This window comes from Arachis hypogaea, chromosome 16 (assembly GCF_003086295.3).
Source record: "Arachis hypogaea cultivar Tifrunner chromosome 16, arahy.Tifrunner.gnm2.J5K5, whole genome shotgun sequence".
Classification (NCBI taxonomy): domain Eukaryota; kingdom Viridiplantae; phylum Streptophyta; class Magnoliopsida; order Fabales; family Fabaceae; genus Arachis; species Arachis hypogaea.
In genome coordinates, this window is record NC_092051.1 from 45125802 (window position 1) to 45197890 (window position 72089).

The 72089-nt window shown below is 34.4% G+C and overlaps 2 protein-coding genes across 4 annotated transcripts; one reads left to right on the top strand and one right to left on the bottom strand.

The window, feature by feature from the left end:
- Nucleotides 1-26844: 26844 nt before the first annotated feature.
- On the bottom strand, nucleotides 26845-30912 carry LOC112757044 (short-chain dehydrogenase TIC 32, chloroplastic-like). The gene is made up of 7 exons (XM_025805642.1): nucleotides 30885-30912; nucleotides 30410-30641; nucleotides 30158-30237; nucleotides 29823-29973; nucleotides 29300-29381; nucleotides 27051-27135; nucleotides 26845-26960 (listed from the first exon to the last, which is right to left on the bottom strand). The coding sequence occupies exons 1-7, from the start codon at nucleotides 30910-30912 to the stop codon at nucleotides 26845-26847; spliced, it is 774 nt and encodes a 257-aa protein (XP_025661427.1).
- Nucleotides 30913-43364: 12452 nt separating this feature from the next.
- LOC112754109 (membrane magnesium transporter) lies at nucleotides 43365-47591 on the top strand. 3 transcript variants are annotated; one of them, XM_025801696.3, is made up of 6 exons: nucleotides 43371-43649; nucleotides 44870-45034; nucleotides 45699-45891; nucleotides 45978-46030; nucleotides 46112-46212; nucleotides 47282-47591. In XM_025801696.3, exons 3-6 carry the CDS (start codon nucleotides 45819-45821, stop codon nucleotides 47373-47375), a joined length of 321 nt encoding a protein of 106 aa, XP_025657481.1. In that variant the 5' UTR covers nucleotides 43371-43649; nucleotides 44870-45034; nucleotides 45699-45818; the 3' UTR covers nucleotides 47376-47591. The 3 variants fall into 3 exon arrangements, with proteins under 3 accessions (XP_025657480.1, XP_025657481.1, XP_072076400.1); XM_072220299.1 differs by having other exon boundaries at nucleotides 43395-43649; nucleotides 44870-44916; XM_025801695.3 differs by lacking the exon at nucleotides 44870-45034 and having other exon boundaries at nucleotides 43365-43649.
- The last annotated feature ends 24498 nt before the right edge of the window (nucleotides 47592-72089 follow it).

Consider the following 72089-nt stretch of genomic DNA (forward strand, 5'->3'; position numbering starts at 1 on the left):
GTTTGCAAAAAATAGAGTCCAATCAAATCCGAATTAGTGCGGTTTTAATCGATTTTCGGTTTGAATCGGATTGGATGAGCGGTTTAATTTGGATCGGTTTAGATTTAAACACCCCTAGTTAAGACCCCCTTGAAATTTAGGTCTATAAGAAATTATCCATCCTATCCATTACATCCTTCTCTTTGAGTCTCGTTGTCTGATGCGTGTGCATCATGTTGTGTTTGTCTATACTTTTTCATATAAAAAATAATTCATAATGCTTAATTATGGGAGTGTTTTGGTGATTAAATTGAATATTACTTTGATTGCTTGAGTTAATAAATTTTGTAGAAAATGATAGGAAAAGAAGCACTAAAAGCACTAATAGAGGAAGCACACTCCCAAGGTGGCAAAAGAGTTGGAAACAAACTCAAAGAGAAGCAAAGAGGATTTGCAACCCTGACCTCTTCACACTCCAACAAGAATACCTCGAGCTATAAAGTTCCAAATGAAGTGATCTCAGTGTCATTGAAATGTAGACTTCCAGAGCTTTCCAACCATATAAAATACTCTATAGTGGACACTGGATTTTGGGGTACAAATTTCTATTCATTTAGCTTCACAATTTCAGCGTAAAACAAATCCCTGCACTTTGCCAGACTGACCTCTTCACCTTTAAAAGATCATAACTTGAGCTACAGAGATCCAAATAACGCACTTCTAGTGGCGTTAGAAAGCTGAGATCCAGAGCTTTCCAATGATATATAATAGTTTATAGTGGACATTCATTTTGACGATGCAACAGATCAATCTTTTAACATGCAAGGCTTCCCAAGCCTTCAAAAGCCCAAAGTGCCACTCCAATGACACTCCAAATTGGGCCACTTCCAAATACCCCAATTCTTTCATTTATTCTTCAATGTTTCAAGCCTTCATGAAGAGAATTAAAATTTCACAAGCGTAAGTCAAGCCACAATTAACAATCAATCAAGGCCACAAGAATCATCTAGAAGTAGTTAGGAAATTTGCATTTGATTGTAATTTCATTTGAATTTGAAATTTAGGTAGCTTATAAATAAGACCTTAGATTCATCATTTGACACACACCATAGAGGAGTGCAGGTGACTCCACTCCGCTTTCACTCTCATTCTCTTCTCTTCTTCCATTTTCTTTCATACACTTTTGTAAATATTTTGCTATGAGTTTCTAATTTCCAACATTTGGGAAAGAGAGCTCTATTGCAATTTAATGGGTTGATTTATTTTCATTCTTCATCTTCAATTCTTCTTTCATTGCTTCTCTAGAGAAGGTCTTTGTGCTTCAAAGATCTAATTACCATCGAGAGAGAGATTAGATCTATTTGAATTCTATGATGAACTTGAGAAAGGAGTCATAGAATTCAGTTTGAGGCTCTTCTCTCATAACTCTCTTGATAGATAATTCTTAGCTTGATATGTGAGATGTAATCACTTTGAATTGAAATCTTGAGGGTTGTGTGGCTCTAAATTAGAGATCATTCTTCATCTTTTCTCATAAGTAATTAGATCAAGAGATTGGCAATTGATCAAGTTAAGAGAAATCAAATCACCAAGAGATTGGGGTTTGATTACGTATGATTTGCCAAGAGATCAATGATTGCATGATTGAAGTGGAGATGAGAATTATTGATCTTGAGAATGCAATATCTCTTGATCCCAATGTTAATTTCATTCTTAATTTTTGTTATTTACTTCTTGTCTTTAATTCTTGTCATTTAATTGTTCTCTTTAAATTCTTGTCATTTACTTATGCACATTTATGACTTTATTTACTTTTGCACATTTATGTCTTCCAAATGTTTGTAGAAATGCTTCACTTGGTTTTACTTTCTAGTCATTTACATTCTTGCACTTTAATTTTCAGCACTTTAATTTCTTGTCATTTACTTTTTTGCACTTTATTGCTTTCATTTAATTTCATGTTATTTATATTTCTTGCTTAATTATCACCCAATTGTTCTTATTTAACTAGAATAATCAATTGACTATTAATTGCTCAATCCTTCAATTCTCGTAAGATCTACCTCACTCTTGTGAGTTTTATTACTTGATACGACCCGATATATTTGCCGGTAGTTAATACGTGAAATTAAATTTTTTTTTTACATATCAAATTTTTGGTGCCGTTGTGGGGATTAATTGTGATTAACAAACTACCGGTGGTTGATTACCTAGATTAGACATTTTTTTCTTTTGTTTTTTGTCATTTAAGTTCTTTTAATTTTCTATCTTCTCTTGCTACTAAGGTGTTTGTGTTATTTCCTTACTAAGAACTCCTTATCTCTGACATAAGGAATTTCAATTTTTCTTGGTAATTGTGTTTTACAAAATTCAAATGGAGTTTACTTTATATTTTGATCAATCATACCATATGGGATATTGTCCATCACCACAAAATGATTCAAGTCATTATCTTAATGGTGGCTGAAAATATCACCAAGGAATGATAGATTATGAGCAATCAACCCAATTGGGATATGCTCCAGGGCCACAAAATGATCAAGATAATTTCATGGGATATTTCCCACCACCACAAAATGATTCATGTCATTATGCGAATGGTGGATGGAAATATCAACAAGGAATGATGGAGTGTGAACAATCAAGTGAAATAGAATACCTCCCAGAACCACAAAATAACTCATATTGTTGTGACACTTACACAAATTGTGGCTGGGGAGAAGATTTTGATGCTCTATATTCTAGTCATCAAGAGCCATCATCACTTGATTGTCCCTCATATACATTCATGCAAGATTGTCCAACCTCACCTCATGATTTTTCCCCTCAAAACAACTTCATCACAACACCCCCAAGTTCACAAATTCCTCCCCAACTTTTTTCTCTCTTGCTAGAAGTGGAACAATGCCTTCAAAGGCACAGAGAATTCTTGAAAAGACAAGAACAATCGTGGAAAGAATGAGAAATCCTCAGCAAGAAGACCGACGATTATTTAAAGCAAGCCACGAAACACTTAAGTGTGCTAAGCAAGAAGGATGAAGACCACATGGTGGGTGCAAAGGAGGAATTAGAAGAACAAGATGAAGAGGCCCCTGTATCAAGTGAAACTTCAATGAAGAAGGAGGTTGTGGAGGTATATGAGCCTAGGATTCCATATCCACAAAGGCTATTTGAGGTGACAAAGCAACATGCAAACTCATTCCCAAAGGAAGTAATGCAAGATACTGCAAAAGGAAGGGAGGGAGACAACCAAGGGAGTCTACATTCCCATGAAGCAGAGAGTTGCATGAAAGATGGTTTCATTGAACCATCAATTCAAGAAACTCTTGACAAAGAGGACACTCCAACCATCACACAACACCCAACTCTTGAGATAAAAAAAAAGTGAAGGTAACCAACAAAAGCACCAAAAAGAGAATTGTGACTAAGACACAATTGATCATATCCATGAAAAAGAGAAGGTTAAAGAACAATCCAACCCCTACCCCAACAAGCAAAGAAAATCAAGACAATAACAAAAGAAAGCTTGCTGGGAAGAGGCCAAAACAGGGGACATTAACTTTCTCTCCTTCCTCTTGAGGTCATTTCTTTTAACAAACTGGAAGAAGAGGAAGAAAGTCATGCACAACATGTCAAGCTAATGACATTAAAAGAGCTCTTCTTGAGAGGCAATCCAACGGTAGATAATATTTCCTTTCTTTGCTTAGTTTACTTTCAAATAATGTGGCATATGATTGTATTCTAAGTTTGGTGTTGCTTTGCAATAAATTAATTTTCAATCTTCATTGGGTACTTGCACCATTCTAAAATGAAAGTGTCACACTAAGTTTGGTGTTTCCACTTATTTATCATGCAAAGTATCATGCACACACCACTTATTAATGCAATCACATTGCATTTGTTTCTTTTCTTTGTACCTTGATTGTTATTTTTAATTTTGCTTGCTTAAATACATGCATTACTCACATCTCTTCTTGAAGACATTCATGGTTAATCATAAATTCCATCACTACTATTTTATTTGTTTCTTAAGGACAAGCAATCATTCTAAGTTTGGTATTGGAAAAGGAAGGAATAGGAGGAAATGACAACAATGAAGATGAACTACAAGGTGATTAAGTTCTTTTTTCTCTTATTTATTTCCTATACTTTCAATTGCATGATTGTCTTCCATTTTTTTCTTGTGTGTTCTTTTTTGGGAGAAGCATAGTTTGATTTTGAATTGTAACATGTTACTTTTACATCATAATTACCATCTTGAAATTTACGAGTCAAAGCAATTAAGCATCATGATCATACACAAACAAGGTACTTAAAGAAGAATCTAGCATGAGCATATAAGTATTGGAAGGCTAGCATGACTATTTTTTGCTCAATTGTATTGGAATTTGTTTAATTGAAGTTTTCATCTAGGACATTTTATGAAATTTTTAAAATTTTAAAAATCTTGAAGAAGCAAATCAATTAAGTCAAGTAAAGAAAAAGGGAAAAGGAGAAAGTTAAAGGCTCTGAGTACCAATGACAATTCATTTGTCAAGTACTTATGGTGTTTATGTATCAAGCAAAAAGCTTGAAAACAAAACACTCAGAGTCAAGGCTAGGCTCAAGTGCAAAGCACTCCCTCAAAGCTTAAGGCTCTAAGCACCAATGATTAGAAGGAAAGTAAAGAAAAGAAACAAATGAGCTTAAAGAGTCCTCTAATTAAATGCTTGTAGTGCTTATGTATCAAGTGGTAATACTTGAAAACAAAGAATTTAGAGTCGAAGCTTTTAACTAATGGTGCAAAGCACCCAAAAAGCTAAGCTAAGAAAAAGATGAAAAGCTTAATTCAAAGAAGGAATATAAAGAAAAGATTTCATAAAGTGAGCTAGATAGAAACATCAATCATTTAAATTTCTTTTGAGATTGTTGCATGCATAGTAAACTAGCCAACTATAAACATTTAATTGCTACTCTTCTCACCTTGGATTGTCAAATTGTATTGCATGATTCTTTATTTGCTTGAGGACAAGCAAAGTTTAAGTTTGGTGTTGTGATGCGTGTGCATCATGCTGTATTTTTCTATGCTTTTTCATATAAAAAAATCAATTCATAATGCTTAATTATGGAGTATTTTGGTGATTAAATTGAATATTGCTTTGGTTACTTGAATTAATAAATTTTGTAGAAAATGATAGAAAAAGAAGCAATAAAAGCACTAATAGAGGAAGCACACTCCCAAGGTGGCAAAAGAGTTGGAAACAAACTCAAAGAGAAGTAAAGAGGATTTGCAACCCTGACCTTTTCACACTCCAACAAAAATACCTCGAGCTACAAAGCTCCAAATGAGGTGATCTCAGTGTCATTGAAATGGAGACTTCCAGAGCTTTCCAACCATATATAATACTCTATAGTGGACATTGGATTTGAGGGTACAAATTTCTATTCGTTTAGCTTTACAATTTCAGCATAAAACAAATCCCTGCACTTCACCAGACTGACATCTTCACCTTTAAAAGATCATAACTTGAGTTAGAGAGGTCCAAATAACGCGATTCTAGTAGTGTTAGAAAGCTGAGATCCAGGGCTTTCCAATGATATATAATAATTTTGAGGACGCAACAGATCAATCTTTCAACCTACAAGGCTTCCCAAGCCTTCAAAAGCCCAAAGTGCCACTCCAATGACACTCCACATTGGGCCACTTCCAAATATCCCAATTCTTTCATTTATTCTTCAATGTTTCAAGCCTCCATGAAGAGAATTAAAATTTCACAAGCCAAAGTCAAGCCACAATTAACAATCAATTAAGGCCACAAGAATCATCTAGAAGTAGTTAGGAAATTTGCATTTGATTATTGTAATTTCATTTGAATTTGTAATTAAGGTAGCTTATAAATAGGACCTTAGATTCATCATTTGACACACACCATGGAGGAGTGGAGGTGACTCCACTCTCCTTTCACTCTCATTCTCTACTATTCTTCCATTTTCTTTCATACACACTTTTGTAAATATTTTGCTATGAGTTTTTAATTTCCAACATTTGGGAAAGAGAGCTCTATTGCAATTTATTGGGTTGATTTATTTTCATTCTTCATCTTCAATTCTTCTTTCATTGCTTCTCTAGAAAAGGTCTTTGTGCTTCAAAGATCTAATTACTATTGAGAAAGGGAATAGATCTATTTGAATTCTATGATGAACTTGAGAAAGGGGTCATAGAATTCAGTTTGAGGCTCTTCTCTCATAACTCTCTTGATTGATAATTCTTAGCTTGATATGTGAGATGTAATCACTTTGAATTAAAATCTTGAGGGTTGTGTGGCTCTAAATTAGAGACCATTCTTCACATCTTCTCATGAGTAATTAGATCAAGAGATTGGCAATTGATCAAGTTAAGAGAAATTAAATCACCAAGAGATTGGGGTTTGATTACGTATGATTTACCAAGAGATCAATGATTGCATGATTGAAGTGGAGATAAGAATTATTGATCTTGAGAATGCAATATCTCTTGATCCCAATGTTAATTTCATTCTTAATTTTTGTTATTTACTTTTTGTCTTTAATTCTTGTCATTTAATTGTTCTCTTTAAATTCTTGTCATTTCCTTATGCACATTTATGACTTTATTTACTTTTGCACATTTATGCCTTCCAGGTGTTTGTAGAAATGCTTTACTTGGTTTTACTTTCTAGTCATTTACATTCTTGCACTTTAATTTTTAGCACTTTAATTTCTTGTCATTTACTTTCTTTGTACTTTATTGCTTTCATTTAATTTCATGTTATTTACATTTCTTGCTTGATTATCACCCAATTATGCTTGTCTAACTAGAATAATCAATTGACTATTGATTGCTCAATCCTTTAATCCTCGTGGGATCGACTTCACTCTTGTGAGTTTTATTACTTGATACAACCCGGTATACTTGCTGGTAGTTATGCATAATTAATTTTTTTTCGTATCATTGTCCCCACCAAAATTGGAGCATGAGCTTTTGAATTTCATCAACCAACGTCTCTGATAGTGTAAAATAACTCAGAGTATAGATTGAAACTGCAGTTGCAACTGCCTTTATTAATACTTCTCAGTCACTTAAGGATAGCAAAGCTCTCTTCTAGTGCTGCAGTTTTGTGATATTTTATCCTTGATATATGAAAATGTAGCTATCTTTTGTAAGAACCGTGAGCTAATTATCCGTCTAATTAAATAATTTAATTGCCCAAACTAGGTTCCAAAAATTTTGACTTCATTAGGGATTCGAATATTCTCTGAATTTGTGAGCAAGGCAAGAATTGTTGAAGATTATGCCAAGAAGACGGCCTTGGTGAGATATGAGCAGGGCGGTACTAGTAGCAGAGGTCATGGGAAGTATGTTCCATCAAGAGGCCAGAACTCCAAGAAGGGTAGGCATGCCCCTCAGCAATCCCAAGTTCAAGGACATATCAGAGGCATTGACCATGACCAGTATCACCGGGCGAGAGGAGTAGGTAAGCAAGCGTGGGATCAACAAGAGGAGTTAAGGTACCTGAGATGTGGAAGATACCATCTGGAAAAGTCGTGCATGGCTGGGTTCAGTGGATGTTACCGCTGCGGATTGTCAGGGCATATCTCTAGACGATGTCCTTACAAAAAGGACCACGGTGTAGACCGGTCACAGTGACGGGATTAAGGATCTCCAACTTGAGGTAACGATAAAATTGATAACCTAGTTTTAATCACGTTGTGGGGGACTGTAACTTGACTCTTCTTATTAGCTTATAATGGAGACAAAGATTTGGAACTAGGAATATTAGATTAAATGTCATGTTTAGGACCAGAGTTTAGCTTAGTTTTATTTTATGGGATGTTGCCGTTAAGGCTGGCCAAACTTAGCGTCAGAAGAACTAATGGGAGAAGATAATTTGATGGGTGCAGCCAAGCGATTTGGGTTCTTAGTGACAACCAATTAGAGTGACTCAGCGGAATGGCGTTGTGAAGCTTCGATTTTGCAAATGGCATTTCCGATGACTGAGTCGACACACAAAGATGCCCATTGGTGCGAATGTCATATTATAAGGGGAAGATTCTTCAAAACTTAAAAGAAAGATTAACCACAGCGTTAGTGTTGGCACTACTTGAACCCCATGGACCATTAAATATCTATTGGTACGTTTCATAGGAAAATCTTGGAGTGCGTTTTGATGTAACGTCAGGACGTAGTGGTTTATGCATCATGACAGTTGAGGGCACACGAAGTAAATTCTCTTACGCACAATCTGGAGCCTGTTGCATTTGTGCTTGTATTGAAGATGTGGAGCAAGGAGGAACTACCTCCATGAAGATGGATGTAATTATTAAAGGACTACAATTTTGAGCTAAGCTATCACCCAGGAATTTATGCGCTTGAGTTTAGTTTTTACGTGTAGATTATAGGATGGTTAATATAACATTTGGTACATGGTGAATCATAGAGTGCAGAGGTAAATAGATAAAGAAAAAAATAAGTGAGAATAAATTTAGGCTTGAATTTTTGGTTGAGTTTAACATTTGATTTTAGTTATGGTAAGTAGAAATTCATTAATTGTTTAGTATGTCTAAGGGAGGTTGAATTGTATACATTGGTGAAATTGTAAATGACTTAGATAATTAGATGCAGAATAAATGGTGTGGTGGTATTATGGACCTTGGAATTTTGTTAAATGAGTAAAGAAAATGGAGAATAGAATATTTTAGGTGTTAAAATGATTGAGTGTGGTTGAGTGGGTGGTATTGAAACTATGATTAATATAAGAACTGTTGCTAGGCTTTAAAAGTGTTGAATGGTTGGGAATTGATGGATATTGTAATTGGAGCTGTAGGAAATTATTTAGGACTAGAATTAGGCATAGAGACCCTATAAGGCACTAAGTTATTAATTAGTCTTAGGATAAGCGTAAATGCTATTGAGGTCAAGTTGAGAAAGTTTAGAAGTAAGCCTAGGTTTTGTAATCCGATGAGAGATGTATGACTTAATTGGATATTTGGATTAGTTAGTTAATTAGTGGCTAAAAATCAGAATGGCACAATGGAAGCTTGTGGAATGCAATAGCACATGATAATTGTGAATAGAGGTCATAGGACGCTAACTAAACGTATCTTATGCTTAAATACTTGAAGAGTTAGTGGGTTAATGTAAGTAAAGGTTTCTAAGAACTAAGTTTGATTGCATTTGTAAGGTTAGAATGATTTAGGATAGGTTGTGGACATGAGAGTAGGTGGCTAATTTGGATTTGGATGGCACGTGAGTGCAATTGTCGAGTTTAAAAAGTAAGGATTACGATATTTGATTATGATGACTTTGGGTTTAGCTTGAAATAGGAACTGATTTATTTGAAAGATAGATTTGGAGAGCATTGAATTGAAATGCTAATGTTGTATTGAGGTTGATTGAAGGGAGCTAAGAGTGAGAAGGGCAGGTACGATATAGGCCTAAATTCAGTTAAAATATAGAATTGTAAATAAGAATAAAAGATGTAGATAGGAATTGAGCTGACATGAAGGAACGAAACGATGAATGGTAAGAGGTAGGTTTAAGTTGAGGGAACATTTAAGGATGATGATGGGTAAGCCAAATTTTAAGGACAAAATTTTTTATTTGGTAGGGAGAATGTAAGAACCGCGAACTAATTAACCGTCTAATTAAATAATTTAATTGCCCAAACTAGGTTTCGAAAATTTAGAATGAGAATTAAGGGATTTAAATATGATTTTTGGACTCAGTAGATTTTTCTGAGTCAGAAAATGTAACTTTCTACGAAAAATCGCGAAGAAACCGTGAACCGGCAGATTAACCGATTTAAATCTGTCCGGTACTATATGAGAATAAATAGAAAAAAACAGTAGAAAACATTAGGAAAGTATTTAAAGTCAAAAACCAGGCATTAATTTTAAAGGTTTGGTCCAAAGTTGGGCCAAACGGGCCAAAAATACTAATGGGTTGGACCGGGCCCAAGTTGGGCCCAAGCCCAACATATATATATATATATATATATATATATATATATATATATATATATATATATATATATATACTTAAATGAAGGCCATTTCAGCCACTTCACCCTTTATAAGTCACAACAGCAGCTGCATGATAGGTGAGAGAATAGAGCTAAAAGAGAGTGTTACTATTCATCCTCCACTTCCGGCGGCCATATCTCGAGTTACGGTGCTCCGATTTGCATGCCATCAGCAGCTACACAAAACTCTTGCCGAGCCCGTTACTTTCATCTAACTTTTGTAGGTAAGATTTCAAAGATTCCTTTCTGTTCAGCAGCCCTAAGAAATTCAAAAATGTGAGTTTTGGTTTCGAGTGAATTTTGGTGTTTTGATTGTTTAGGTGCTAACCATTAGTGAGGAATTGTTGGGTTCACCTCCAATTTCTGTGGATAAGGTAAGCTCACTCTTATCCCTTGTGAAATTAAATATTTATGAACCCTAGGTGTTGATCCATGGTAAATTATGTATGTCTAGCTTGGAATATTGATTGTTGATTCTTGTTGGAGTTTATTGGTGGCTTTTGGTGAATTGTTGATGGTTAAAAGCTTGTTGGGCACAACTTTTGGTGTATAGCACATATTGAGAATCGATCAATGTATGGTTTCGGTTTCTTCTATGTAATGTATAATATTTTTAGACACGTAGGCTAGTGACCCATAGGATAGGATTGGATTAATTTGGTTATTGAATTGTTGAATGATGATGTATAATGATTTGATGATTTTAGGTTGTTTTGATGAATTGTGATGTTGAGGTTGATAAAATGGTGTTGAAGATTGAGGTTGAGATTGATCACGATTGATTGTTGGTGATATAATGAAGATGAGTGATTGTGTTGGGTGAAAAATGTTTTAGTATGAAATAATTGATAAATTGAGGTTGTAGAGTGTATAATGTGAATGAAAATTTTATGAATGGTAAATTATGGTGTAAAAAGGCAAGTTATGTTGTACATTGGAGTTTGGTGGGGTTTTGGTTTGGTTTTGGTTGAAAATCGTGGTAAGTTGAGAATTTAGTGAACTTTTGCCAAAATGAATATTTGATGAACTTCAACGGATCATATCTTGAGCTATTATTTTTGAAATTTAATGCATTTTATATCAAATGAAAGATAATTTAACAAGCTTTAAAATGGTTTAAATTTTGTGGAAATCTGAATTTTGTAGAAAAAGTTATGATCGTTGAAAGTTTGGTGTTGAAATCTGAATTCTGTGAATGTTTCATACTTTGTAATTTCTGGTTTGTGTGTGCATGCACAGCCTTGTGCACACGCACATCCTGTGTGTTTTTGAAAGTGTGCAGACGCACAGCCTTGTGCGCACGCATACACAGGGGAAGGCTTGCTGATGAGAGCATTAGCATGCCCTGTGGGCACACACAACCAACGAAGTTTTTCAAGCTGTGTGCACGCACACTTTGGAAGGTGCACTATGTTGAGGGCGTTCACACGCCTTGTGCGGATGAACAGAGTTGAAATTTTTACTCTCTGTGCATATGCACACCTCTATGCGTACGCACACATCTTGAAAATCCTCCTGGGCGTGCTCACGCACACCCTTGTGCGTACGCACACTGCCCTGCTTTTCAATAAAAATCTTGTTTTTAACTATTTCACCTTCCCGACAAGCTTGTAAACTTCTGTGACACCTATCTAAGACTTTTTGGCTTGTTTTTGAACGTTAAAACATAGAGAAGGTCTTGGGTGAAATTATTTCGGTATTTTCGGTGAAAGTTAGAAAACGGGGGCTTAGGTTTCTGGTGTACTGAGGATAGGTTTTGTTGAATGAGAAGCCGATGTATGGTATTGGTGATTATTGATAGGGAATTGTGAAAGTGGTGAACTGATGAGTTCTAAATGAGTTGTGAAAGCGGTGAACTAATGAGTTCGGAGTGGAAATTATGAATTAGCAGTAGTTGAAATGAGTTTGAGACTCGGAATGGAATGATAGATCCATGATATATTAAAAAATGATTTCTGAAAACCGCTGAATCACTGTTTTATACTGAGATTATTGAGATGCTATGCGCCTAGCAGGGACGGTTTGGTTGGATCCCGCCTGTCAAGGTAGCGACGGCGGCGTAAGGGCGGTGGTTCGTCCCGCTTACGTTGAGATGTGAGGTCCGTGGCAATAGTATCCCGCTCGCATTCCTTCGGATCACTAGAGTGTGCAGGCACAAAATCCTGGACGGTGTTCCGTGCACCATATCTTGGGGGTTCCCATTATGATTCCGAAGGGCGACATCTCCATGGAGATGTATCAGGTTGACAGTTGAACCGACAATGTGATATCACAGCCTATAGGACAAGCATTCATCATGTGCATCTTTTATCTGCTTGCTTGCTTTGCCGACTTGACTTGTATGCCTAATTGGATAACATGCCTAATTGCCTATTTGAATTACTTGACATATATGTCTATACTTGTGTTTTACTTGCATTGTATTAACTGTGTATTCTACTGTGATTGAGGAGGTTCGGAAGGCGGTGGCGATGGGATCGCATGGAGGATAGGTTGGTGAAGGTTGTGGGACAGCGGAGAACTGTTAGATTAGAAAATCCACTAAGTTAGATTATCCCTTTATTATGTTATGGTTTTAAGTTATATTTTAATGTTTTAGTTATGCTTTAAGATGAATCTTGTGATGGATATGAAGTTCTAGGATTGCCTCTGGCATCCCAGAGTCTTATATCTTACATCACTAGGCACTGTTACCATACTGATAACCTCCGGTTCTCATACCATATTCTGTTGTTGTTTTTCAGATGCAGGTCGCAACCCACCTCGGTGAGTTGCTGGATGGTGACAGAGCGGAGGACCTTTATCATATTTTGGAGTCTTTTGATTTATTTTTATTAGTACTCTCACTTTTGTATTTTATTTTGCCTTAGAGGCTTACTTTATGAGAGATATTCTGTATAAGCTGTTTTATTTTCAAAACTCTGCATGTCAGTGGTTAACTAGTCAACTTAAACTCCGCGGGCTGTGGGTAGTATCTTATGATCATTATACTCTTATATTTTGTTATCTTGTACCTTTATCTTGTGTCTTAAGTTTGTGGCTTCGTGTGAACGTTTTGTAAACTTTTGTAACTCTCGATTTTTGAGCTTATTTCTTCATCGGGCTTCTAGAATTATTATTTCTTTTTATATATATTTATGTATAAGTTTTAGGATTGTCGTAACCTCTGATTAACCTTTGCTTTACAACTAGAGGTAAGGTTTAGAGTAATTAGGGTGTTATATCTTAGATCTTTGAATTACCGCTAGTAGCCTAAGATACTTGTTCTAGTTGCCAATGTGATGAACTTGTAAGATGTGAGATAGAGGATCACAAATGTTCATAGGAGTATTTCTACTGAAAAATACTGAGGATTTATCCAAATTCACTGCTTGACCACTAATATTTTCATAAACTTGTAGGATTTGAAGCAAATTTTGGCACCCTTCTTCTATAGTTTTGCTGAATAGAATTGAGTCATCTACGAAAAATAGATGGCTGACTTTAATATACCGTGGGTTGAGTCTCAAACCTGTAATCTCTAGTTTCTGTTCTCCTCTGTGGAGCAGATAGGACAATCCTTCTGCACGAAATAAAAATATATAGGGGAAAGAGGGTCGCCTTGACGCAACCCTCTACATGGCTTAAAGAAACTATAAGGCTGACCATCCATAGTAACAAGATATGAAACTGTTGTCACCAGTTCCTGAATCCATTCCATCCATCTCCTACAAAAATCCAACCTCCTCATAACCTCCCAAACGAAACTCCACTCCACCCTATCTTATGCCTTACTTATGTTTAGTTTCAGAGCGAATTCATAATCATCGTATCTCTTATTCATAAAAAGGTATATAAATTCATGAGCAATTAAAATATTATCACTAATCAAGTGTCCTTTAATAAAAGCACTCTGTGTGTGTCACTTATGACTCTATTCATCACAAATTGAAGCATGTGCCCTGTGCACCATAATCTTTTATAAGACTTTATAAAAAATACTACTCAAACTTATAGGTCGAATATGTTTCATAGATTTTGCATTCGAAATCTTTGGAATAAGGCAAATATGAGTATGATTAAATGAGTTCAGAATTTTACCTCCCAAGAAAAAACTTTTAGCCATCTAAAGAACATCTCCTTTAATCGTTTATCATAAAAATTGAAAGAATTTAGCAGTGAATCCATCTTCTCCCAGGCCGAAAAGGCATTGATAGAAAAAACAGTAGTTTTCACTTCTTTTTCTATGATTAGTCCAGTTAAAGCACGGTTGGTAGCAGCATTGAGTTTTGTTAGAATACCCTCAATTTTCGTTGCCGGATCTCTTGGGTTATTAGATGTAAAGAGCTCTTCAAAGTACCCTTGTGCAGTGGATGCAATGCCTTCAGCACTTGTGGCTACATTTCCTTCTACATCTTCTAACTCTTGCACCTTATTTCTTCTACTTCTAGTTTAAAATTTGGAGTAAAAAAATTTTGTATTGTGATTTCTCCATTTCAGCTACTGGACTCGAGATTTTTCCTTCCAATGTCTTTCTTCTAGTTAAAGTGCATCTTCTAATTCAGACTCCCATACCTAGGGGTGTGCATGGTTCAGTTTTTCCATAAACTAAACTGAAACTGCACTAAACCATTTTAAATGGTTTAGAAACTGAACCAAACTGCTTTGTCATATAAGAAACTGGTTTTAAACTAGTTTATAATACAGTGCACCAGTTTAAACCAGTTCATAAAAATAAAACTGGTTTTAATTAAAAAAACCAGTTTAAACTGGTTTATGCCTAAAACTAGTTTTCACACCCTCTCTCTCCCTCTCTTCCCTTCCTCTCTTTCTCTCTCTCTCTCTCTCTCTCTCTCCTTCCTCTCTCTCTCTCCCCTTTTCTCTCCCTTCCCCTCTCTCTCTCCCCTTTTCTCTCCCTTCCTCTCTTCTCTCTCCTACCCCCCTCTCTCTCCCTCCTCTTTCTCTCCCCTTCCCCTCTCTCTCTCCCCCTTCCTCTCTCTCTCTCTTCCCCCTTTCCCATTCTCTCTCCCTCTCTCTCTCTCTCTCTCTCTCCCCTTTTCTCTCCCTTCCCCTCTCTCTCTCCTACCCTCCTCTCTCTCTCTCTACCCCTTCTCTCTCTCTCTCTCTCTCTCTCTCTCTCTCTCTCTCCTACCCCCTCTTTCTCTCCCTCTCTCTCTCTCCCCTTTCCCACTCTCTCTCCCTTCTCCTCTCTCTCTCCCCTTCCTTTCTCTCTCTCTCTCTCCTCCTTCCTCTCTCTATCCCTCTCTCCCTCTCTCTCTCCCCCTTTCTCTCTCTCTCTCTTCCGCTTTCTCTCTCTCTTTCCCTTCTACTTTCTCTTTCCCCTCTCTCTCTCTCTACCCACTCTCTCTTTCCCACTCTCTCTCCCTTCTCCTCTCTCTCTCTCCCCCCTTCTTTTCTCTCTCTCTCTCCCCCTTCCTCTCTCTATCCCTCTCTCTCCCTCTCTCTCTCTCTCTCCCCCTTTCACTCTCTCTCTCTTCCGCTTTCTCTCTCCTCCCTTTCTCTTTCTCTCTCTCTTTCCCTTCTACTTTCTCTCTCCGCTCTCTCTCTAAATCAAAAGTTGAAAGAATCATAAAATATTCACATACTAATAAACTAAAGCATGGTCTTACTTTTTGTTCAATGACAACATTCAAAATATGATATAATATGATACTAACCTAAATGAAGTTAAAATAAACTAATTCAAATCTAACAGACTAACACAATATTGGCCCATTACAATATTCTAATCATCTTCAAGAGAAACAAGCGTGCCAACATTTGTTGAAGAATTTCTCCCTACATAAAAAAAATATCTCATTAATTATAGAAAACTAACAATTAGTAACAAACAAGCAATAAGAAAAAAAATATATATTACCTTGTTCAGCTTTTTCAATCTCTTCAAAATTTTCAATTAGTCCAAATGGGTCATCTATTACCCAATCTTGAGTGCATACAAGAGCTTCCACCATATATGGTGTCAAGGAGCTCCGATAAGGGTCAATAATCCTTCCTCCTGTACTAAACGCACTCTCAGAAGCAACTGTAGAAACCGGTATGGCTAAAACTTCTCGAGCCATACGTGCAAGAATAGGAAATCGAGTTGAATTTCCCTTCCACCAACCCAAAATATCCAACTCTGCCGACTTGTTTCTAGGCTCACAATCTTCTTTCAAATATCTGTCAAGTTCAGATTTAGCATCTGAATCACGTCCAGTTGACTGCAAATAAATATTCAGGATATCATCTTCATCCTCTTCATTGATCATTGCATCTTGATTGCTTTGAGATTCATCTTCTTTGCCTTGGTAGTGATTATAAAGGGAATTCAAGCAAGTAGACAATTTTGACTTGAGTTCTCCTCCCTTTTCAACACCAAATGACTCATCCAAAATCCAATTTACAAAATCCAACTTGTGACATGGATCAAGCACAATTGCAATCAACAACAACATGTTAATGACATTTGGAGTTCCCCAATACTTGTCATATTTCCTTTGCATCTTGGACGCCATTAACCTTATGCTCAAATCAGTATTTTCACAATGCAACTTGATTTTTCTTCCGATGCTAAAGACTTCTTTCATGTATTTATTACTAGTGACATACAGACTCCCAGAAATGCGCAATGTAGCATCATAGAATATTTTCAAGAATGGTAAAATTGACTCTGCATAAGTCCAATTATCATCTGTAGGGACACCATAAGATTTGCTCAGCTCATTAATATATTTATCATCTTGCAACTCAAGCAAATCAAACGCTGCTCGAAGCTTCAATGCTGCCTCCAACATTAAATATGTCGAATTCCACCGAGTTTCGACATCCAAAGAAACAAGCCCTTTATAATTAATGCTCTCCCGCTCAATGCACGCTTTGAAGCTTTCACATCTCATAGGAGATGATTTGACATATTTTACTGCATTGCGAATTCTTGTAATTGAATCATCAATCTCTTTCAAACCATCTTTCACTATCAAATTTAGGATATGAGCACAACAACGCATATGAAGATAGTCCCCCTTTAAAACAAGACTATTCCATGCATTTAATCTCTTTTTCAAGTATAAAATTGCACCATCATTAGAAGTTGCATTATCAACCGTTACAGTAAAAACTTGATGCAATTTCCAAGCATCCAAACAACCTTCAATAGCTCTACCAAGTACTTCTCCTGAATGACCCTCAACCCGGCAAAAATTCAATATCCTCTTTTGCAACTTCCAATCATTGTCAATAAAGTGTGCCGTTAGAGACATATAAGTCAAATTTTGACTCGATGTCGTCCAAGTGTCAGTTGTAAGGCACACTTTTTGACAATGATGAGAGAGATAACTTTGTAACTTTATTTTCTCTGTTTCATAAAAAGAAAGTATATCACGGGCCAATGTAGTACGCGAAGGGATTTTAAACTTAGGTTGCAAGCTATGCAATAGCCTTCGAAACACATTTCTTTCTACAAATCGGAAAGCTAGCTCTTCAGTCATAAACATCTCAGTGAGGATACTTCGAGATACTGCTTGGTCAAACTTTGTAACACTTGGTGAGGATATAGGACCACTTGTTCCCCCTTCTATCCTTTGTCTCTTGTTCTGTTCATTATTCGAGTCAAAACATCGCTTCCAATGTTGCCGCATAGCACTTGTTCCCCCCGCATATTTTATTTGACCGTTGCAGTTTTTACATCTCGCATATTTCTCTATCCCTTCGATTGGAATGAAATGTTCCCATATCTCTGATCGATTCTTACGCCCAGAAGATCCACTAGGTTGAGGAGGTAATGAGGGATGAGCAGGAAGAACAGCAGGATTTGAATGCTCCTCTCTCTCAGACATTTTTAATATGAGCAGCAAACCTAATTGTAAAATATAAAATATATACCAAATTAATTACCAATGTACAATATACATTAAAATATAATGATCAACCTGCATAAAATAAACCCTTAATCAAGAACTTGCCACGCAGTCTTCATTACTTGGTTCAGGGAAATGATGCTAAAATTACGAAAGCGATAGAGAAGTTGAAATAACCTAAGATACAAAATATAAAATTACATTTAGACAAGATTGACCAGAAAGAGTATCGTTGACTATCGAAGAGCCACAGAAATCAGGAAATTGGAATGTGAAAGTGAGTTTGTGAGATGAATGACCTCAGTAAGAGGAGTGAAGAATCTGATAGTGAAACGGGAGTCAGAGATCTTATTTAAGAAACAAGTCTCGGAGATGTTGAACTCAGCAGCCACAGCTTGCTTCCATTGGCGATCTCTTTCTTCATCTAACAAACAAACTGCAGCAGGGTTTCCCTTGAATGCTGACTCAGTGAACGCGTCCACCTCAGTAATTTGGAGAGTAATTTAGTGTCTTGAAAAAGTAACAAACAAGATAAAGTGAGCAGGAGCAGTACCAAAGCTGTTAGCATTAACTTGAGTTAGTTAGAATTAGTTTTACCAGCTGTGATTAGTGTATGTTTAAGATAATCTCAGTTGACATCTCTTATATATTCGACCAACTCAGTGTAATCAATATACAGTAAATTCAATCACAATTCATACTACCATTCTGTTTTCTTGTAACACAAGTCTGCTATATTTTTTCTTTCTGTTTTATTCTTCACTTCTTCAAGACTCATTGAGTTATATTCATGCTTCTAATAAACGGGAGATAAGTACAGAACACAAAATAATAATTTTATGATGCTATTAATCAAAGACTCAATATGTGATTCTTCATCATCAATTATTTGAAGACCCTTTTGTCAATTTCACGTAAATCAGTTAAAATATACTCTTAGATCGATTGCCAACATCATATTTCATAGGAGAGCAAGATTTTGTTGCCCCGTCGGAACCAAACAGCATCCAAAAATGACACATGTGACCAATGCAAACAACTAAACAACACTTTAAAAAGGAAAATAAATAAATAAAATGACACAAACTATGAAGTAATAAATACATCATTACATGCTAACACTAACAGGGTTACTTAGACCAAGTTTGGAACTTACTTTTTCTTCAGCAATGCTCTCTTTAGAAATATGAGAAACGCCTCCAAAAAATGAAAGCCGCAGGAACCAGTTTGCAAGTCAACAATGCAAGGGCATTCTAGAGCTCTCTGAGCTTTCACCTCATCTAGTCTACAACAACATCAACAATAAGCAAACGTAAGAGTACTGGAAAACAAACGGAAGAAACTACAGACCAGAATTATAAAACAAAGTTTATAAGATCTGACAGAAAGCTTTTCTACAAATTGCATACCAACACATTAATTGGGTATTAGTTAGAATTATTGTATCAATTCCTAAGGCTATCCTGTACAAAATTAATCACAGAACAAGAATTTTTGGTCTAAAACCGCCAGATTCACTCTTAATGGTTCAGAACTGTTGGCCTGATTAATTAAAAACAAGATTAAATTGTAGGTTCAAAGTGGTGTCCAGGTCTAAATACCAAATCCATAGGCTAGCTCATTTCAGGCAGCATTTAGAATGAACATAAAATTGCACCATATGAAAATAGAATGCCAAATGAAGGCAAAATCCAAGCTCTTATGCTGATCAAACAAAGAAATTAGATCAAAAACCTCATTCAAGCATTTTAACAAGCATGAGATATGCAAATTATGTGCAGAATATAGTTCAGTATTCATGGCAGTATTAACAGACACAGTAGGTACAGGTTATACACAGCAACATTCCCAGTTTCAGAAAAATCTAAACAATCAGCCATCATTAATCAGCATTCAATCCTCAAAACAAAAGTCATCTAGCCTATAACCACCTAGTTACTAAAGCAAAATCAAAAGGCAGAATTAAAAAGCAGTAGTAAAAACGAAACAGAAAGTAAAGGAAGCAGGGCAGGGACAGGGATGAAAGGGAAACCTGCGTTGTTGAAGAGAGGAGAAGACGAAAGGAAGTGAGGGCGACGTGGGGAGGGCCGCAACGGCACAGGGGTCTGTCACTACTGGGTGCTGCTCGCCGGAACGGAAGGAGATGCGGCTAGGGCTGGCTCGGTGACTGGGAAGAGAAGAAGAAGGAAATGTAGAACAGAGAGAAGAGGGAAAAAGAAAGAGAGAAATGGAGGAGCGAGCGACGGCGGTGTGGTTGTCGCCGGCGGCGCCGGGGTGGATGGTTGGTGGGGAAGGTGGGTTGGTTGCGGCGGCAGAAGGGGAGAGATGAGAGGATGTTGCAACGCGATGAGGGTTTTTGCGTTTTCAGTTTTCACATTTTCAATTTTTGAGTTTGGAAGATTGAATTGAAGTTAGTGATGTGAATAAACCAGTTTTTATTTGGTTTAAAACTAAACTGAACCATAAAAACTGGTTTTTAATAAACTGGTTTTTATAAAAAACTATGGTTTCAGTTCAGTTTTTTATTTAAAAAAACTAGTTTATTTAAAACAGTTTCAATTTAGTTTCAGTTCAGTTCAGTCAAACCAGTTTTTTTGCACACCCCTACCCATACCCTTGTAGCTACTCCATTTGCTTAGTTGCCACTAACTACCTCCCGTGTTATTCTTTCTCTAATTTCCTAAATTTTTTTTTTTTTTGCAAATAGAAGAAGAATTCGGTTGTCACTCCACTACCAGTGTCTAGTTGTCTTAAGCTTCCCAGCTAGTCTAAACATAGGTAAACCCCTAATGCCTAGCCCAAGTATGCTTAATTAATTCTACCACATCTTCATTCTCACACCATCTTTCTTGAAATTGGAATCTTCTCTTCATTTTCCTCACCTCCCTATCAGAATCAATAAGGAGTGGTTTGTGATCCGAACCCATTTCTTCCAGGTGCATAACATAGCCATTTGAAAATTCTGCCCTCCATTGCATTGACACTAGCACTCTATCCAACTGTTCTTTGATAAAATTGTCACCAAATTGTCTATTCGACCATGCGAATTTATCACATTCGTAACCTAAATCCATCGGTCCTCCTTTATTAATAAAGTCATTAAAACTTCTTATAAATGATGCTGATTTAAGTCTACCCCTTTCCTTCTCATGGTGAGCTTTAATAGCATTAAAGTCTCCCATAATCATAATTTGGTCTCCACCATTCTCAATCAGTTGTAGTAGCTAGCTTTGAGTATTATTCCTCCCTAATAGCTTTATTCGTGCGCAAATAGACCGCTAAAACCTTCCACCTTAGGTTACTTTGCTGAATCTCTAATTCAAAGTGAATCAGAAAATTCTCCTGGTTTAAAATCTGAATACCCACTCTCTCCTTCCATGCCAATGCTAAACCTCCAGATTGATCAATACGATCTACCGTGTAGACTAATTTAAATACTACTCTCCTTAGAACTCTGTCCACATTCAAGGTGCTGTTGTTACTTTTGCACAAGAACAACACCTCAGGAAAATGGGATTTATTAATCCCTTGAATGTTGTGAACTGTCAGGAATTTTTTCAAACTCTGATAGTTCCACGACAGCATCTTCATACCTCCTTGGGTGCCCAATCTTGGGTGACACCCTCCCCCATTGTATCTGTCTTACCGTCCTTCAAACGCTACTTTTTGGTTGTTGAATTTTCTTCCACCTTTGTAGTAATTCATTTAGCACTTGTCACAGGTTTGTAATTTTGCCCTCTCCTAGTTAATATTCACTTTCACCTTCCATTCCCACCACTGAAGATGGTCTAGCTTAAGTGTTAAGAGCACTTTTTAATACCCGGTATATATAATTGATGTCATTGTAGAATTAATAGTTTAAGTAAGTAAATTTCTCTGCTTCTCTTCCTATGGCATTGTCTTATTGCACCTTGCTTATTGGTGTTAATTTAAGTGTTCTTTATAAAATTTGAGAGCTTTGTTGGAATTCCATTGTTTAAAAATAAGTTTGAACTTTAGAATTAATTTTGCATCAGTAGTTTTTTAGACATAACCGATAAAAAATGGTGGAATGCATTGGGTTCTTGTGCAATTTGGAGATATTGATTCATTAACTATGTTTCTTTCAGTACTTCTTTATTTGAACCACTAAGCTTTGATGCAACTTCATCGAAACTATTTTTAATCTTTTATATGTAACTTTGAAATCATGCAGTCTTATAATGAGCTATCATGAAGGCAGGCATGCTCAGATATAACATAACTTTCAAATTATAACTAATGAGTACCCAAATTATTAAACACAATATTTCTATGCTAATACTTTGGACTAAAGATTTTACCATCCATAATGACTTGCAAATAATAAAGTTAGATTTTGAATTAAATTAGGTTTAATTACTCTGTTGGTCCCTATAGTTTCGCGAAATTTTCAATTAGGTCCCTATACTTTTTTTTTCCTTTTAATTGAGTCCTTGCACCAAATTTTTTTTAATTGGGTCCCTACACTTTTTTTTCCTTTTATTTAGGTCCCTATATTAATTTCTTTTTTTTAGTTGGGTCCCTATAAAATTAAGCCAATTACTACTAAGAATGACTTAATTGAAAAAAAAATTAGTGTAGGAACTCAATTAAAAAGAAAAAAGTATAGAGACCTAATTGAAAATTTCACGAAACTATAGGAACGAACGGAATAATTAAACCATTAAATTACTCCAAATATGTTTACATTTATTAACAAAGGAAGCCTACTACTACTACTATACTACAGTACAATTCATTTAGGAATGATATACACAAGCATTCTTTTTTCTTTTCTTTTCTTTTTTTTTCCTACAGAAATACATACTTAAATATAACACCATCTCAAATCCTATGAATAGGGAACTTGAGATTTTAGCTCCAAAACACAATTTCCATTGATTGCATCATGCATACTGAAACTGTTGGGTCTTATTTTATATTTTCTTCTCGAGACATCCATCACAGTGCTCAACTTATCGGCTCCAGCTTGCTAACTAATATAACTGAATTTGGTTGAATTAAATGTTAGCTTATTGCTCCAGTTTGGTCAACTAGTGTTCTAACTTGTTCTTCACACAAAGCCTTTGATATGTTCTCAAGCTCCAATATATTGAAAACCACAACTGTGCAAGTAAATGGGGAAAAATATTATCAAATATATTTAATGAAATGAAAGGTCCACCTTATGTTACTTCAGTAACTATTACTCCCTTCATTCCATAAATCAATGTTATATGGAGAAAGTAACAATTAACATAATTAAGGCACAAACAAGTATATCGCAATAGCAATGTATTGACTCTTCACAATAATAAAATTCAGGCACTAAAGCCTACAAAGTAGACCAAAATATACTAATCAGGAATAGCATTTTCCTCACAAAATGTCAATGCTGTCATGTCCATAGGAGTGACTTCTCTTGATACCAGCTCCCTGAAGGATAAAAGGCATAAATAAGATAAAACAGCATATTTTGATATCTTGAACTGTAATAAAAGAACTAATTGTTCTACAAATTACATAATACAGATTTATTCATCACAAAATTGTAATATCCTGGCAAGTGACAACTCAACGAAGGTGAAGAATGGGTTTATGCAAATTGCCAATAGCAAATGGGACAAAACGTATACAAATAGTTGTTTGGTGCAGTTAACCTTACCCAATTTGGTATGTAGTACATCTTTCTAATCCTGTTGCAGCTACCCATGCATCCTCACAGAAGAAATTCCGACCTCCAACAACAATGGCGGCCTGAAAGATCACATGGAAAGAAGCAGGCCTCGGCAAAACTGAGAAAAGTAGCAGAATACTAGATTTCGAAGGACAATAATGATTTGCTCTAGTACCTCAACACCAAGGCGGGAGGCTATTGCAACTTCTCTTGAGATTGACATAGCTACCTGGAAATTAGCTTAAAAAACAAATGGTATGAGTTTCATCATAAAGCACAGATAGTTACTATAAAAAAATCATAAGGGTGGAGATAGTGATCAGACCTCTACATCAAATAATAACTTAACATTCCATAATATGTTTTACTTTTGAGACACATCAAACTGGTGATTCCAACTTTTCAAATTGTAATGTCAGATGATGCTACAACTACAATGATATTATGGCATATAGCCATATATGTTCTGCTTCTATTTGATGTTGACTGTTATTCCTTAATGTTCTTATACCTCAATAACTCCTGATCAAACACATCACCTGCTTCTATTACATTTGAACAAACATACAATCGAGTAAAGTAACAGGAAAAAATATTTATCAACCGTAAAAACTCATTTAGCATCATAGATGGGATGCTGACCCATCATATTCTACTACTAACCCTAGTTCTTTAAAATTTATTTTCAAGTTTCATGTTTCTTTCGGCTTAGAATTTTGTGTTTCAAGATTTGGGAGAATTTTTAGGTGGAGGATGTTCCTTACTTTAAAGATTTTACCAGCTTATATAATTTCTCTACTTTACATAATCTGCCCAAGAGAAACCTTTCATTCTATTCAAAAAAATTATTTGAGATGGAACTTTCACTTTATTAGAGACACGAGAATTAGAGAATGTGCCTTTTTAATTCATTTGTCAATGTTCTTGTTCATTTTCCATTAAAAATAAGGATTTAGCTAAAGAGAACCCTACGAGCATTGGCTAAGAGAGTTAAAATAAAAACTTTTGACACTTCCAATGTATTACCAATTCAATCAATGCATTGGGAACTTAAAAAATTTGTGTGTTCTATTAAAAATATACTTAATTAGTACTCTTAGGTCACTTGTTAGCAAGACTTAAAAAAAAAACAAAATCTTTCCATTAGGAAACCTCTAATTGAAGGAATAGACATCTTCCTATTGTTGCAGAGAACCAAAAGGGAGACAATGAGGATTACATCAAATTTGAAACAAGAGTATACAAAGTAAATCCCAAGCAAAATGTATAAATATTCAAGGATTAGCGATGAACATGAAATATTAATATTTTTCTAAAAAATAAAACAATTAAGTTTTAGAAAAATATCAGAGAGAAAGATAAATTAGTTTAAGTACAGGGAAGAATGTGAAAAATAGATAGAAGCATATCAATCTCGACTTGGAACCACATAGAAACCCCGATACCTGAAATCGGAAAGTATACTGTAAAAAGTCAAGCATGTCAGCATTCCTGATAGAAGAAGTGAAGGCTTCCCTAGGCAACTCTGGCAAGCAAGAAAAATATCTTAAGGCCAACACTGCTGCTTGAACCTAGTAAAAAAATTTCTTTAGGTAATAAACAGACATGAATTCACAAATAATGGCGATTTAGAACAAAGAAAATCAACCACCTCAGGGAAAGAAACAATAGCATTTGTTGAAGATGCAGCATCTAAGGGAATGATGTTATAAGCTATCAAATCCTCTGTTAACGCAGAATCTGATTCCATGACCCGCTTGAGCTGCAACAGAAAGAAAGCAATTGAAGGAAAGCTCAAAATCTAGGAAATATTTCATTCTGATTGAAATAGACAGTTTTGGAGTGCATAAAATGCTTCCAAAAGTCAAACCAAGATAGTCTCTGTGTTAACTGCAATACCTTGGTAGCCAACTCCATGTTAAACCAATTACGCACATTTATTTATTTAGTTATATAAAATATTTCATGAAGAAATAAGTGAAATGTGATCATGAAGGATCAACTATCAACCTAAAAAGAAACAGTGAAAACTGAAACCAAGGCTAAACCTAAACCTTTCTGTTATTCTTCACTTTTAAAGTATTGGATGCATCTTACTTAAAGCAAAAACCCGTTTCCTCTTCACAGTCTTGCGCTCCAACCTGTATAAGAAAAAAAAGCAAAATTGAGGAAAACAGCTACAATCAATACAAAATAATTCAAGTGATAAAATTAAAGCCACGATAGATAGCAAAGATGTTTTTGAAGTTTCAGTGACCAAGTATTATGTAGTGCCTAATCAATCATTTTGGATAAACAATAAAATATTCGTATTATGTAGTGCCTAATCAATCATTTTGGATAAACAATAAAATATTCTTAGAGGGAAGAAATAGATGTACGAAATAGGAAAATTTTAGCATCTATTTGGTGTAAAGCTCATGATCTTTGCAGAGGATTTTCCCTTTCAAACATGTTGAGAGATTAGAAAGCTACGCGTTATAGATAAATCTTTTGCTTTGTTTTGATTTTCTATAGTGTATGCAGTGTACTAGCTGCCCCATGTGATTCGATCCGGATTACAAGGATACCAGATTCACAGTCAAAATACTATTCTTCATGAACAATAATTATGACATATACCTCTAAGTTACATTTATTGTGCTATTCCGGTAATAGAAGATCACATAAAATAAAATATAAAACATATTTTCACAAATTTAATAGTGGCCAAAGTTGGATACAGTTTCCTTAAACAACCTTTTGAAACCAAAGCAACCTGTGTCATATATGTTCAACTTTCTTCTCATGTGTAAGATTAGAGACATGAATGACTTCCAAATTCAATTTTGAGAGGACTTGCAGGACTGTATATATCTTCATTAGTTTATTTTGAACAGTCCTGCACATCCTAAACTTTTCTCATCGATTTGGACATGTTAGATTAAAAGATTAAAATTAAAATTTTGAAATGAAGGATGGACTGATGCAACAAGAAACATTACTTTGAAGCTGCATTTTTCTTCAACATCAGCAACAGTTTCTAAAAGCTAGCATTTTATGAAGCTGTATTATCATCAATGGCTAAATCAAACAACATTTGAATCTAATATTGCCAAAATGAGCACAGAATAACGGAAGTTTTCCAAACTGAGCACAGAATAAGGAAGTTTTCCAAAATGCCTATATTCCTGATTCCTGAGTTTCCTGTGATCATCCTTACTCAGGTTAGATATGGAACTATGCATAAATTATATATATTCATTTATTCAATGATATGGTACCATTGAACTGATCACTTAAAAATGCAATAATACCTTAACTGAATCTTGTACTGCCCTTGGATATGGGGTTAAATCATCCTTGGCAGCAATGAGGAGGCATGAAATTCTATAGCTAGTGAGTTCTCCTTGTCTTGCAACCTACTCAAGCATATCTCTGGATTTCTTCCATGAATGTTCATTTGAGCTGGAAATCATAAAGAAAAGAGCAAAACATATGAAGAATAAATAAAGATGATATCCTCTGCATAATGCTGCATAGTGATGTCATAGTTACCATTTACTACACTGGTATGGCAGAAGAGATTGGTGGTAATGGCTCCCGGATGAAGAAAATTTGCAGTAATGTTAGCTCCATCTTCCTGACAACGAAGAAACAAGGAATATTATAGATTATTGCAGACAGTTAACATGGCAAAAGAATAGCACAATTGGAGTCACATTACAGAGAAAGAAAGGTTCTAAAATGAGAAGTAAAGAAAAAAATGAGAAAGAAAGCAAATAAAATGATTACAAAAATAGGCTCTAGAAAAGATGTAAAGTTTGAGGCATTTTAATAAAAAAAATTGAGCATGATTTTTGATAAACCATTATTTTATGATTTATATTGTGTTTAATTGAGTGATTTTATCAAGTCTTTACCTACTTATTCATATAGATTACATGAATTTTATAATTCCTTCCTAGTATTGTTTATGGTTAAAAACTTGCTTCCTAGAAATCTTTAATTAGTACATTTTAACTCTCCTTTATCCCATTCGATGTCGTGATCCGTGTGCTAAGTGTTTCAGGCTTCATAGGGCAGGAATGGCTCGAAGAATGGAGAGGAAGCTTGCAAAATTGGAAGGAACACAAGAAACCAAGGAGATGACTAGCGAACACTGACGCGACCGCATGGCTCACGCGATCGCGCGAAATGAAGAAATCGCAGCGACGCGAATGTGTGCCTGACGCAAATGCGTGGATTGGAGTCTGCATGAATGACGCGAACGCATGGACGATGAGAACGCGTGACAAGAAAAATCGCTGAATGACGCGAACGCGTAGACGACGCGTACGCGTGACCTGCGCGATCTGCAAAAATAACAGAATACGCTGGGGGCAATTTCGGGCCGCGTTTTGACCTAGTTTTTGGCCCAGAAACACAGACTAAAGCTAGAGAACATGCAGAGACTCAATACACATCCACATACATTCAGATAGATTAATATTAGGATTATTTTTTTAGTTTTAGATCTGAATCTAGATTAGCTTTACATTGATAGTTTATGCTTTCGCTTTGGATTTTGGATGCTGAGGAGTCATTACCTCCGTGAAGACATCACTTTAGTTTGTTTCCATATTCCTTTACTCTTATTAGTTGCTCATTGACCCTATTCAAATAAGTATGTTGCATTTTGGATTTATTAATATATGGAGTTACTTTTACTTTTAATTAATTTCAATTCTCTATTTTATTTTATTTAATTTATTATATCTTCTTATATTCTTATGAGCATTAAATCCATGTCAATAGAGTAAATTTCCTACTTGACATGGGGGGTTGATTAAGAGGAGACACTTGAGTTGGAATGCTCAAATGCTTAGTTAAATGGACGTTGTTGGCTAATTCTGTACCTACTAATGCTAGTTGGCTAATTCTGTACCTACTAACACTAGACCTTCCCAAGGGAGATGACTAGGATTTGCGGGTAAGAGTTAGCTCAATCACTTGACTTTCCTTTATTTAGTAAGGGTTAACTAAGTGAAAACAACAACCTCTTTACACTACACTTGAGAAGATTCCAACAAGGATAGAACTTCCAATTAATCATTCCCCCCAGTCAAGGCCTTTTAATATTAATAATAATTCTTAGTTTTATTGCTTTAATTTACAATAATTTTAATTACTCATTATCCAACTCAAATCTTCTGGAAAATTTCTGATTAATAAATTAGCACTCTTTCCTGAAACTCGTTGGGAGACGACCTGGGACTCATACTCCCAGTATTTTTAATTCTAAAATTTGTGACAACCCTTTTTAAATTGAGAAGGCGGATTTTAGCTGGTTGAGAACTGTACTTGCAATGCATCTCGTTTATTAATTTCTTAACTGGTCAATTTCCGCCACCATCAATTTTCATTATATATATATGAAGCAAGTAAAGCAACTTTTTGTACATACAAAGAAGATAAATGAGTAACAATGAGTCATAGCCTCAGAGCTCGTGATAAAAATAATAAAGTTAATATATGACCCTTTTAAAAAATACTACAGTGAACAGACAAAATCAATGTAATAAGAAGTAAACTGAATGGAAACTGAACAGGCACTGATGAAAAGCTCAACCAATTCAACACTACTCAAAATATTTTGAGAGAAACTAGAGATAACCGTAGCCAGCTAAAGTGTTGCATTGTTCTTGTTCTTATTATTATTATTATTATTATTATTATTATTATTATTATTATTATGACTTTGTTAACTGTTTTTACCAAACAACATAAATTACATCACCGTATACAAGAAGCAGAAAAGTTTGCACCTTGAGACATCTTGCGAGTTCATTAGCATGTAACATGTTGGCTAGCTTTGATTGCCCATATGCATGCCAGCTGTTGTAACTATACACAAAAAGGCAGAAACAATTAAATAAACATAATTATCAAGTTGATCAAACTATAGGAATCATGTACTCATGTTTGATTCCACAAACATTTAAAGTGAGCTATCATCTTCACCATACACAAGGAAGCAAGCATATCACATGCATCAAAATTCTATCAGCAGGTCCTGTTTTCAGCACCATTGGAATGGAAAATGTATATGGTGGATACTTCAATGATGATGTCTTCATTGGAAACTATATTTTCTATCTTTATGCCACCAATATTTAGTATTATATAAATTTACTATTTCATAAAAAGGTATTATTGCTGAATTGCATACGGCAATGAGATTAAGTCTCCTGCATAATACTTCTCAATAAATTCCTCTTTCAGAAAACATAGAAAGAGACAGATAAAAAATGACTTGATATAATTTTAATTCAGGTTCTATATTATCTTGATTCGTCATTAATTTTGTCAAAACAAATTCTTTCAGAATATGAAAAACAGTGAGCCTCTGAGGAGTGATTAACAATTCTTCCTTCTTTCTTACTTTCACACGATGTCTTCTTCATAGTATCTAACAAAAGATTTGTCAATAGAAAGTGACCTGTGGAATAAAAAACAATGGATTAGTTTCATCTTACGAAAATATTAGCATGCCGAAAAATTTATATTTTTGGGGGAAGGTTGAAGTGATGTCACCAACTCACAGAGACATCAATTGAATTTCATTTAGAAGACTTCCTAGGGCTTTCAAACAAAAAACAGAGCAGTTCCAATTTTTCATATACCTAAGTGATTTGTGGCAAATTGCAGCTCAATGTTGTCCTTCGATAGCATGAAGGGGCATGCCATAATTTCTGCATTGTTTCTTAAAATCACAAGGAAAACAATCCAAAAGACATTACTACTGCATATTCTTGAATGATCAGGATTAAGAGAGACCAAATGGAGAACATACTAAATACTAAATACATTCGAAGAAGAGAGGAAGACTAACTACTAAATACATTCGAAGAAGAGAGGATGTCCTTTTTTCTTACATGAGGATGTTCAAAGGAAGACCAGAGGAATTAAACTCTGATGCAAATTTCTTGACAGACTCGAATGAACTGAGATCCAACTCCATGGCATCAACTTTAGCAAAGGGAATCTCTTTAAGAATTGATTCTTTTACATCTTTAGCAGCAGCCAAGTTTCCGATCCCCATAACTACGTGGACACCGCGCAGAGCAAGAACACGTGTAGTTTCAGCCCCAATTCCACTGGTTGCTCCTGTTATCATATAATAACAGTAGCGTGATCCAAGAATATTATACTTATCACATCAAATTTGTGAAATTCAAGTTAAAAGCTTGCAAATAAAACCTCAAGTCCATGCATGTCTGACACAATAATGGAGGTTATTAAAGTCGATTTAGGAATTTGCAAGCTAACTCGATAAAATGATAAAGTTAGATATAACAGCATAGGGAGAGGGTACCTGTGAGAGGCCAGAGGCATTGATGCCTTGGGTACCTGTGACGATGGTAGTAAGCCCGGTCATATTACACATGAAAGGAACAGGAGAATTCGTTAGAACTCACCAAATCATGAAGCAGCTTCTGATTGCGCGAAGGAAGCTGACGGCGAGCCTCGAAGCAAGAAGACGACGAGCCCCAGGACCCGCTGCTGGTGACGAAGAGCGCAACGGAGGCGCGCGACTGTGTGCAAGACAATGACGAGACAGAGAGCAACAACGACGACCAGTCTCGAAGACAAGAAAAGGGACGACGACCTTGATTACGAGACCGAAGACGAGAGAGAGCTTGAGTGCGACGCCATAGTGAGACATATGAGAGAGATCGAGCTTGAGAAGGGGAAGAACGATGAAAGAATAATTTTGATTTTTTTTCTCAGATATGTTTTTGTTTTGTTCTTTAAATTATTTGAAAATATAAAATTAGGATTAGTTAAATTCTGAAATTTGATTAATTTAAAAGGATATTTTTGTCTAATCGAATAGAGTAAGGATGTTTAAGATTTTTTATAAAATTAAATAAACAAATATTTTTTATTTTTATTTAATTTAAAGGGTATTTTAGTAAAAGTGATGATATAATATATATTTAAAAAAAATTAAATGCTGATGTAAAAAATAAATTTCATATGACTTATTATTATTGATCCATATTTTAAATGTATGGATACGTATAAATTTATCATCGTATCGAAGTAATCACCAATATTTATTGGTAACGTTTTAGCATTAATGTTTTGGTAATATATAATAGCCAAAAATTAAGATTGTGTTATGAAGCAGACTTGTGATGTCAAATAAAATAATATTGGAGCCTGGTGGAGCCTGCCCTAGAAATCGACGATTCCAATTGGAAGCTAATATCTAAGTGGTCCTTTACGTGTGTTGTAGTTGTAGTTCATGCTTTTATTTTCAAGTTGTTGAGACAAAGCTATATGTGCAAGCAAAGAGAGAACGAAATTGAAGTTCATGCTATTTGAACATTCAAAAATATATAGACACGTGACACATGTGAGTTTGTACAATAATAGACATAGACAATTCAAAAATGAAAAGAGAAATCAAATACCCAAAATTTAGTGTGTTATAAAATAAGATTGCAAGGTTGCATATGTAAACCAATTTAATTTGTCACCTACGTACTATAAGTAGTGTTATATACAGATTGTACGATGTTGTAAGGATTTGAAGCCGAGAATTGGTTACCAAGATGTCACTACTAAGCACATAGTTAGTGCATGTGAAAAGTATATAATGTTTTCAACGTTGATGGCAATTGAATGACAATATGTATCAGTGGCATTTTAAAAATGTTATTTATATGCCAAAATAAACCATTATATATTTTGGTATAAATATATATATAATTTAATTTATTTTTAATCTGTGTTCCTGAGTGATAAACCTGACTTATTGTATAGCTTATTCTGTTTAGAGTTGAGTATGGGATGGATACAGTATACATCGACTTTAAGAAGAATAGCCAGCAGCCATGGACATCTGTAAAGGCACTCCGATATTTAAGTTTTTTTTTTTCCAAAGATAATAGGTTATATTTCATTAATTATTAAAAAATGAAATACAAAGATGTCCAAAAGCAGGACAGCATAATAAAAGGTGGGGATTTCCCAAAAACACTACACTGAAGGTATTCATCCAACGGTGCGTGGTCGAAAAACGAAGAAAAATCTTAAAGAAGAAAGAATGATAAATCCAATTGAATGCAACTAAGAGCTTGCCTCATGGAGATGACGACCTAAACTGGGAGTTCTTTGGATTTCACGGAGCAACTTGACAGAGCTTGCTAGAATGGCAGACGGCATAGAAGTAGAACCTTCAAAAATCAACTGGTTGCGAGCTTTCCAGCAGTTCCAGCAAATGATGGCAAGCAATTGAGGATTACGGTCAGCATTCTTCAACGGGTTAAGTATCTCTGTTGATGCAGTCCACCATGTCCAAAAGTCGTTAGAACTCTGAGGGGGAAGACAGTCACCAAGATAACTCTGAGACCATACGTCTTTAATTCTAGAGCAATCGATCAAACAATGAGTGACTGTTTCCGTTGCTTTATGATAGCAGGGGCATATTGGTGATATAGATGGGATGCGGTGATGAATCTGAGCAAGCACCGAAAGTCGGCCATGGAGAGCTTTCCAGATAAATAGCTTAATTTTGTGAGGCAAATTCAACTTTCATAGATCAATCCACGGCTTTTTCTGCTGCATATAATTAGGGCAAAGCTCCAGAGGCGGATGGTAAAATAAATAGCCAATTCTGTAACCTGAAGCTGTATCATATTGCTTGGATTTGTTCAATTCCCATTGCAATTTGTCCCTACTCTGCTGAATTTTAACTGACAAAATCCTGTTTGCAACGTCATGGGGAAATAATTCTTGAATGAGATTCTGATTCCAATTCCTATCTTCAGTAATTAGATCTTTAACTCTTGGAACCAACTCAGAAATAGCCTGTCTATTTGGCATGTCAGAAATCATTAAAGGATACGGAGGAGGCAGCCAAGGATCCTCAAAGGTTCGGATATTCTCACCAGTACCCACAGCCCAATTAAGACCTTTTTCAACAATCTTTCGGCCTTCCAGTATGCTCCTCCATCCCCAAGAAGGTAAGACTCCAATTTCTGCCGTTATAGCATTACCATTGCTAAAGTATTTACCTCTTAGGATTTTTGATAATAAGGAAGTAGGCTGTGTTACAAGTCGCCAAAACTGTTTGCCTAAAAGCGCCAGATTTTGGATTCTGAGATCTTTAAATCCAAGGCCTCCTTCTTTTCGTAGGCGAGTCATAGTGTCCCAGCTAATCCAAGCCATCCGCCTTTCAGAACCTTTTTGTCCCCACCAGAATTGAGAAAGTAGAGAGTGAATTTCTGAAATTAAACCATCAGGCAACTTGAAGCAAGACAATGTATAAATAGGAATAGCTTCTCCCACTGCCTTAAGCAATACGTGTCTACCACCTGACGAAAGAAGATTGCGCTTCCACCCTTGGATTCTTTTCCGAACCTTTTCTTTAATCATACTAAAAGAAGTCTTTTTCGATTTAGAGACTGTAGAAGGCAAACCAAGGTATTTATCCTGAGCCCCAATATGATTAATATTCATAGAGTTAGCCAGTAGTGTACGAGTAGTGGAGGGAGTATTGTGGCTAAAGAATACAACAGATTTATTAAGATTTACCCTCTGGCCACTGATGCTTTCATAAGAATTCAATAAATGCAAGATATTTGAACATGCTTCAGGATTAGCCTTACAGAATAAGATGAAATCATCAGCAAATAGGAGGTGGTTGACCTTGGGACATCGCCTATGTATCTGAAGACCCTGAATTAGTCTATTTTGTTCTGCCTTGTGTAGCAAGAAGGAGAGACCTTCTGCACAGAAAAGAAAAAGATAGGGGGATAGAGGATCTCCTTGTCGAATACCTCTATTTGGTTTGAAGAAACCATAAGGTTGTCCTTCCACAATAACAGAATAAGAAACAGTTGTCACTAATTCTCGAATCCACATGATCCACCGGGAGTCAAAACCAAACTTCTCTAATATAAACCAAAGAAAGTGCCATTCCACCCTATCATATGCCTTACTCATATCTAATTTTAGCGCCATTTCATTTTCGAGACCCCTTTTTTTGTTCTTCAAGTAATGCATACACTCGTGAGCAATTAGGATATTATCAAAGATTAATCTGCCTTTAATAAAAGCACTCTGCGTAGGGCTAATTAGTCTATTCATCATACCCTGAAGCCTATGTACAAATACTTTGGAGATAATCTTGTAAAAGACTGAGGATAGGCTTATTGGTCTTACCTGAGTCATATCTTTAGCATCAGAAATCTTGGGAATAAGACAGATCTGAGTGTGGTTAAAACCTTTCAAGATTCTGCCCCCAGAAAAGAAGCTCTTAACTGCTCGAAACACATCACCACTAAGTATGTTCCAAAAGCTTTGAAAAAATTTTGCTGTCATACCATCATCTCCTGGAGCACTTTGAGGATGAATGCTAAATGTTGCGCATTTCACTTCCTCCATAGTCACTGGTCTTTGAAGCCTACGGTTCATGTGAGCTGTAACCTTAGGTTCAAAATCAGTAAACAGAGGTTCAGGGTTCTCATGACAAGTGGAGGAAAAGATATCCTTGAAATAAGATTCAGCCACAGAAGCAATACCAGCATTTGAAGTAGCCACTTCACCATCACTGCTAGTTAGTTGCCAAATTCTATTCCTTCGGGTTCGATTTCTAAATTTCTGATGGAAGAAAGCTATATTCTGATCACCAGATTTGAGCCATTTGACTCTAGACTTATCTTTCCAATGAGATTCCTCATTTTGCAATGTTTTTTCAAGTTTGTCCTCTATTTCTGAAATGATGTCGCCTCCATGAATTCCTGCTAAACGAAGTTCCTCTAATTATGACTGTAGTAAATCAATCTCCACCTTCGAATTAGATCTGTGTTCTTGCTGCCATCTGAAAATCTTATGCCGACAACGCTTTATTTTTGAGCTAGGATATACATGGCTGAACCATCAATCTGTTCATGCCAAACCTCTCTAACAATTTGCCTTATTTCATCATTGGAACACCATCTTTCTTGGAATTTGAATCGGCGTTTAGATATCTCAGTTCTCGGATTAGAGTCTAAGAGAAGAGAGGCGTGATCCGAGCCTGATTCTGACAGTCTAAGAATCGTTGCATTGGGATAGAGTTGCTGCCAATCAACTCCTACCAGGAATCGGTCCAGTCTTTCCTGTATCAATTCATCACCCCTCCGTCTATTTGACCAAGTGAATGGTCTTCCGACCATATTAATATCAATCATGGAATTATCATCAATAAAACTATTAAAGGTTTCAATAGAAGAAGGAGATTTAGCACCCCCACCTTCTTTCTCCAATTGATTAGAAATGGCATTAAAATCTCCCATTAACACAACCTTACCATCGAACTGTTGGGTGACTGAAGTTAATTCAGCAAATTGAGCCATTCTATGTTGATCATTTGAACTGAGATAAACACCTAGAACACCATAGGGATCATTAGAACCAGCTGTCAGAACTGATGCCGCAATGAAAAATCTACCATGCTGTAAAATCTGAACAGTGCAACCATCCCTCCATGCCATTGCCAAACCCCCTGATAATCCATCCGGATCCACAATAAACCATTCCTTGAAACCACAAGATCTTAGTTTTCCTTTAACTTGTCGAGATTGATTTTTTGTTTCACAGATAAAACCAATCTCGGGGGAGTAGGATTTGCATATCCCTTTAAGATTGTGGATTGTCAGGGGTCTCCCCAAACCCCGATAATTCTACGAGAGCAGTTTCATATTTCTTTGGGTGCCATTTGAAGGCTGATACCCTCCACCGTCATAGCAATTATATGAGGGTTCTGAATCTCTGATTTGTTGCTCATGGTGTAGAGAAAATCAGAATTGGTATTCAATGATTCCAAAGAGAAATAAGATATATGGAATGAGTGAATTAGAAAACGGAAATAAATTAAAAGAGTAATGAATTGGGAGAGAAAACGAAAATTAGGGAGCTAAGTGGAAAAGAAATTAAGAAAAGAAAGTAGAAGAAGATGGAAAAGAGTTTGACGAAGAAAAGGCAAAGAAAGGTGTAACCATGGAGGCGGCGCAGTGAAACCCTAGCAGAGCGTCGAGCGCTAGATGAGGAGTACGTACTCCCGCTATGCTAAGATACTCCGACATTTAAGTTAGTAACGATAAAAAATAGATATGATATTATTCAAAGTAAATAGTGTATCTTTTACGTATTTATGATGATTTTGTATTTATCGAGAATTACCTTTTCGGAGTAGTTGAGATATTTCCTAATATTTTGGTAACAACTCTCAATCTATTTATACTGTTACAGCATAAATTTTCTCTAACTAAAATAGGTCACGTTCTATTTATTTATTCAGATTTTAATTTATAGGTATAACTGTGTTAGGTTATAATTTTTTTGAGCCGAATTATAGATTTTATTGGCTGAGTTATAAAAAATGAATCAAAATTTGTTTAAGTAATAGGTGACTGTTATCGAGTAACACGGAATAAAATAGATTATAACGATTGAATTATTGATCTAACGACTTGATAATTTGATTTATTAAATTTCTAACATTCTTTTGACTTAATTTCGGAATTATAGAATTATAGTGATTATCTCAATCTTTATTTTATATTTCAATCATTTTGATAATTTTAAATGAATCGATATATATATATACAAAAATAGTATTGGTTGCAACCGGGAGTATTGTCATTTGGATTATCCAATTTACGCATGCACTGTACTTAAAGAGCATCACTTGAGAGAAAAAAAATAATTCAACTAAAAAAACAGAATTTTTTGGCTTTTTTTTTACATAAATTAAAAAAAATTAATTGCAACATATATATAAATTTAAAATAAAAAAAAACTAAAAAAAGCACTTTGTTTAAAATTAAATTCAAATATAAAAATATTAGAATCAAATCTAAAAAAAAAAAAAGTCTTAAATCTTAAATCTCAAATTCTAAAACCATAAATTGTAAAATATTAAACCCCTAAATTCTAAATTCTAAAATTCTAAATTTTAAATCCTAAAATTATAAACCATAAAATTTTAAAATCTTAAATTTTAAATTCTAAACCTTAAAATTTTAAATTATAAATTCTAATAAATTCTAAAATTATAAAATTCTAAATCCTAAATTAATCTCTTAATAAGAAATTGACATAATTATCAAAGTAGGAAGAAAATTAAAAAAACCTAACAAATTGAGAAAGTGAAGAGGAAGTTACAAAAGCGATAAAAAAATCTTTATTATTAAATTTAAATTAGATTTAACTGGATATAATTTTCTTAAAGTAGGAAAATGTGTGGTTAAAAAATTATTAAAATTAAATTATTATTAGATACAAAGGTCGAATAAAGGCTAATACATTAAAGGATAAATAATTTTTCTAAAAAAAATTGAAAAAAAAAAAGCCGTAACATACAACTGAACTTGAAATAGTTATTATGAGAAGTTGAATGATGTGAGTGATGTATAGATAGTCAAATAGGGATTTGGAATAACAAGATAAAGAATTTGGAATTAATGATTAGTTTATATTTAAGTAATTCTCTTAAGCTTTTCTAAAATTTAATTTTTAAAAATTAATGAAAAGAGACAAAATTAACTCACATTATTGACACTAGCTAGATAGTGTACTAATGAACGCTCATGCAAGTTTGTGTTATATCTTGATCTATAACTAGTGAGAAGTTTGCGATGATCTATAACACCACAAATCAGTCACCAAAAAAAAATAACACCACAAATCACATGTTCTTACTTTACCTACTATTTCTTTTATCCTTACATTTTACATGAATCAACCACCTCATAAATATATGGCAGCTACTTCTATGAAGATGCCAAAAATATTTTTTTATGATGATTCTTGTTTAAAAAGTGTAACTTATTTATTTTGCAACACTTTAAATAAAGGTAACACTTTTACTTCAAATAAAATCAAGTCCTACAATCTATCATCCAATGATCAAAATGATATATTTTCACATGATGACAATCATTAAATCTTCATTGGAGTAGCCACCTAAATATATTACATATTATGCCTTTGCACTATAATAAAAATATAAAGATGAACAAAATAATTAAATCTTATCTTTAAATATAAATATTATTGAATTTATTTATTTAACTACTTAATATATTAAAATTGGGGTTTTACCCAATTTATGAAAGTGAGGTGTCAATTTCTTATAAATCCATTTTTCTACTAAAATGAATGCATTATTTTCTCTTCTAAGTTTATTTTATAAAAATATTTTTATTATAATTATACTATAATTAGTATTTAAGTAATAATGCATAATTATACTAATTTAGAAAAATATCTTTATTATAGTTATATAAAATTAATATTTAATACATTATTAAACTACTTATCAATTATCAATCAAAAATAATAATAATAATAATAATAATAATAATAATAATAATAATAATAATAATAATAATAATAATAATAATAATAATAATAATAATAATAATATGATAATGGCACCGGTTATTAATAACCAATTTATATTTTTCTAAATAAATTTATTTTAAAAAAATATTTTTATTATAATTATATTACAATATTACAATTAATATTTAATGAATAATGCATAATTATACTAATTTAAGAAAATATCTTTATTATCTATCTATTCTATTTATTCTATTATATAACAATCGGATTTTTTACTCAATAATGGATCTGATGTGGCATGTTCTTGAGGTGTTTTCTTATTTATTTCATTTAATTCGTTAAAGCAAATCAATTATAATTAATTAATTATATCAATTAATTAATTTGATTAGACATTCAAATCTCACCATTTATTATAATTTATATGAATTGATTAATTATAATTAATTATATCAATTAATTAATTATTTAATTTGATTGGAATAAATATCAAATTATTTAATAAATAATAAATATGATAACGAAATATATGAATTAATTTACTTAGTTTATTTTTTTCAATACCATCTATTTATACAAGATCAAATATTTTTTACTCATTCGCTCTCTTTTCTCTCTCTCTCCCTCCCTCCCTCTCTTCCTCTCTTTCTCTCTCTCATGTTTAAGGTACAATTTTTATAATTTATTTAATTTTTGTTTTTTTATCTTTATTTATACATTTCATTTTTTTTATTTTTGTTTATTTTAATTGCTTATTATTAGGTGCATACTTTTTTTTCTTTTAACTTCTTATTAATAAAAAAATGTGTCATCTTTACGTTGTTTTTAAATAATCTTACTATAATTTTGTTTTGTAATATTCTATTTTGTCATGTGTACTTCAATATATATATATATATATATATATATATATATATTCTTTTTTTTATGATTCACAATTTGATTTATATGTTAATGCTTTTATTGATTCTCTTTTTTATTATTTTTGTGTGTGTCTCTTTGTTGCTCTTTATTTTATTTATATTTATTGATTTCTCTGTATTGATGCTTTTTTTATTTGAATTATCGTGACAATTTAAATTGTATGTTGTGATCCATGTGATATTCGTTAATTTGGTGTATCTTTTTAGATGGTTTATGTTATAATGTGTTTAAGGAGTTGATTTAAAATTATAATATGATATATAAATTTATAATATAATTTATAATATGCTAAATTTTGTTAAGGGTATTATTATTTTATTTAAAGATAATTTAATTTTTTGTAATATTTTTATAAAAGTTGATTAATAGGTTCTTCTTTAAAATATTTTTTTTTGAAAATTGTTTAATAAGATTATATTTTGATTTTTCTCTTTCATCTTTTGTATTAATTAATTATATTAATCTTCTATCGTAATACATTTTTTATCTATTCCACACATTATTTTTTCTATTTTCTTTTACTTTTTTTAATTGCTATTTTTACTTTATTTTTAATTATTTATTTTACTTTTACTTCTCATATATAGATTTATTATAATTCATCACATACTTTTATTTTGTTTAGTGTGTTTTTTTAGTCTGTGTTTAATATAATAATCTATAAATATCTATTTTATTATATAAAAATTAAATTTCTGCACTTAATGATAAAATTGTCGTGGCATGTTTCTGATGGTGTTTTTCGATTTATTTCTTTTAACTCATTAAATTCAATTTATTATAATTTCTATCAATCAATTAATTGTAATTCAAATTGAATGATTATTTTGTTACGAAATTATTATTTCCTAATCTATTCATTGGTAATACATATATTAATTATAATCGCAAATTTAAATTGAGTTATTTTACATTAAATGACTTATATAATGGCCATCTCATTTATTTTCATAAATGCTGAATTAAATAAGTCATTATTACTTTTGATTTAGAATTAATTGAGAATAAAACTAGAGATACTATTTTATTTGGCTTTAGGATTTAATGGGCGTCACACTCAAATATAAATAATGACTTTCGAATTTTGGTCTCCAACACATCAAAGCCACATCCGTAACTCTTTTTTCATAAAAGAAATTGCGATTCAACTTTATCAGAAATACAGAAGGTTTTCAAAGAACAGGAGAATGGTCTGAATTTGCATGAATTCTAAATATTCGAACTTACGATATTGTTTCACTTGATTGTCGTTACGAGAATGACTCTAATCTATATGTGTCTAAGGAATAGAATAGATTAAATATTATTTAAGTAATTTATTTCTAATATTGGTATTTGATTAAATTAGTTTTAGAGAAATTTAAATTGTTGACACAATTTATATATTACGACTATTCTTTTTGAATATATTATTTTTATATTTTTTAATATAATTTTTTTCTAATTTTTAAGTTTATTTTCTTTTTTGGATATATGTATCATCTTTTTTTTCTCATTTTATATTTTAGATTAGTAATGTAATTATTAAGAAAAATATATTTAAAAAAACAGAAATATTAAAACATCACTATTTAAAAAAAGAAAAGATACGTGAAAAAAAGAAAAACAAAAAATTAAAGCATCACTATTAGAAAAAACAATGGAGCCGAGATTGAGAAATATATATGAATATAAAAAATAAAAAATTATTGCACGATTGTTGAATAAAAAATAATCATATATATAAAACAAAATAATTATAATAAAAAAATAATTAATATATGTGATTTAAATATTTTTAATAACCGGTAACATGGAGTTTAATAAAATATAGTTTATATATTTTTTATTTATGTATATATATATAATTATTTATGTATATATTAAGAAAAACTTCCGTAATATATATATATATTTAACAAAATTAATATATACGTATACATAAATAAAAAAATTATTATAATTTTTAAAAATTATACATGAACTCTTTTTTTTTTCTTAAATAAATGTATTCTAATTATATTACAATTAGTTCATAAATAATGCATGATTATATTAATTTAAAAAAATATCTTCATTATAATTATATCAAATCAATATTTAATGCGTTATTAAACTACTTATCAATCATCGATATTTTTAATCATTTTAATTATATCAATCAGTATAGTTCTAATTCTCATTCAAGTGCAATAATTTTATTAGGAGATAATTAATGCACACATTAATAGTGACCCAATAAATTTGATAATAATAATAATAATAATAATAATAATAATAATAATAATAATAATAATAATAATAATAATAAAGGTCTACACGGTACATGCATTATATTTTAAAAAGGTAAAATATATTTAAAAAAAATTAGGGTATCAATAATCAATTGTGATTAATATCAATATCAATAATTAATTTTTATAATTATTTTTGTACTACTAAAAACTACATATAGTGTTTTTTATTGTAGAATAAAAAAGGTTGTGATTCATAACATTTTCGTAAATTTATCGTATAGATACAAAATTAATTAGATAACAAATTGAATTTTAATTAATATGTTTTATTTTCTGCTCATATTTTTTCATTAATTATTTTACTTTTTATATTTACAGTAAATATTGAATGTAAAAAAGAAAAAAATAATACTAAATGTTATCTATTTTATTTATTTAGAGTCATAATTAAATTTGATATAATTATAGCAAGTATCTAGAATTAATAATAACATAATACTATAATTTTAAGTTGTATAATATAATAAGAAAAATGTAGCAATTTATGTATGCTTCCTATATAGCAATAATATTATATATATTTATATATCTCCTCTTTTAGCTCTTTTCTAAAAATATTGGCATATAACTAATGTCGATAACATATATATTGAATAAGTATCTCTATTGAATTAATCATAAATTTTGTGTGTGTGTTACAATTATTTATCATCTAAAAATTCGTACTTCAGATACAGATCTAAGGGCTACTAACTACGATTCTATCAACAGTATTACTTATGGTAGATTATGTAATAAAAAAGTTTGAAAAATAAAGGAAAAAATTATAAGGTCATGGAAAGTCTCATCTAAATTCGACAAGAACAAGACGACTTACATAGAAATGATTCTCATAGATGATAAGGTAAGTTGATTATTTTCCATGATTCTTTCAAGTGATGCTAGGTCCATTTTATAAATATTTTTTGTTCATATTTTAAGTTTATTTGATAAGTAAATCCTTACACGAATCAAAGACAGTGTAATTTTATAAATTTATAAATACTAATAGCCTTTATATTTAATTTGTTTTATAGTGTGATAATAGCCAATATATTTATTGATGGATTTAACTATTATTATATTATTTATGATCACATTCAGTATATATATTTGATTTATTAAAAAAAATAAATTATTAAAATTAATTAATAACTATTTTAGAGTTAATCTAATTAACACTAGATTAAAAAAAAAAAATCAAACAATACATAATATATTATTTTTTTTATTAATCGAATTATTATAATTTAAATTTATTTAAAAAAAATAATTTAAAATTTTATCACGTGCAATTACAGTTGTTATTAACAAAAACCTAACCTGCCGAATGAATAAATCAGGGGCAAACCCTACCAGTATCCAGTTGGCCGGTTCTCTTAAAGTATTCACGCCTATGAATCAAATACCCACTGCTCCAAATCTCAAATCTTCTTCTACGGCAGCCACTTCATTCTCCACCATCCTTTGAGCTCGTCGCCGAACTGCTTTCCTCTGGTCTTGTGTCCGCCGCTTTTCTATCCACCAGCGCCACCGCGTGCAAAATCTGCTGCGGGCACCGCAACGAAAACCGCCTCCTTCAGAAACTTAGGTATGCGTTCTTGTTCTTCATCTTCTATTACTTATTCTTTCACTTTCTGGAATCTAAATGTGTCTCTTGTTTTATTTTATCCAAATACTAGTTATTTTTTTTCTCTTCCTCTGCAAATTGAATTTATTTATTTTAAACTACGGTATTTTGTATAGTGTTGAGTTCTTTTCTGGAATTTTAAAACTTTGGCAACAGAATTTCCCTAATGGAATGGACATTGATTTTGTGTTTCTTCCACTTTTCTCTGGCTTTTGATATATTGATTTCTGATTAATTGATTATTGAATATTGATGACTTGATCAGTTAAGTATATTGCTTAGTTCAATTTTAAAATTTCTTTGTTCGTCTATCTTTTTTATTAGATTAGTTCTGGTTATGCCTCTTTGTGAGATGAAAATACAGTGTGTGATTAAACTTTATTCAATGCAGTGGGAGTTTTTGTATAATTAACCCTTCTGCTTTATGAAAGCATGAAAATAAACATTCTGGAACCATATTTTGCTTATGATTTGCTTGTCAATTGAATTTAATTAAAGAAAAATGGAGCGATGAAGGCCTAAGTTTGCTTCACTAAACACAAGGTCGTAGTGTCTTGCATATGATTGTCTGGAGTTCTTGATTTATCTTTTGTTCATGTAAAGACTAAAGAGACTCCTTGCTATTGATGATTGCGTGTTAAACCATTACTAACCATATTCCTGTCTATGCTAATTTTGTTAAATACAGATCACACAGAATATTATTATTCATAATTGAAAAAGTTGAGAAGCAGATGAATTCACAATCTTTGGAATCACTTTGGAACCAGTTTGAATTACAAAATAATAACTTATAATCAAGTAACGTCGAGGAAGAAAATGAGTTTAACAAAATGAAAAAGGAAAAGAGAAAGGTTGAGATATATGATTACTAGATAAAGGTAGTCCAAAAATAAATTGTGATGACTAAAAGATAAATTTCATTATTTATATATGTATCATGTTGCTAAATGCTAAAAAGGGAATAGATAGTCATGATGGAGATATCTACTTGAGAGCATTAGATACTGAATAAAAGTCTAAGAAGCATGTTCCTTTCAAAAAGTCCCTTACCTTTTAACAGCGCAAAATCTAACAACAAAAGGAACTGTAGAAGCCAAATTTTAATGTTGTGAGTAGTACTCTGATTTTTCATTTGGTCATCTTGCAGTCTCTTGAATTTTTTCTCTCTCCCTTTCTAGGTTGCAGGTTCTTGAACATCCTCCAGGAGAATGGAGGGTTGTGTTGGGTAGTGAAGCGCCAAAATATCTCTCATTTTATAGTCAAATGCAATTCACTTACCACTACCTGTTTTTGCTTCAATGCATTAACTCTCAATTCTCAAAGGAGATGTAAAATGCTTTTAGGTAGAAATATTAAAGAAAAGTCTTTGTTCAAAGATAATTTGCAATGACTAACGGCACATACACACTTACTACTACTATAAATTCAAACCAACAAATGAATTAGAATAATTACAGGCACATGACCACATGGATTAGGCACATCATTGGCTAAAAGGTAGCATAAAAAGACGGCATGTAAATGGAGGGAAAATGATAGGGTGCGAATAATGTTTTGGTTAAAGGTTTTAATTCCCTAAATTGGGTTAGGGTGAAGTTTAAACGTACCTTATTCTACTTATTGCTAGCCCTATTTGAGGTTGTGTTTTTCATCGAAACTTAATAGATTTGTTTATGCCATATTCAGTTTTCTATGTTCTATTGTTCAATTCTTGTGCTAGATTCGATTGGGGTTTAGAACCAGTGGGCAATTACAACTTTTAACTTATTTTTAATTTTTCAACATTTTTTATTGTTTTTATAGCCTGGTGTAAATCCGGTTTTAATTTGACATGGCTTGATCAGGTCTATTGAATTAGAGTCTTGAAAATAAACCCGGTCAATATTTTGGTTCGGTCGTTTAGATCAAAGCAAACCCAGCTTCACTTTGGCGCATATAGGCCCTTGTTTTTACTTTTTATTCAACGCAAAGATGATGGTAACTTGGTTTGTGTGGTTGTGTGGGCAGCTTGGTTACACAGTAGGACAGCCACCGGGGTTGGGCATCTGGCGATTTAGACATACCTCTCACAGTCCAAAACCTCAGAATTCATCAAGTAGATCGATTTGCATTGTTGCCCTCCAAATCATGGCTTTAGGTTTTGCCATCGGAGTCTTTGGTGTTCTCATTCTTTTTCACGCCGCTTATTCAACCATCCAATGTATATATCCCTTCAAACACATCATTTCCTTTCTCTATTTTAACCTTCTTCAATGGAATCTAATTCTGGTTCTGATTTTGTTGTAGATAGGGGTTTGCTCAAGATCACCGAAGAAGAGTTTTCAGGGCCTCCCTTCAATGTAATAATTACTCTTTCATGTTTGAATCTTCTTGCAATGATGCATTTTTTATTATCCAATTTATGGTTTTTGGGATCGCAGGTGGTGACTGAGCTATCTCTGGGGCTAGTTCTTTGTATGTGGGCTGCGTTAACTGTGCCGGGGAAGTTTCTGTCCATACACCCAGATTCTGAGGAGAATAGGTAATTTAATTCATTCTTTTTAGTTTCATGTGAGTGCTAGATTCTAGTGAGTTTTAAGTAGTTTGTGCTTGATTTCATTTTGCTGTCATGATGATTTGCTAATTAATTATTATAAGATGGGCTGTTGAAGTGGTTCATATAGGTTTAATTTGTTTCCAACACAAAAGCTATGATATAATTAAAGTTCTGTCGGTTGCTGGCTATTTTCTGAGTTGAGGCTTTAGTTGGCAGAGAGCACCATGATAGTCAAGGAATGGAAATATAGAGAATAATATGGGGGATGTAAATAGAATAGGTCTAGTTGACGCCAGGGTTTAAAAGAGAGGTGAATATACCGGGGAAAATAAATCTGACTTTGGAGCAGCATTGCTGTGAGAATTTGGGTTGTTATAGTTGCAATTCAGCTAAGCTTGGTCTAACTTGATCAATTGATCTTATTCAGCTGCTTCATTTGTAGGTTATCTTTTTCTTCCACTGTACTTAATAGAGGGACAAAAGTATATTGTCATACATGAAATAATCATAGTAGGTTCTTTTGTTAAGGTGAATTGAGAAACATATAATTCCACCTTATGCATTTTCTGTGAGGAGTGAAATGCCAAACAGAAAGGGAAAAAAAATCAGATTCAACTTTTCCTGTTTTTTTACACAAATCAAATCCATAGTGTCCTACCATGCCGTGTGTAGCTGGTGGTCTAGAATGGAGGTTCTTGTTGTTTTATGTGTTCATTGCATTGCAATTTGCAAGGATCCATTAATTTGCAATGATCAGCAATGTGTTCATTCAGAATCTCTCAGTAGATGAAAGATGGTAGGCAGCTGGCTTTGATAAATATGCTCACTATCAACATTTCATCAAGAAGAGAAGAGACAAGGAAGATATCTCACTGTTTCTGCAAAGGAATTTTACATTTTCAAAAGTTTATTATTTCTTCCTTTGTTTATGTTGTGCTGCCCTCGTAGTTGAGGCACATGACTATAATATACAATTCTACATACTAGCTGCTGATCAATCTCACATGTTATGAATCATTTGAATCTCAATCAGAATTTGTCTCCTTTGGTGCAGGATTGTTTCTTTGCCTGCTAACCTTGACTTCATGATCTTCAACCACCGAGGCAAGGTCTTCCCCGTGGAAATGGATTTGAAGCTGAAACAATGATGACTTTAGGATATCCCTCTTTTGAGGATTAAAGATATTTTCCCTGGAACATGGATTTGAATTTGATAATATCATTGGTTTATCTATGTTTCTTTGCACCTTCTTTTTGTAGCTTATATATACTTCAGATTCCTGTACTGGCCGCGTAGCACTTACTGGTAATGTTGACATCATATTATCACTTAAATCATTATGAAGAAATAGCTTGCACTTTAACCTTCTTAGTTGTTGTGCACAAGTTTTCTAACCGGAGGAATATTTTTGAAAACGTAGCTCTTCAAGCACCATGTTATTCTTAGAATTTGGCACCATGTTATTTTGGTAGTTGGGAGAGTGGTTGACGTGGAAGCTAATGTTGATAAATGCCAAAATTTAGTGTCGTCTTTGCAAGTGGTTTCCGAAACACAAGACCTTACAGTTGCAATGACATGCTTGACATATATTTATTAACGAATAATAATTGCATAAGACATGTAAGATCAAGTCATAACTCATATACAGCAACATGCAATGGGCAAATTTCATAATGTGATTTAGTAGGTAACTTGTTGAAAGATCTTTATACCTACATTTAAAGCAACAATTTGATTTTTGAGATTGGTAGATGAATCAACTGGGAGCGGGAAACAGTTGGAATGTGGTGTAGTACGGCTCGGGTGGATCTTTTTATCAGAGATGTAATAAACATTAGGTCAAGTGGTCAGTGTGTTTCACATGGGGCCACTTATTATGTCTAACCGGGTCTCAACTTGTAAAACTGCTGTCCATAAATGCAAAAATCATAAATAAAATCTGGAAAAAAAAAAGTTAGATAGTGGACAACATTATGTTAAGTACCCAAATAATTCTTCTTAATTCTAACATATCATATATGTACTAATTTGTTCTAGCAATTTGCGATCCTTTTCCAATTTGGGATCAAATGTTCAATGTCACAAACTGTAATGTTTCTGCTTCAGCACAAAAGCACACATTATTAAACAAAGTCACAATTTGGTTTTAGAAAATTTTAAGAAATACCTCTCAGATAATAAACCACAGAGTATAATAAATTATATTCAAAAGCATGTGCTACATGCTGCAAAATTATTTGGGGAATTGAATGGGAAAATCGTGTTTGGGAGGGAGGCAAATGTGATAAGTAAAACAGAATAAGTTCCAAGAAACAACGACAGCAAAGTGTTCTTCCATAACATCTTCACTTGATCTTCATTCTTCAAGGCTGCGTTTGTTTTTAGAGACAGGACAGAACATGACACTGAAACGGAGACAATAGGACGGAGACACTAAAAATTATCTTTTGTGTATTGTGTTTGGATACGATGGATAAGACACTAATGTAATGTCTAATATTATGTTTGGATGCACATGGATAATACTAAAATATTATATGAAATGACTAAAATAGCCCTGTGATTCCAAATTTTCTACATCAATACAAATTAATTTAATAAAAAATGAGAGTACATAGGAGTACAGACGGAACTTGAAAAATAGTCAAATTTAAGGAGGCAAAAAATTTTAATCAAAAAATATATTAGTATTTATATTAAAATAAAATTTATAAATATAATTATTTTATTTTAAAATTTATTATTAATATGTAGGAATACATATGGTTAAGATTAACAAAAAAAATAAATTTGAGTTTGATTAATAAAAAAATTTGTTTAAGTTAATAAGCCAAATTAATTTTAAATAAAAAATTAATTTTAAAAAAATCCATTTTTACATGAAAAAACAATTAGTTTTTGCATATAAAAATCTATTTTTATTAAAAAAAAACTATTTTTTTTATCTAAAAACTGATTTTTCTTTATAAAAAATGGATTTTTCTTTAAATTATATAAAATCAATTACAATTTATAAATTATTTTTTAGCATTTTAAAAGATCAATTTTACTTTTGCTAATATTTATCTTTCAAAAATTTTAAGATTAATTATTTTTGTTATTATTTTTATTACAAATCAAATAATATAATATAAGGTTAAAATGGTATTGAAGTAAAACGATAAAAAGAAAAGAATTATCTACCCCCAATAAAAAATTCTACAGAAAGGAGAGAGTACCTGGAAAAGAAAGAGATAGAGGAAGAACAGAAAGAAAAAAAAGTATCTCTGAACAACGCAATATGAAAAATAAGAAGGGGTAATAGTGGAAAAAAAAGGAAAACAAAATTTATAAAATTGTCCGTGTCCACTCTTCCAAATCCCGTGTCCATCATTGTCCTTCGTGAAAGAGTGGACACAAAAGTATCAAAAACTGTCTCGGAGACAATATGTCCACTGTCCATGTCTCTGCTTCCAAACACTTTTTAAATAAGTGTTGTCCATGTCTCTGTGTCCTGCCCCCGAAAACAAACGCTACCCAAGTGTCTCATTGTTGTCCTTTTGGTGCTAAGAGTGAGAGACTCTTTCTATATCTGACAAGCAAAGGAGCTGACCATCTAGAAAGAGAAATAGATCTTTTCAATTTTTTTCCTTTCAATTTTTGTTGTAAAGTGTGATTTTTTACTATACACTCTTTAAGTGGTACTAAAAGAAAAATATATGAAAAAAGATATTAAACATATAAAATCACACTTGACAATATTAATTTAACAAAAAAAATTGAGAAGATCTATTCTCGAAATAAATGTTTATATTGTCTTTATATGAGTTTGGTTATTTATTTTGATACTAACATCTAAGGAAAATATATAGCATAAAATAAAAAACTTGGGATGGAAATTTTTTAGAAAAGTCATGAAGTTAATTAATTAATATTTAACATAAGTTAAATTGTGTGAATTATATTTTTTTAATTCCAAAATCACAAGTATATTTCTATTATAAATTTTTAGTTTATATAATGCAGATACTTTTGGCCTAAAATAACATTGACATTTTAGCATTTTAATATCCTGGTTAATTCATTTTCAGAAAATTCATAGAAGTCGCCTTCAATGAAAATTTAAATTTGAATGGAATAATGTTTCTGAATCAAAATCAACTTTTGAAACAAGTATGAAGCCCTTTGTGGCAATAAGATTTGCCAGTGAAACTCCAGCTCCTCATCACTTGTATGAAATTTTTGGATAGAGAATTAATTGACAATTTATCATCGCAAGTTTCATCACGATATTTTTACGAGAGGTTAGACCTTTTAATGAATTATTAGTTCCAGGATTGAATTAGATATTTTTTTATAAATAAATAAAATAAATATTTGGATTTGTGACACATCCAAGCCTTATTGCCATCTAAGTCCAACCAAGTAGGCCTAACACCAACAAAAACCATTCTCATTAAAAGAATATGTATATGCACCCGAAACCCTAAAAAACGTTACCTATCTTTTTGAGCTCTAATATGAAACACCATTCATATCTCCTACTCAAAACTGCAACAAAGAAATTTGAAATCTCTCTCAAAACCTCTAAAAAATATTTCAAATTCTCTGCAAAAACTACTGCGAAATTCAGTGGTACATTTGAGATCATCAATAAAAAACACAGAAAAATAGTAACAAAGATTCCTCAAGGTACTCACAAAAACTACTTGTTCATTATGTTCAGTTTTTCTTTCACATTCTCGCATTTCTACTAGTTTGGTTAGGGTTTAGTGGATCGAGGTTGTTCATTTAGTAGATTGAGTTTCTCTGATTCAATTTTTTCTTATTTTTCTTGTTTTGCTTGAATTTGTTGAACTTGTTCATGTGTGGTTGTTTAGTTAGTTTTTGTTAAAATCTGAACTAATTTCTATTCATTTGTGAATCAACTGAAGTTCACTTGTGGCTATTGTTAAGTATTGACCAAACTTTTTATTCCTCAAGAAATTTCGGTTCATTTCCTGTTTAATTTAAGTTCACTTGGCTTCGTTTCGCTTGAATTTGCTGAACTTGTTAATATGTGGTTGTTTAGTTAGTTTTTGTTCATTTCTGAACTAATTTTGGTTCATTTGTGAATAACCAAGATTCACTTGTGAGTGCTGTTAAGTGTAAGACCCCGTTAGCCTAAGCCTTACCTCTAGCCATAAAGCTAAGGATAACATAGTGCCACGATAGTTTTAAAGCTTATAATATAGTATATATTCAAGAATTTATATAACTAGAAGGCCGATGAAGGAGTAAAGCTCAAAGTCGCATAAAGCATAATTAGGAAAGGCGAAGCGTTCACACATGGTAACTAAATGCATAGGTACGAACAGAAGAAGACATAATACATATAAAACCCTATAGATAGCTCCAGGATACACAAGGTAATAAATAAATTAACAAGATATATATAGGTATGACATACAAAAAGAGGACTAGTCACAGCTTACGGAATTTAGGCCAGCTAGTCAAACTGAATACAACAGTGTTTTGAAGTTTTAAAACAACAGCAACCTATCTCTCAAAGTTTTTAAAAATAAAGCCTCTAAGGCAACAAGGTTATATAAATACAAAGGATGAGAGAGTGACTATATCAAAATAAAGCAGAATAAAACAAAGATGGAACCATACTCCGCTCTGTCACTATCTCGCAACTCACTGAGGTGGGTTACGACCTGCATCTGAAAAAGAACAACAACATATGGTATGATTACCGGAGGTTCTCAATATGGTAACAGTTACCAGTATATAAGATATAAGGTTCCGGGCCGCCAGAGGCAATCCTAGAACTTCACACCACAAATATTCAAGCTTAACAAAATAAATAAATAAACCATAACCATAAACAGGGTTATCTAAACTTAGGGGATTTCTAACTAATACTAAACACACCGCTATATCCCACATCCTTCGCCAACCTAACCTCCGTGCGATCCATCGCCACCGCCTACCGAGCCTCCTCGATTCCAGCAGAAAACACAAGTAATACAAACAAGTAAAGCACAAGTAATATACATATACAGCAAGTAAACAAATAACAAGTAGACATGTGATTCATTTAGGTATAACTGAAGTTAAGCAAGGCAAACAAGCATATAGAAGATGCATATGATGAATGCCTATCCTATTAGCTCGGGATATCACATTTCGGTCTATAAATGCCAACCCGACACATCCTCCCGGATGTAGCCTTTCTTGCCACGCCAGAGATATAGGCTCTGCACACTCATGTAGCAGAGAATCTGCCACGCCAGAGATATAGGCTCTGCACACTCATGCAGCAGGGAGTCTGCCACGCCAGAGATATAGGCTATGTATGCCAGAGATATAGGCTCTGCACACTCATGCAGCAGGAAAGGTTATGCGAGCGGGATACAACCCCAGCTCTCACATCTCAACGTAGGAGGGAGACTGCCTCAGCCCCTACGCCGGCACCGCTACCTTGACAAGCGGGAGACTGCCACAGCCCTTGCCCGAGGTACATAGTGACTTGCCAAACATAACAATTCAGTAACACAGCACAGCTCATTAACCAATATCAGTAATCCTCAAGTTCATCAATCTCAGATCAATCGCAACTCATTCTCAAGTTCCCAACTCCTCATAACCATCACCGGTTTCCAATTTCTCAAATTACTATCAACTATCGCCACCTCTTAAGTTCTCTGAATCATCACCAATATAATACTCCGCCCGCTCAACCACAACTTCAGAAATATAAGTCTCCGTCTTCTAAACTCATATAGAAATTCATCTATTTAAATCTCTAAATCATATTTAATAATATTAGGACCCAAGCACTAGATCGTATTCTTAAACGGCATTTGAAGGAAGTTTGGAAAGTTAGAGAACCCTTAAAAATGAAGAAAAATCATTTTTCAGCAAAACAGGGTCTATGCGTACGCATGCCTCATATATGCGTACGCATACTTAAAATTTTTCCCATCTCGCATATGCATACAAGTGTTCACGTACGCATAGGTGCCAAATAGAATGGCACGCTCACGTATGGAGAGGTTCTCGTACGCATACCCCTCCAGACTTGCAGAATTTTATAAAGTAGCAAAAATCAGTTTTAAACACCAAATTTAAACGTTCATAACGTTCTCTACAAAAATCTATTTTCATCAAACTTTATATCAATTTAAAGATCTTTAGATGAACTTTAATTTAAGATAATTTTCAATCAATTTTGAAAACTAAGGATCAAGTTATGATCCGTCAAACTTCACCAAAAACTGGTTTTTACAAAAAATTTGCTAGGTTCTCAAAACTTCCAAAATTCACAACAAAACCAAACCAAAACATACCCAATCCATCACAAAATACGGTACACACTACACTTTACCATTCCATTGTACTTTTATCACTTCTACACTTAATTCACTCAACCTTTCCTCCATAATTCAACACAAATCTATAATTCCAATTCAATATTCTCCTACCAATAATTTATACAATCTAATTCTTCATATACACCATTTATCACTCACAATACCATCACATCACTCCCATAGCATCACAATCATTATTATCACAATTATCACCATTCAACATCGTCATTCACCAACATCATCACAATCCTCAAAATCCTCATACATCACAATTATCAACAATTAATTTCAAACCTATCTTATGGTCCACTAGCCTAAGTGTCCAGAAACATTATATATTACAAAGAGGAAACCAAAATCATACATTGGCCGATTCCTACGCAACTCAAAACACCAAGCAAAGCTGTAACACCTTAATTAGCCTAAGCCTTACCACGCGTCGTAAAGCAAAGGTTAATCAAAGGTTACGACAGTTCTAAACTTATACATATCATTATATAGAAGAAATTAATAATATCTAGAAGCCCGAAGAAGAATATAGCTCAAAAACAGGATCTAAAAAGCGCAAGACATACTAGCAAAGCTACTAACTTAAAGCACAGAAACAGATGTAATATAACAAAATATAGTAGTATAATATCATAAGAATCTAGCCACGGCTCGCGGAGTTTAAGCCGGCTAGCCATATATAGACAATACATGAGACCAGATAGTAAAACAGCTTATACAAGTTTTGTTTTCTCAAATACAAGCCTCTGGGCCAAACAAAATACAAAAGTGAGAGACATATATATAATAAATCAAAAAGACTCCAAGAGATATCCAGATCCTCCGCTCCTGTCACCAATAAAATAACTCACCATGGTGGGTTGCGACCTGCATCTGAAAACAACAACAGAAATATGGTATGAGAACCGGAGGTTCTCAGTATGGTAACAGTGCCCAGTGATGTAGGATATAAGACCCCGGGACACCAAAGGCATTCTAATGCACCACTATTTTGTGGTATATTTTGTACTTAATTGAGTGAATTTTATCCATTAAACTCACACTTATTCATATAATTCGCATGTTTTACATTTTCTTTCCTAATTCTGTGCTATGATTGAAAACTTGTTTCCTACGCCTTTAAATTGTCTGTTTTTAATGTCTTTTTATACCATTCGATGTCGTGATCTGTGTGCTAAGTGTTTTCAGGCTTTATAGGGCAGGAATGGCTTAGAGGATGGAAAGGAAGCTTGCAAAAAATGGAAAGAACACAAGAAACGAAGGAGCTGACCAGCGAGAAACGACGCGCGCGTACCTGACGCGTACGCGTGACACGCGAAGAAGACCATCAACGCGTACGCGTGACATGCGCCACGTGCAGAAATTGCAAAAAACGCTAGGGGCGATTTTGGGCTGGTTTTGGACCCAGTTTTTGGCCCAGAAAACACAGATTAGAGGCTGCAGAGTGGGGGAATCATGGATTCATTCACACAACTTTCATTCACATAATTTTAGGTTTTAGATGTAGTTTCTAGAGAGAGAGAGAGGCTCTCTCCTCTCTCTAGGTTTTAGGATTCTTATGTTTAACTATTTTCAATTTTAGATTTCTACTTTACTTCTCTTCTACTCTTATTTATTTTAGCACTTTAGTTTATTTATTTCCTTTGTTGATTACTATATGTTGCCAATTTAGTTTATGAACTCTTATGTTAGATTTGATTTTCCATTTAATACAATTTGAGGTATTTCATATTTATTGCTTCTTCTATTATTTGTTAGTCATTGATGTTTGCAATTGGTAGTTTGGATCTAATATTCCTTGCTAGTTTTCTATGTTTTTATGTGATACCTTCCAAGTGTTTGATAAAATACTTGGTTGGATTTTAGTGTAGATTTCTTTCCTTTTGGCTTTGGTTGAGTAATTGGAGACTCTTGAGTTATCAAACTCCCATGTTGACTGATAATTGAAATTTGCTAGTTGATTTGGATCCCTCTAAAGCTAGTCTTTCCTTAGGAGTTGACTAGGACTTGAGGAATCAAATTGATTCATCCACTTGACTTTCCTTCATAGTTAGAGGATAACTAAGTGGAAGCAATGGACAATTGATGTCACAATTGATAAGGATAGCTAGGATAGGAATTCTAATTCTCATACCTTGCCAAGAGCTTTCTTAGCTATTAGTTTACTTTCTTGTCATTTACTTTCCTTGTTCCTTATTTCAAAAACCCCAAAAGATACAATCTCATAACCAATTATAAGTAATACACCTCCCTACAATTCCTTGAGAGACGACCCGAGGTTTAAATATTTCGGTTTAATTTTATTGGGTTTGTTACTTGTGACAACCAAATTTTTGTATGAAAGGATTGTTTGTTGGTTTAGAAACTATACTTGCAATGGGAATTTATTGTGAATTCTTTACTAGCAAAAATTCATTCATCAAAATGGCGCCGTTGCCGGGGAATTACAAACGTGTGCCATATTATTGGTTATTGTGAATATTGTGAATAATTTTGATTTTTTGTTTCTTTGTTAGTTGTTTCTAGTTTTAGGAGTTTATTCTCATTACTTTCTTATTAGTTTTTGTTTTTACTTTCTTTTGTTACTATGAATTCTCACCCCTTTGGCTATGATTTTGGTTCAAATTATGTTGTAGGGAATAGAAGCTATAATAAGAACATGCATCAAGGTTGGGACAATCAGAGATGGGAGGAGCCACAAGGATTTGATTAACCCTTTTGGCAACATCCTCCTCCAATGTGCCATGAGCAACAACCATTCTACGATGCATCCCAAGACCATGGTTATGGTGGACCTTTTCGTGACAACCAACCTCCACCAACGTACTATAAGAACCATTCCGAGGTGCGCGTCAAGACAATGGATATGGTGGATCTCCTTATAGTTACCAACTAGCTCCACCATATCAATCTAATGGATGTGGTAGTCCTTCTTGTACTTGTCAACAACCACCACCCATATGCCTATGAACCCTCTCCTCACCATAGCTTTGAACCACCATACTCACAAGTCCCCTACTACCAAACACCCTCATATGATTCTAACCCTTATCCACCATACCAACCACCTTATGAGCCATATGAACCATACATAAAACCATCCTAATTCCAACCCAATTACTCCCAAGAACCACCACCTCTATATACACCGTGTCCATATCCGTCAACCCAAGAGCCATATGATCCTAATCATGCGATCCGAGTGGGACAAGAATCAAAGGATCGTCTCAAGAAAACAATGGATCGATTTCAAGCAACCATTCATCAATTGGAGTGAGTGGTATGCCGAAGAGCACACGAAGCTCTTATGGGTAAAGAATCTCAACTTGAGATCAAGGAACTGAAGTGTGTTGTGCAACAAGTGGAAAAGATGGAGAGTGATGAACCACCATATCCTTATTATGATGAACCACCCTCTTATCATGAACCTTTCCTCCCAAGTAATGAGACCTCATATCCACCTCAATCTTCAATGCATGACACTCTTGGTGTTCTTCTTCAAGGGCAAAGAGAGATGAAAAGGGAAGTACTAGAATTCACGGCTGCTTTAACCGAGGTAGTAAATCGATTAGCTTCCTAACATTTGGACACTCAAAGTACTCCCAAGGCTACATGTGGAGAATCAATAGAAGATCCTAGCATGAAGGAGACACTAGAAACTCCAGTGGACAATGAGGAACGTGATTTTGTATTGGAAAAAGTGGAGGAAGTCGTAATAGTTGAAGAGGAAGAAGCGGTTGAAGACTTAGGAGACGCCGAACGTCCATGGAAATCTAGAGTTGTAGAGTATTCCTCCAAGAAGCTTGAAATTGATGTCAAAGAGGCTAGTGTACAACCTCCATGACATATACCTTATGAAGACTTGGATGGGATATATCAAGAACCAAGTTCCCTTGGTGATGAGGATCATGAATCAAGTCCTCCTAGTGATGAATCTACATCCGCAAATGAACTCCTTGAATATGAAGACTCTTCTCTGATTGAGTCTGAGAATGATGTGGAAATAGAAGTCCTTCGCAAGGGTTGGATGGAAGTTGAGTACACTCTATCAAGAACATTGGAGACTTCTCCACCTAGGTTTCCATCTACGCCTTCATTTGAGTGGGTATGGCTTGTATCTATTCGCCTTACCGTTCCACTTGAATATGGTATTCATGAAACAAATGGTCAACTTAGGAGACTTTGTGGCATTAAGCGTAAGAGAAGGATATTTAGTGGTTGGAGTTGCAAATCAAGGCTCATCAAGGTCGATACTTCAAGAGCTAGATGCAAAGGTGGGACTAGTAAACATTTGGTTGGATCTAAGAGAAAAGTTTGGTATTGCATAGAGAATTCAGACTGTCTGTCACCCGGTTGGAACAATGGTGATCCACTTCAAGACGGGTGTAGAAACGAGATTTGGGATCCGGGCATACAAGAGGATCAATTTTGGAAGCTCAAAGCTTGTGAAGAACTCCATCAAAGCTTGGGGAATTTACTTGGAATTGATAAAGCTTATTGGAAGTCCAAGCATTGGTGGCAGTTTCAAGATGAGTTCAAGTACAAGCCACCATGACAAGGAGTTCACCAAATATCCCACTTAAGGACTTTAACTAAAAGTGCTAGGTGGGAGACAACCCACCATGGTATGATTGTCACTTTTTATTATTAGTTTTATTTAATTTATTTTTATCAGTGTTCATTTATAAAATTCTGCATAATCACCTGCATTTTGCATAAAAAAAATTGCAGGGAGGTGTGTTACTTATAATTGGTTACGAGATTGTATCTTTTTGGGTTTTTGAAATAAGGAACAAGGAAAGTAAATGACAAGAAAGTAAACTAATAGCTAAGAAAGCTCTTGGCAAGGTATGAGAATTAGAAGTCCTATCCTAGCTATCCTTATCAATTGTGACATCAATTGTACATTGCTCCCACTTAGTTATCCTCTAACTATGAAGGAAAGTCAAGTGGATGAATCAATTTGATTCCTCAAGTCCTAGTCAACTCCTAAGGAAAGACTAGCTTTAGAGGGATCCAAATCAACTAGCAAATTTCAATTATCAGTCAACACGGGAGTTTGATAACTCAAGAGTTTCCAATTACTCAACCAAAGCCAAAAGGAAAGAAATCTACACTAAAATCCAACCAAGCATTTTATCAAACACTTGGAAGGCATCACATAAAAACATAGAAAACTAGCAAGGAATATTAGATCCAAACTACCAATTGAAAACATCAATGACTAACAAATAATAGAAGAAGCAATAAATATGAAATACCTCAAATTGCATTAAATGGAAAATCAAATATAACATGAGAATTCATAAACTAAATTGGCAACATAGAGTAATCAACAAAGGAAATAAATAAACTAAAGTGCTAAAATAAATAAGAGTGGAAGAGAAGTAAAGTAGAAATCTAAAATTGAAAATAGTTAAACCTAAGAATCCTAAAACCTAGAGAGAGGAGAGAGAGGCTCTCTCTCTAGAAACTACATCTAAAACCTAAAATTATGTGAATGAAAATTGTGTGAATGAATCCATGATTCCCCCACTCTGCAGCCTCTAATATGTATTTTCTGGGCCGAAAACTGGGTCCAAAACCAGCCCAAAATCGCCCCTAGCGTTTTCTGCAATTTCTGCACGTGGCGCATGTCACGCGTACGCGTCAGGTATGCGCACGCTGATAAACCACTATTTTATGGTTTATCTTGTGCTTAATTGAGTGGATTTTATCAACTCTTTGCCCACTTATTCATACTATTTGCATGGTTTTACATTCTCCTTCCTGATTTTGTGCTATGATTGAAAACATGCTTCTTTGGCCTTAAGTTCCCTATGTTTAAATCCTCTCTTATTACCATTAGATGCCTTGATATGTGTGTTAAATGATTTCAGAGATTACAGGACAAGAATGGCTCAGAGGATGGAAAGGAAGCATGCAAAATTGGAAGGAATACAAGAAGTTGGAGAAAAATTGCTAAGCTGTCCAGCCTGACCTCTTCGCACTCAAACGACTATAACTTTAGCTACAGAGGTCCAAATGACGCGGTTCCAGTTTCGTTGGAAAGCTAACGTCCGGGGCTTTGATTTGATATATAAGATGCCATAGTTTCCTTGAAGCTAGGTGAGGCAAATGCGTGCGCCACGCGGACGCATCGCAGTGGCGAAAAACCAGCGTAGCAGATTTCTTTTCCAGCGATTTCTGGGCTGTTTTTGACCCAGTTTGCGGCCTTGAAAACACAGATTAGAGGCTATAAAGTAGGGAAATGCATCCATACATGAACAAGCTTTCATATTCACAATTTTAGGATTAGATGTGGTTTTTAGAGAGAGAGGTTCTCTCCTCTCTCTTAGGATTAGGATTAGAATTAGGAGTTCAACTTTATTATTTCAACTTACAACTTCAATCACAGGTTCAATGTTCCTTTTATTTGTGAATATTCATGTTAGATTTGATTTATTTTATTAATGCAATTCGAGGTATTTTCAGATTTAATTTTGCTTAGCTTTATTTACATGAATGCTTTTAAATTAATTTAGAATCCCTTTTGGTCTTGGTTAAGGAATCAGTAACTCAGGAGTTATCAAACTCAACGTGATCGGTAATCGTTATCTTTGCTAATTGAATTGAACTTCAATAATCCCAATCTTTCCTTAGGGATTCACTAGGATTTGAAGATCAAACTAATTAGTCACTTGACCTTCCCTTGCTCTAGCAAAGGTTAACTGAGTGGAATTAAGATTCAATTTTCATCATCATTGATAAGGGTAACTAGGATAGGACTTCCGATTTCTCATACCTTGCCAAAAGTGTGTTTTTACAGTTATTTATTTATTTTACAGTCTTTTACTTATTTTAATTGCAATTTAAATTACTTGTTCCTCATCTTCACAACCCCAATTTACAATCTTCATAACCAATAATAAGAACATACTTCCCTGCAGTTTCTTGAGAAGACGACCCGAGGTTTAAATACTCGGTTATCAATTTATTTAGGGGTTTGTTACTTGTGACAACCAAAACGTTTGTGAGAAATGTTGATTGCTTGGTTTAGTAACTATAACTTCTAAACCATCAATCTTCCGTCTCTTTCAAAATGGCGCCGTTGCCGGGGAATTGTAAACGTGTGCCTTATTATTGGTTATTGTAAATATTTGCTTTTTGCTTGTTTATTTGTTTTTATTTTTTTTTCATAAATTAAGAGGTTATTGGTTTTTATTTAATTATTAAAAATTTTTCAAAAATTTTTTTTCTTAGTGTTCATCTTGATCTTCAAGTTGTTCTTCGTGTTCATCTTGACCTTCAAGTTGTTCTTAGTTGTTTTCTTCGTTTTGATCTAAAAATTTTTAAGTTTGTTGTCATTTTATTGTTTTTCTCATTCCTTATTAAATTAAAAAATTCAAAATAAAAAAAATCAAATTTCAAAATTCAAATTTAAAAATTTTCAAAATTCAATTTTAAAAATTTTTCAAATTTCAAATCTCAAAATTCAAAATTCAAATTTCAAAAATTTAAAATTCAAATTTCAAAATTCAAATTTCAAAACTTCAAATTTCAAATTTCAAAAATTTAATTTTCAAATTCAAAATTTAAATAACCTTTTAATTTAAAATTTGTTTTTATTTTTTGTTTTTAATTTTTATTTACTACCATGAATGCTCACCCTCTCGCTTTGAGTTTGGTTCTAAATCTATTGAAAGGAGTGGAAACTATAACAGGAATATGCATCAAGGTCTAAGCAATCAAAGATGGATGGAGCCAAGAGGATCTGATCAACCCTTTAGGCAACAACACCCTCCAAGATATCATGGGCAAGGACCACTCTACAATGCATACCAAGCTGATAGATATGGTGGACCCCCTTGTAATTACCAACAAGCCCCACCCTGTGCTTATGAACCACTTTCCCAATATACCTTTGAACCACCAAACTCACAAGCCCCTTTACACCATTTACCTCCATATGACCCTAGCCCTTATCCACCATACCAACCACCTTATGAGCCATATGAACCATACATAGAACCACCCCAATTCCAACCCAATTACTCCCAAGAATCACCACCTCCATATCCACCATATCCATATACATCAATCCAAGAGCTTTATGGTCCTAACTATGATACCCGAGCGAAACAAGAATCAACGAATTGTCTCACGGAAACATGTGCAAAACTTCATGCCACACTTCACCAATTAAATCAAGCAATAAATATACTACCTTCCCGATGTTCAGACATTCAAGGAACCACCATGGATTCATGTGGGCAATCTAATGAAGAACGTAGCATGAAGGAGATATTAGAAACTCCAGTGGATAGTACGGAGCATGACTTTGTACTGAAACAAGTGGAGGAAGCTGTAATTATTGAAAAGGAAGAAGTGGTTGCAGACTTAGGAGATGCTGAACCTCCATGGGAAAGTCAGGTTATAGAACCTCCTTCCAAGGCGATTGAAATTGATGCTGAGGAGGGTGTACAACCTCCAAGGCATATCATGATTAAGGACTTGGAAGAGGTCGATCAAGAGATGGAGATTAAAGAAGAAGAAGCACAGCCTCCCATGCCCTCGGTAAGCAATGAAGAAGAGATTGAATTGGAAGAAAGCTACCAAGAGGAAGAGGTTGAAATTGAAGAAGCTTGCAAAGAGGTGGAAATTGTTAAAGAGCACAAGGGAGTGGAGCTTGAAATCACCTTGCCAAAGTTATTGGAGACCCCTCCCCCTAAGTTGCCATCATCCTTCACAACATTCAAGTGGGTAAAATTCATATCCCTTAGCTTTCTAACCCCACTTGAATATGGGCTACTGGAGACGGATGGTCAACTTAGAGCTCTTTGTGGCATTAAGAGTAAGAGGAAGATGGCCAGTGGTAAGAATTGTCCTGCAAGGTTCATTATGGTTGGAAGCTTTAAATTTAAACGCAAAAGTTGGTATAAAGCTCAACTGAATGGGTCTAGGAAGCTGTTTGGGTGTCTCAGTGAGAATTCCGACTGTTCACCACCCAAGTGGAAAAATGATGATCAACAAGAAGATGGGTGCAAGGGCAAGGTCTGGGACCCCGGAATTCAATATAGAAATCAACACTCTTGGGGCCTTGTCACTTGCTTTAACTTACTTGAAGGCTTTCTGCGTCTAGTTTGGGATCCCGGAGGCCATTGGAATTACAAACATTGGTGGAGATTCCTGGATGAGTTCAAGCACAAGCCACCATAACAGGAAGCTCATCAAATGTCCAACTTAAGGACTTTAACTAAAAGTGCTAGGTGGGAGACAACCCACCATGGTATGATTGTTCCTCTTTCAATTTTTATTTAGTTTTATTTGTTTTCGAGTTTTATTTTATTTTATTGTATTGAACCTGGAGTTTTGCATAACATTCATATTAGCATTGCATTCTGCATTTTTCATGCATAAAAAAAAAGCACGCACGCGACGCGGCAGCATCGCTGACGCGTCCGCGTCACATGTGCGTTGTGAAGAAGAGAAATCGAACAGAGAGTCATGCGGTAGCGTGGCTGGAGGCGTGCCTTTAGCACAAATCATCCCACGCGTCCGCGTCACTCACATGGCCACGTGACCTGGAAATCGACGTAAGAAAGGGTGCACGACCGAAAGTTGTGCGAGTGTGGTGCTGGACTGGTGCTGATCGCACAAGCCTTACCACGCGGACGCATGGCTCACGCGTCCGCGTCATATCCCCATGATGGCCACTCACGCGATCGCATGACCCACGCGATCGCGTCACCCATATTTTGGCAAAATTAGATTTCAAACAGAGACTTGTGCGAGCGCGAGGCTGCCCTCGCGCCAGTAGCATAAAACATGTCACGCGACCGCGTGACCGACGCGACCGCGTCAATCCGAATAAGCGCAATTCGCGCGAACGCGTCACCCATGCGTCTGCGTCGCTTGCACCGCACAGCTTATCCAGATCAGCCAAATATCTTATCTTTTCTTCCCCAATCCTAATTTTTCTTCTCCTTTCTTACTTTCTTTTTCTTCATCTTTTTAACTTCTCATCTTCTTTCACTTTTATTTTATTTTATTTAATTTATTTGCATAATTTCATTCATTGTATTTTAATTTTGTGCATATTTTTATTTTTTTTCTTTTCTAAATTTATTATTTTTTTTTCGCTGGTGTTAAAAAAATTTTCTTATTTAACTGTTGCATTTTTTCTTGAATTTACTTTGGTGCTTAGTAACTTGTTTTACACTGTGGGATGATATTAATTATCTACCAATGCCAATCTTTTATGATACTTGCACTTCATTTGCATTTACATGAACTTATATTGATATTTTCATTACCCACACTCCTCCCCTTTGTTGCAATTTCTGCACCACTGATATGCCATGTGCTTCTATTGTTTTCTCACGAACATGTTGAAGCTTCCATGTAAATGAGACCCTTATCATCTGGCATTAATACCCATATTTTATTTATTTTCTATCTTTTGGGTTACTTTTCTTCTTTTTCTCTTCTTTCAGGCTGGCCACCGAAGACGGAAAAGGGAGAAACTTCTAAAAGGGGAGACAAACAAGTCCATCTACACAATCCTTGAAGAAAAGCATCAATTGGAACAACCCGTCCACCTGCACATCTCAGCATGCACCGAGGACGGTGCAATCTTTAAGTGTGGGGAGGTCGATACCGATCTCCATGGGATAGTTATTTTTTTCTCAACACCAATATTTTATTTAGTACATTTTTACATTTGCATGTTTGATTGCATGATTATTTGATTTTTTGCATATTTTATCACTTGGTTGAAGTAATATTTTCTTTTTCAAGAAACCTTTTAGAGCATTTCACTAATTTGAATAAAATTTAATGTTACACTTGTTTGAAGAAATATTATACTGGAACATGGTTTAGAGCTCGAACACATAAAACCTGTGAGATTTTGAGCCTATTTGAATTGGTTGCATTTTATCAACCAAAATTTTATTTTTGGTGTGTGTTGTTCTCTCTAAAATTGTGATCTTTGTCTTGCTTAATTCTATATTTCCATTATTTGATGTATGCATGCACTTATATGATTGAGGCCTTTGTTTCACTAAGCTTACATACCCATATGGCCTTACCCTTTCATTATCCTTTGCAAACCAATGTTGAACCTATTATACCCCTTTGTTCTTTACTTTAGCACATCATTAACTCTAAGCAAAAAATAATAATGTCCTTAATTTGAATCCTTGGTTAGCTTAGACTAGTAAGAGTGCTCATGAATTAAGTGTGGAGCAATTGGGATTGAAAATATTTGGTTTGAGAATTGAGTATGTTAGAATTTTCTGAAAATGTGAAAGAAATGTTTAGGACATGTTCATGCATTCAATAATTTAATCATATGCATTGAAAAAAATAAAAAAATTTTAATTATAATATAAAAAAAAAGAGAAGAAAAAAAAAAGAAGAAAAAGAGAAAAAGAAGAGAAAAAGAGCAAATAAGTAAAAGGGGACAAAATGCCCCAAAGTAAGTGGTGAAAGCAACGCATATGTACTATACTTAAAATTAGAATGCATGAATATGTGGAAAACATGGTTAATGGATAGTTAGATGTTGTATTATGATTACATGGATTGTTTAAGTTAGGTGGAAAGTTTAAGTTAATTAAGGATTCAGATTTTAGTTCACTTGGCCAAATACAATCCTACCTTGACCCTAACCCCATTACGACCCTTAAAAGACCTCTTGATATGTGTATCTGTGCATTAAATTTATGTTGATTGTTAGATGAAGAGCAAGCTTTAGAAAGCAAGGTTAGTAGAGAATTGATAGAATCGAACCTAAAACACATGAGTGATTAGAGTGTATACACTACCAGTGAGGGTTCGATGCTCAATTCCTTGTTCCCTGCTTTCATGAGCTATTTTCTTCTTGCAAGTCTATTTGTACTTCATTTTTATGATTTGAATTAGTGAAATCCAGCTCATATTTATTCTTGGAGAATTTATTTACTTTTAAACCAAGTAGGTAGAAACATTCTGCATATAGTTGCATTCATACAGATAGGTTGCATTTCATACATTCTACCATTCCTCTTCATCTTTATAGCTTCTCTTGAGCTTAGCATGAGGTCATGCTAATGTTTAAGTGTGGGGAGTTTGATAAACCACTATTTTATGGTTTGTCTTGTGCTTAATTGAGTGGATTTTACCAACTCTTTGCCCACTTATTCATACTATTTGCATGGTTTTACATTCTCCTTCCTGATTTTGTGCTATGATTGAAAACATGCTTCTTTGGCCTTAAGTTCCCTATGTTTAAATCCTCTCTTATTACCATTAGATGCCTTGATATGTGTGTTAAGTGATTTCAGAGATTACAGGGCAGGAATGGCTCAGAGGATGGAAAGGAAGCATTCAAAAGTGGAAGGAATACAAGAAGTTGGAGAAATTGCTAAGCTGTCCAGCCTAACCTCTTCGCACTCAAACGGCTATAACTTTAGCTATAGAGGTCCAAACGATGCGGTTCTAGTTGCATTGGAAAGCTAACGTCCGGGGCTTCGATTTGATATATAAGATGCCATAGTTTCCCTGACTCTAGGCGATGCAAACGCGTGCGCCATGCGGACGCATCGTAGTGGCGAAAAACCAGCGTGGCAGATTTCTTTTCAAGCAATTTCTGGGCTGTTTTCGACCCAGTTTGCGGCCCAGAAAACACAGATTAGAGGCTATAAAGTGGGGGAATGCATCCATACATGAACAAGCTTTCATATTCACAATTTTAGGATTAGATGTAGTTTTTAGAGAGAGAGGTTCTCTCCTCTTTCTTAGGATTAGGATTAGAATTAGGATTTCAACTTTATTATTTCAACTTACAACTTCAATCACAGGTTCAATGTTCCTTTTATTTATGAATATTCATGTTAGATTTGATTTCTTTTATTAATGCAATTTGAGGTATTTTCAGATTTAATTTTTCTTTGCTTTATTTACATGAATGCTTTTAAATTAATTTAGAATTCTCCCTTTTGGTCTTGGTTAAGGAATCAATAACTCAGGAGTTATCAAACTCAACGTGATCGGTAATCGTTATCTTTGATAATTGAATTGAACTTCAATAATCCCAATCTTTCCTTAGGGATTAACTAGGATTTGAAGATCAAACTAATTAGTCACTTGACCTTCCCTTGCTCTAGCAAAGGTTAACTGAGTGGAATTAAGATTCAATTTTCATCATCATTGATAAGGGTAACTAGGATAGGACTTCCGATTTCTCATACCTTGCCAAAAGTGTGTTTTTACAGTTATTTATTTATTTTACAGTCTTTTACTTATTTTAATTGCAATTTAAATTACTTGTTCCTCATCTTCACAACCCCAATTTACAATCTTCATAACCAATAATAAGAACATACTTCCCTGCAGTTCCTTGAGAAGGCGACCCGAGGTTTAAATACTCGGTTATCAATTTATTTAGGGGTTTGTTACTTGTGACAACCAAAACGTTTGTGAGAAATGTTGATTGCTTGGTTTAGTAACTATACTTGCAACGAGAGTTTACTATAACTTCTAAACCATCAATCTTCCGTCTCTTTCACACGTGTCGCCAAGCAAATTTGCTTTTCGCGCAGTTCCTCGCTGGTCAGCTCCTTAGTTTCTTGTGTTCCTTCCATTTTTTGCAAGCTTCCTTTCCATCCTCTAAGCCATTCCTGTCCTATAAAGCCTGAGAACACTTAACACACAGATACGACATCGAATGGTATAAAAGGACATTAAAAATACACAATTTAAAGGCGTAGGAAGCAAGTTTTCAATCATAGCACATAATTAGGAAGGAAAATGTAAAACATGCGAATTATATGAATAAGTGTGAGTTTAGTGGATAAAATCCACTCAATTAAGTACAAAATATACTACGAAAAAGTGGTGCATGACAATCCTAGACTCCATATCCATCACAAGAATTTAAGCTTAAAGCATTTTAAACCAAATAAGCATAATTATATAAAACCTTAACATAAATCAACCAGGTACTACATCTTAGGGGAGTTTCTAATCTAAAACAACACCGCTGTCCTACAGCCTTCACCAGCCTACCATTCATGCGATCCCATCGCCTCCGCCTTCCGAACCTCCTCAATCCCAGTAGAAAGCACAATTATATACAATGCAAGTAAAACACAAGTAGGAGCATAATAAGCAATTAATTCATGTAGCAATTAGGCATGTTATACAAATAGGCAAACAATCTCAAGTCGGCAAAGCATACAAACAGATAAAAAATGCACATGATGAATGCCTGTTCTACTGGCTGTGATATCACATTGTCGGTTTAACTGCCAACCCGACACATCTCCATAGAGATGTTGCCCACCCCCGAGATATAGTGCTCGGATCACTATCCAGGGTTTTGTGCCCGTACGCTCTGATGATCCGAAGGGATGTGAGCAGGATCTATTGCCACCAGCCTCATATCTAAGCACAAGCGGGATGAATCACCACCCTTACGCCGCCACTACCTCGACAGGCGGGATCTAATCTCGGCCCCTGTCAGACGCATAGCGTCTCATAATCTCAATGAAAAGTAGTGCAGTGGTTTTCAAAAACATTTTTAATACAAGATGGATCCATCACTTCATTCAGATCCCTCGACTCTTTTCATCCACTGTTCATTCATATTTCAGTTCCGAACTCAACAGTTCCTTAATCCTCATCTCATTCATCAACCATTCACCACATAATATTAAACCACCTTCAGTACGCCATAAACCTAGGCATCCGTTTTCTAAATGTTTTCAAATAATATCGTCTAAGACCCTTAAAATCCTTTCCCATTTTCAGGTATCCAAAAATATGCCCGAAAGTATTAAAAAGGTGTGATAAAAGCTTACAACCTTGTTGGGGAGGTAGAATAGTTGAAAACAAAGCAAAATTTGAGAAACAGGGCGTGTGAGTTCGCACAGGGGTGTGCGTGCGCACGCCCAGGAAAATTTTTAAAAGTGTGTACGCACAGGTACCAAAACTTTCAAAATCTGCTCACTCGTACAACCTGTGCCAGCGTCACTAACAGACTGGCCTCCCCAACGTGTGCGTGCGCACAAGTCTGTGCGTATGCACAGGTTGCAATTTCCCATTGGTGTGTGCGCGCACCAACTGTGCCAGCGCTGCAAACAAGTTGCCTGCCTTTGCATGTGTGGACGCACAGGTTTGTGCATGCACACAGGTCATAATTTTTGCAGAGTGTGCGTGCGCACAAGGCTGTGCGTACGCACATACCAGAAAACACAGAATTCTGTAACTTTGCAGAATTTCAGATTTTCAACACCAACTTTGAATAATCATAACTTCCTCTATAAAATTTCAAATTTCACAAACTTTATATTGATTTAAAGGGTTTTCAAAGATCTTTAATTCTAAATAAATTTCACCTAATTTTGAAAACCGAGGCAAAAGGTATGATCAGACAAAGTTCACCAAAAACTAACTTTTACCCAAAATCACAATTTCCACAATTCCTTTATAAAACACAACCAAGACCAAACCAAACCATTCCAAACTCCAATTCTCATCAAAATCAACACCCTATGACATATTACACCAAGATTACCACATATTTCTTCACTTTACCTCATCCTCAATTGCAACATTAATATATTACATATACTCAAACCTCACTAGCATTTTTCCAACTTCATTACCAATCAATCAACATCAATATCACATTTATCAACACAATTCACTCCTCCACTCCACAAATCATTCACCCTCATCACATCACTATCAATCATTAATATCAACTCAAAAATCATCATTTCATCAAACATCATCATACAATAACATCCAACAATTCATCAACCATTCAAATCCAATCCTATCATATGGTTCACTAGCCTAAGTGTCCATGAATATTATATACTACATAGAGAAAATCGAAACCATACCTTGGTCAATTTCCAATATGAACCAAATGAGCTTTCAACCAAAATCCAACCACCAATGTAACTCCAACAAGCACCAACAAGCTCCAAACTCACAATAATCAAGCTATATACATATAAATCACCACAAAATCAACTTAGGGCTCAACATAAATCAAAAGTTCACAAGAGTTCAAAGCCTCTTACCTTTCCCAACAGATTTGGATGTCAAAATCTAAAGCTAAGCAAGGATTAGAGTGAACCTAAATACCAAGAATCACAAAAACTCACTTAATCCCAAGCCCTAGATACCCAAAATTTTGAGGAGAAGAACTGAGAAGGATTCGAGTTTTCCTTACCAGTTTCTTGGGTGGGTTTTGTAGAGCTTGTCACAAGGAACGCATAACCGCTAACGGCACGCAAATCGGAGCACCGTAGCTCAAGATATTAGCTAGAGAAGAAGAGGATGAATAGTGCTCTTGGGGTTTCTCTTCTTCTTCTTCTTCTCTTCGGCAATGTGTGGGTGTGTTTGAGTATGTTATGAGTGATTGGGTACATTAATGAACCCTTATATATGTTGGGCTTGGGCCCAACTTGGGCCCGGTCCAACCCGTTAGTGTTTTTAGCCTATTTGGCCTAACTTCGGGCCAAACCTTAAAAATTAACGCCCGATTTTCCATTTCTAACATTTTTCTAAGGTTTTTTTTGACTATTTTCACTTTTTCGCGTGCGGTATCGGGCAGACTTGAACCGGTTGAACTGTCAGTTCGCGGTTTTTCATAGTTTTTCGTAGAAGGCACATTTTCTGACTCAGAAAAACCCATTGAGTCCAAAAATCACCTTTAAATCCTGAAATTCTCTCTCTAACTTTTTGGAATCTAATTTGGGCAATATAACCACTTAATTAACATGTTAGATTAATCGCGGTTCTTACATTCTCCCCACAAAATAAGAAATTTTGTCCTCAAAATTTGAATTACCTGACAAAAGCTCGGGATAATCCTTTCGCTTTTCAGACTCTAATTCCCAAGTGTGCTCTTCAACTCCTGTTTGCTTCCAAGCAACTTTAACCAATGAAACGTCCTTTCCTCGCAGCTTCTTCACACTAGTGTCGTCGATCCTCACTAGCGTCACTTGGAAGGTTAAGTTTTCCCTCAACTCAACTGACTCAGGCTCCAACACGTGAGCTGCATCGGGCGTGTACTTACGAAGTTGTGACACGTGGAATATGTCATGCAAGTTAAACAGATGAGGTGGCAAAGCTACTTGATACGTGGTGCACGAAATTGTGATCATCAATCGCGCCAACAACTTGGTACGCACAATTGTAATCTCAACTCTTTGTCACAACTCCGCACAACTAACCAGCAAGTGTACTGGGTCATCCAAGTAATAAACCTTACGTGAGTAAGGGTTGATCCCACGGAGATTGTCGGCTTGAAGCAAGCTATAGTGATCTTGTAAATCTCAGTCAGACGGATTCAAATGGTTATGGAGTTTAAGATAATTAAAATATGAATAAAACATAAAATAAGATAGAGATACTTATGTAATTCATTGGTGAGAATTTCAGATAAGCGTATGAAGATGCTTTGTTCCTCCTGAACTTCTGCTTTCCTATTGTCTTCATCCAATCATTCATACTCCCTTCCATGGCAAGCTTATGTTGGGTTTCACCGTTGTCAATGGCTACCTCCCGTCCTCTCAATGAAAATGGTCCAAATGCGCTGTCACCGTACAGCTAATCAGTTGTTGGTTCTCGATCATGTTGGAATAGGATCCATTGATCCTTTTACGTCTGTCACTATGCCCAACACTCGCGAGTTTGAAGCTCGTCACAGTCATCCCTTCCCAGATCCTACTCGAAATACCACAGACAAGGTTTAGACTTTTCGGATCTCAGGAATGGCCACCAATAGTTCTAGCCTATACCACGAAGACTCTGATCTCATGGAATGGAAGGCTCGGTTGTCAGGCGAGGGAACCATGCATCATGAACCAGGAGGCTAAGAGATACACACTCAATCGAAGGTAGAACGGAGGTGGTTGTCAGGCACACGTTCATAGGTGAGAATGATGATGAGTGTCACGGATCATCACATTCCTCAGGTTGAAGTGTGAGTGAATATCTTAGAGAAGAAATAGGCTTGAGTTAAATAGAAAAACAATAGTACTTTGCATTAATTCATGAGGAACAACAGAGCTCAACACCTTAATCTATGGTGTGTAGAAACTCCACCGTTGAAAATACAAAAGTGATAATGGTGATCATTGGCTTCGGCCCCAGAGAGGGAACCAGAAGAACCAAGATGATCCGAAGATGAAAATACAATAGCAAAAGGTCCTATTTATAGAGAACTAGTAGCCTAGGGTTTACAGAAATAAGTAATTAATGCAGAAATCTTCTTCCGGGCCCACTTGGTGTGTACTTGGACTGAGCATTGAAGCTTTCACGTGTAGAGACTTTTCTTGGAGTTAAACGCCAGCTTTTGTGCCAGTTTAGGCGTTTAACTCCAGCTTTTATGCCAGTTCTGGTGTTTTGACACCAGAATTTTGTGCTGACTTGGAACGCCGGTTTGGGCCATCAAATCTCAAAAAAAGTATAAACTATTATATATTTCTGGAAAGCCCAAGATGTCTACTTTTTAACGCAATTGAGAGCGC

Bases quoted from the DNA above. Each gene is read 5' to 3' on its own strand.
- LOC112757044 (XM_025805642.1), bottom strand. From the start codon at position 30,912: ATGACCGGGCTTACTACCATCGTCACAG. The intron at 29,974-30,157 runs GTATATGAAAAA...TTTATTCCACAG, and splicing joins ATTTGCCACAAATCACTTAG to GTCACTTTCTATTGACAAAT. The intron at 26,961-27,050 runs GTAACTATGACA...TATGATTTCCAG, and splicing joins CCATACCAGTGTAGTAAATG to CTCAAATGAACATTCATGGA.
- LOC112754109 (XM_025801695.3), top strand. From the start codon at position 45,819: ATGGCTTTAGGTTTTGCCATCGGAGTCTTTGGTGTTCTCATTCTTTTT. The intron at 46,031-46,111 runs GTAATAATTACT...TTGGGATCGCAG, and splicing joins TTTCAGGGCCTCCCTTCAAT to GTGGTGACTGAGCTATCTCT. The intron at 46,213-47,281 runs GTAATTTAATTC...CCTTTGGTGCAG, and splicing joins CCAGATTCTGAGGAGAATAG to GATTGTTTCTTTGCCTGCTA.